At 47.1% G+C, this 72,089-nt stretch overlaps 1 protein-coding gene across 1 annotated transcript; it reads left to right on the forward strand.

The window, feature by feature from the left end:
- The first annotated feature begins 16,920 nt into the window (after positions 1 to 16,920).
- LOC122903611 (transmembrane protein 132B-like) lies at positions 16,921 to 34,816 on the forward strand. The gene is given in 7 exon segments (XM_044244404.1): positions 16,921 to 17,089; positions 29,143 to 29,233; positions 30,264 to 30,472; positions 30,475 to 30,506; positions 32,590 to 32,777; positions 33,690 to 34,184; positions 34,186 to 34,816. Coding segments are annotated over 7 exon segments (1,815 nt in total).
- Positions 34,817 to 72,089: the final 37,273 nt, after the last annotated feature.

Below are 72,089 nucleotides of genomic sequence, written 5' to 3' on the forward strand. Positions count from 1 at the left end.
GGCAGAGGGAGCAAGAGAAAGAGAATCTCAAGCAGGCTCCCTGCTCAGCGGGGAGCCCGATGCAGGGTTCGATCCCAGGACCCTGAAATCAGAGAGTCAGACCCTTAACCGACTGAGCCATCCAGGCGCCCCTGAACTAAGTGATTTTAAATAAAAACCAGGGTCAGTTTAAAAAGTCCAAAGCCCACTGGCTGTGTGTGAACATGAAAAGCCGAGGGGTCATGAGCAAGCATGTGTGAGCCAGGACGTCCCTCTGGACGCTCACTCCCCGCCCCCCGGCCAGCGGGTTGGTGTGCGTCCAGCCTGCGCACACGTGGCCTCGTGCCTGGGCCGTCTAGGCTTGATGCATGGTGTGGGGAGTCTGTGTGTATCTCAGGGGGGCAAAATATCCCTTTCTGAGTGTTTCCTGCATTCTTGAAGAACAAATAACCTTGCTTCTCTCCTGGTTTCCCTCAGTCATGGTCCTTGTGACATTTCGTCACACGCCAACCCCCAAACCCCTTCAAAATACCATCAGATAGAATGACCTTGGCGATTTTCAACTCAGATAGAGATGGAGAATGAATGACACCCAGGACGGGGAGAACTGTGGGCCTGTGGCAGGGTGAGCCCGGCAGGGAGCAGGACCCGGGGCTTCCCGGCATCAGAGAGAAGCGGGGGAGGCATGGCCGGACCTCCACTTTGGCTCCTGGAAGGGGGACGCAGCCTCTTCCTCTGCTGATTCAGAGTTTCAGCCTTGACCTCAGAACTTCTGGCCTCCGCAGGGCTGGCATTCCGTGCTGCATAATTCCCAGCTGCGAGAAACTGGTCTGTGCATTGTGGGACATTTAGCAGAATCCCTGGATTCCACCTGCCAAACGCCCCACTACCAGGTCGTGACCAGCCAGGGGTCTGCAGACCCTGCCAACATGCCCTGGATCACACAATCACAGCCCTCGTTGAGAACTCCGATCTGGAATAAATGGTGTCCCTGGGTCCCACAGAATTCTGATCTGTGGCAGCCCAGTTGGGGAGGAAGCAAAGTAAAACTCCTGAGAGCAGTAACCAACCATCATCTTCTCTCCCCCCCCCAACCCCGCCTCCCCGCTGGGCCCCATACCCCATGGAGAGGGCTTGTCCTGCTTCCTGCTCCCTCCCCACAGTCACCGTCCTTCCTTCGCAAGGTCTGCCTTGTGCCTACAGTTGGACAAGAACATATTCTCAGGCTGGGAGTTAACTTGGTAGCTTTGCTTTTGTTTTTCTCTGGTCCTTTTTAAAAAGTCCTAGGATCAGACATTGATCTGGGTAGTGCCAAGGTCATGGGGGATGGTCTCCACTGCAGAAAGTGTCGGGGAACTGAGGTCAGGCTGGTTGAAGCAACAGCTCTTAGGTCGGCAGTGCCTACGTAGGAGGGAAACTTAGGGCCGTGGGTTTCAAGCCGTCTGCTACAAGTGCAGCAGGTCCCCTCCCCCTAGATGGCCGCTGGGCCAGGGCATCTGTGGACCTACACCCAGGTGTGCCCGTCTGGGACTTTCCGACGTGCTCTGCACAATGCCACACCCACGGGGGTCCCACTCACCTTAGATGGTGCGGCTCTGGGGATCAAGCCAGGCAATTCTGATCTGACAAGAGGTCCTGGGTTCTAGTTCTGACTCTTAATGTTTCAGCTAAATGACACTGGGGCACCCAGGTGGCTCTGTAGGGTAAGCCTCTGACTCCTGAATTGGGCTCAGACTGTGATCTCAAGGTCGTGAGATCAACCCCAGTGTCAGGCTCAGTGCTCAGTGCGGAGTCTGCTTCAGATTCTCTCTCCGTTTCTCTCTCTCCTTCTGCTCCTCCCCTGGCTCACGCTCTCATTCTTAAACAAACAAACAAATAAATAAGTAAATAAAGAGTCTTCAGCTAAAGGATGCTGGATAAGCCCTTTCTCTTCCCTGGGCTGCTTCTCCTGCCTAGAATACATCCTTTCAGTAGGATTCATGTTTATTAGACGCAACGGCATTATGACTGATGATTTTCAGTGATGTGGGTGGTGCCCGGGGCACGGTGTGCACACACACACATGTGAGTGTGTGTGTGTGTGTGTGCGTGAGCACACCACGTATATGTGTTTTTCTGTAATGAGAATCCATCGAAGGAAGCCGCAGGAAGCTGGCCCATCGGACGTACAGCGACACTCATGAGCTTGGGTCTGGGCTGGGTTTTAGAACCAGCAGAGACAGGGATGGAGTACAATGTGGGTGGGTGGGTGACGGCCCCTGGGACGTGCCTCCTTCCGGTCCGAGGCCGAGCTCACCCATTCCCACTGTTCCCCTGCACGGTGAGCATGAGCAGGTGGGCAGAGCCTTCCTCGGGGTCTCAGGGCGAACCCCAAATCCCAGGGGTGGGGCCCCTCCAAGGGCAGCATCTCCGGCTGTGGAAGACCTCTCCTGTCACCGCTCCAAACGTGCATCTTTTCTTTGTCCGCAAAGGCATTCAACGTAATCCACCACACACATCGGACTTTGTGACTTAACAAAAGCAAACTCAGCCGCGTTCGGGGCCGAGGGCGACAAAAGCCGTTGGAAGTATCGCCCAGGTCTGTCACACCTGCAGGTTCTTCAGCCCCTCGCTGTGACAGAGGTGGACGGAGGAAGTGCGCCCTTCTGGTGGAAACTGTTTCTTTGGGCTTTGACAGAGAAGGAGGGGAGAGAAGCAATGAGCACCGTCCTTTGGAGAATTAAGCCGCACAAACGTTAGGGGCTAAGAGAGCGAGCAAGGGATGGGTTTGTGAATGACCGTTCAAGCCCAGAAACCCATCCAGGCTGTGTCAGGAGATCACGGGTAGGAGAGAAGGGCCATTGTCTTCCCACGCCTGCTCTGTAAAGAGGGGAAGCCATGGGAAGCTGGGTGGGGGAGGCGTGAGTGATGAGGTAGGAGGTCGTGCAGTTCCGAAGAGGAGGAGGATTCAGAGCAATCCCTAAAACACACGCAACCTGCTCTGAGGCTTTCTGCTCTCCAACGTGTGTTTAGATCTGGGGGAGGAAGAGAGAGAAGCTTATGGAAATACAGGAAGGTGCCCCATAACTCCCTCCCCGATTCCCTATCTTTTCCCCCTGCCTCCCCCTCCCCCACACCCAGAGGGAGAGCTAATGTCCCCCAGTCTTTTTTATTTTTCCTTTGTTTGTTTTTCCTGCCCTGGGATTAGAAATGTTTTTGTCTGTGAGCCACAGGACAGCTGAGTCCTGCTAACTAAAAATAAAACCCAGGGGTTTGCCTGTCTCGAGGGCAGAAAGTTCTGGAAGCTTCTGTTTCGGCTCTGCGGTTCTGTGGTACAAGGATCAAAGTCTTTGAGATTCTTCGTGATGCGGAAATGTCGGGGCCCAGAGCCAATGAGCAAGAAACAATTCCTGAGACGTCTTCGGTGCAAAAAGGTGTTTTTATGAAAGCCCAGGGATAGACCCGTGGGCAGAAGGAGCTGCCCTGGGCTTGTGAGGAGTGACTCATTATATACTCTGGAGCTGGGGAAGGTAACGACCAAGAGAAGTTTCCAGAGGACTGTCATATGTTAGAGAAGACTCACGGGATCCCGGAGGCCCAGCTATTGTCAAGCTAAGGTTGTTTTTCCCTCCAGCAAGGCACTGATATTGAGATGGCTGTGGACTCCTGGAGAGTGTCCTACTCTGCCCACCTCAAGCATTCGTCAGTGGGCTGCGGGTTGTAAGGACATTTAATTTTATCTACTTCCTCTTCTGCTTTGTTCTCCTTATCCTTTGCAGCTTTTCCTCACACCTGTTGCCTCATGGTGCTAAGGTGGCTGCAGTACCTCTCCTACGGATGGAGCGCCACCCCCCTCCCACAGAGGGAGCAGGTTTCAGGCTGTGCCCTTGAGGACCATGTGGCGCTGAGACTGTGTGGACGGTGCAGGGACCCCGCTGAGGGCTCCCTGGGAGCCCCAAGGTGCTGGTGGGCGGGCCTAAAGCCTGTCGTCTGTCACCCCAGACAAGCCCCGACGGGAGCTCCCCTGTGGCCCCACCTGCCGCCCTCCCCATCTGGGGCCTTCTGCCTGTTTCTCAGCCTCTCCCTGCCCTGGGGGGAGGGGGGTGGTCCTCAGACATCACCCCGGGAGCTCACGAGGGCTCAGACCCACGGATGACGACAGGTGTCTTCCCGATACGGGACACCACACCTCACATTAGTCTCTTCAGTGGAGGCGTGGGTTTTTTTTTTTTCCTTTTCATTCAAACCAAATATGCAAAACCACGAACGACCCCAGGGTCCAAATGGAAGTTAGAGGGGTTAAGGTCTGGGAGCAGCAAAGGGAAGGTCTCAGCAAGGCTGGTTTGGGCTTCCGGCTCCTACCCAGACACAGATATTCCCGTTTCCGTGTCTGTGGGAGGCGAGTGACCCCGTGCACCGATCCTCGTCACTGCTCAGTCATCTTGTACGAGGCCCGGCAGGGCAACCCAGAGCCCCGTGCCAGGCCCCGAATCCCAGCCGGTGATTGGTTTTGGAGAACAGTGTGCTGTTGGCCACATTGGAGAAGAAAAGGTCAGTTTACAGGCTCTGAGACGTGGGCAAAGACCGGATGGGGTTGCCTTGGCTACAAGACTGGGAATCAAACCCGCCTTGCGGCCGTGGGCCGATGAATGGAGGCACGTGTGATCAGAAGCCCCCGGGGGAGCGGCCGTCAGAATTGCTCCGGGTCATCAAAATTTAGCAAAGCATCTAATGGAGATATTAGACAGGCTCGGAAGTATACCTCCTTGTTATTTCATCTGAAGAAAAAAATAGCAGCGAATAATTACCACAAAGGGAAAAAGTGGCCCAGGCCCCTGTTTCCGTGGCACACAGGGAGGATGTCTCCAGCAGACCCTTTCTGAAGGCGCCTGCTTCCCACAGAGCTGTTCAGCGTGGAGGCAATTGATGGAACAGGAAATAAGGTTTTCAGAGAATTTGGCCTTTTTGCTACCTTCTTGTAACCTTTTCTGAAAGACAGCAAGTTCAAAGGCTTTACGGAAAAAGACACAGTTTTCTATCAGATTGTCCGGTGATGACACACAGACTTGTTTTTCTTTATACCTGGGTATTGACCCCAAAAATGTCTTAGCCAAACGCTCCTGAGATCTGAGAGGAGTTTTTTTTTTTTTTAAAGATTTTATTTATTTGACACAGAGAGAGAAATCATAAGTAGGCAGAGAGGCAGGCAGAGAGAGAGAGAGAGGGAAGCAGGCTCCCCGCAAAGCAGAGAGCCCAACGTGGGGCTCGATCCCAGGACCCTGGGATCATGACCTGAGCAGAAAGCAGAGGCTTTAACCCACTGAGCCACCCAGGCACCCCTGAGAGGAGTTTTGCTGGTTGGTGGGATGTGCCTTGGGGAAGGGGAGGGGACTAGGGCAGGATTGGGGGATGGGCATTCAGGACTTCCCCGCCCCATAGCTCCAATTCCCCAGCTCCGCTGCATTCTGCCAACCCCTCGCACACCTTGCCCTCCCATAGTTCTCTGCTACTGTTGGATCTACCAGTTTTCTCAAGGGCTCTCTCTTGGTTCTAGACTGGTATAATCGAATTATACCCATCCCTTCCCTTCAGGCTTTGTACAGTAAAGCTGAGGGACAGCTAGAGAAGAGGTGTTCCTGTATGCTAAGAGCTGGTATGGTTTTCTATTTAAAGACATAGCTCATTCTTCCAAAAGGGAAATTGCTCATCTGGGAAGGCTTGAAAATAAAGACAGTATTGGAATGGGGTTTTGAAGGATGGGTAGAAGTTTGCCAGGAAGAATGAAGAGCTCTGAGTAATAAAATGAATAGTGGCTCTTAACTGAGCACTTACTGTGCTTTTCAGCTCTTTTTTTTTTTTTTTTTCTTTTCATCTGTTTTCAATGCCTTATCCTTCTTAGCCATTCCACAGTAAGAGTTAGGGGAAACTCTCATTATGCCCATTTTACAGCTGAGACAACTAAGGACATCAACTCTCCCAAGTACAAGGTAGCTCTCAGGGCAGGCAGTCTGTCCCGAGAACCTGGGTTCTCGGCCATCACACCACACCGCAGGGTGTTCAGGAAGAAAGAGAGTCGGGAAAGAAAGAGAAGCTTGCCGAAGCACGGATGGCTAAAGGAGCCTGTGTCTCATCAGCTCAAGGACTGGAAGGTGTCTGCTGGCAGCTGCCTCTGAGACCAGCTGTGACTTGGGGACAGATCATCGGGCCCTCTGGACCTTCAGGATACAGGGTGGGCAAGTGGCCTCACAAGGGTTTGTGAAAATCCCCCTTTTGGGGAGGTCCCCTCTCTTATGCCTTTGTCTCCTGTGGCTTTCCCAGCATGGGTATGCTGAGCTGTGCTGTAGGTCTGCTACCTGCAGAAGCCTTGGGAAGGTAGCTGAAATGGGACCCGGGGGCACCTTATTTCCAGGTGTGGAAGGACACACAGAATGCCTTAGTTCCAGGTGAGGGATGGGACACAGGGAGCCGAGCCGGAGGTAACCAGCCTCTCCTTACGATCTCTCTCGGACCTTCTCTCTGTGTCTCTCTGCTTTACCATCTATCGGCACTGCTGTTTTTTTCTCTTTGGGTCCTTGGCTCTCTGCCTCTGTTTTGGACTTGACAGCCTTTTTAAGCAACCCGGCTTTCTCATTTCTTCTCTCTCTCTCTCTCTCTCTCTCTCTCCTCAGTCTGCATAAATGCTCCTATACTCTGCCTTTTTCCTCCACACCAAGCACCTGCCTCTCCTCCTGCTTTTCTGTCTTTGACTATACGGAGATGTGGACGGTCCTGTCTTTCTCCACCTTCCCCTGACGTCTGTTGGCCTCCCTCTCCTTTTCCAGCTCCTGTTGGAGGGACTGAGAGTCTGAGAGTCAGCCAGACTCCAGCCACGTCCCCCACCCTGCTGGCTGGACCCACCGGGGTCGGGTTGGCAGGAGCCATGCAGCTGGGTCCCTGGTTCTTCGGGAAGCCCCCCGCTGTGGGCTGGGCTTCTCGGCCTCCTCCTGGAACGTTCCTCCACACACTGCTGCCTTGTTAGGCTCGGCTGTTAATTCAGTGCCCGATATTTGCATGCTAGTTCTGAGGCAACGTGGTGTCCTATTAAATTTTCACGGGTCCTGAGGTGGGTAAGAGATCCCGTCAGCCCACAGAGATGGCTGTATTAGCAGGTTGAGCGTGTAATCAGGCAGAGCTTGACGGAGCAGCTGATAGACTCAGGCACCAGGAAGGAACCTCAGACAAACCTGGGTTTTTCAGGGCTGGCCCGGGGTGTGCAAACAAGCAGGACCCACCTGCCCTGCAGAGTCCCGGGCACGAAAGTCCCTGTGTGTCACAGGCCTTCTAGCCCCCGAGGCTCTGCCGTGTCCCCCACCTGCCCCTCCTTCCCTGTCCTGTTCCGTCTCTCTGCCTCATGACGAGGTAATGTCCTGTGGCCGCTGTTAACAGGTCCACAGGAGGGATGACTTAGCAGAAATGTGACCTCCCATAGTGCTGGAGGTTGGAAGTCCCAGATCAGTCAGAACACACCAAAACCAGAGGGTCTGCCGGCAGCTGCCCTCTGAAGGCCCTGGGGCCAACCCTTCTTCCCACCTGGTCTGGTGCCCCGCAGGTGGCCTCTGGCTTGCAGCTGACATGTCGCTGCCGCCCCTGTCCCCATGTGCATGCCTGCCTTTTCCTCTCCTACCAGCACCCAGCCTTCCTCTCCCCCCTCTTCAGGGACACAGGGAAGGACATTCAGGAGTCACCCGGATACTTGAGGACAATCATCTCCTCTCAAAACCCTGACTTTCATCTCCTCTGTAAATCCCTTTTCTGCCATTAGGAAGATGCTGGCTCATTCTTGGGACTAGAGTGTGATGCCAGTCCCAAAGCAGAAATGAACTTCTTTTTCTAACCCATGAGATGGACAGGACCCTACACCCCGAGCTGCGTCTCCTCCTGGTGACCCTGAAGACAGAGACCAGAGCTTCCGGCTGCCCTGCCCTTCCTCCTCCTCCAGCAGCCCCGAGGGAGCCCCGGTGACCCTCACTTCTTCCCAGCACCAGCAAAGCGATCCAGCCCCACCTGCGCCCTCTGGGACCATAGCAAGCCCTTCTAGCCACAAAGAGCAGCTCCGGGCATCCGTCCAGACCTTGCCCTTGAAGCTCCCGGTCCTGCTGTCGGTAGATGTTCCACCTGCATGCACCTGTCCCAGCTTGGGGGGCGGCTGCTAGTCATCATTCATCATCGGTGTGTGTGGGGGCAGACAGGTGCATGGGCAGAAGCTCCATGCCCAGGAAGACAGAGAGTGCACCAAGCCTTGAGCCTGCATCTGTTCCATTTTTCTCTTTTTCTTCTTGGCCTCGTTTCTGTGACTCGGTGTGTCTAAAGCCCCTGTGGCCTCCATAATCCTCTGTCCATGTAGCTGACTCACGCCGTCTTCGTGGCTCTGTTTGCCCCTGTGTGTGCTCTCCGGCCTCTCTCCATGTTCTCCGAGTGCAGGAATTCCCTGTTGTTTTGTCTCCCTCCTCAGTCTCCTATCTGACCGTCTGCTGTTCCCATTCCTATCCCTCCTGCTCACGTGGATGATGGCTCTGTTCCCAGGGGCCTCAGCTTTTTCTCTGCGGCCCAGAATGGGGAGAAGATGCATCTCCTCCCCGCCCAAGGACGCCTGCGGAATACCTATCTCTCACCCGATACCCTGCAGACGGAGACGGGCTCCAAGTCATAATAGAGCATCAAAGCTTTGCTTTGCCTGTTCCTCACTATCTGTCCGATGCGGAGAGAGCCTCAGCCATGGACTGAATCCATGCGGTTTCTCGGAGGCTCGATTCTACTCAGCGACCAACTCGGTGCAAACAACATGCTTCACCTCCCACCTCGGTCCCAGGACAAAGACAGCCTTTCCCCACGCGATGTCCACAGAGCTCTGAGGCAGGGCTGTGGCACACAGGCTGCGGGTCTGGCCCTTTCCGCCCCGCTCCCGGGCAGCTGCGTGACCTCAGGTAAGTGACTTCTCTCTGAGCCTCCTCTTCTGTAACATGCGTGTTCTAACAGCTCCCCAGCGGAGAGGTGCTCCGTGTCCACCTGGGCCAACCTGTCCTCTCCATCGCCGTGCAGGACTTCGGAGGCGTTTGTCTGGGAGCCTCCCCCTTTCCTTTCAGGGCCCCAGCCAACTCTTCCTCCACTTGTCAATATAACAACTCTCTCTCCTGCCCTCCCTCCTTTACTGGTCATTGTCCAATCGCCGTCCAGCCTGGGGGACTCCGATTGCATGGACGGTGACTCCCAGTTTGATAGACGAGGAAGTGGGCCGAGGCTCTTGCTGGCTGGGATCACCTGGGAAGCCGGCCGCACAGCAGAGCTGAACCCACACCTGTGACTCCGAGTTTAGAGCCTCTCGTACTGACTCACCTCACCGCCCTTGCAGCGAGGCCAGGGTGTTCCGCTGGGAGCGTAGGAGCTGGCATTTATCTCTGAACAGTAAATGAAAATTGTGTACAAGTGGGAAGGCCTGACATGCTTTAGTGTTAAGTGGAAAATGGAAAGACTTTAGGCCAGCGACTACCACCCACCCCAGGGGACTCAAGGTGAAAAGGGTGTTTGCTATCGTGACAGCGGACTGCTTCATGGACACCAAGCCCCTCGAGGGAGGGGCACCCACCATCCCTTGCTTAAGGCTGACCTGGAACCGGCCCCGATCTCGGCTTCTCTCTACAAAGCTGCAGTCCGTGTGGCACGAAATGGCCACCACCTGCTCCTGAGTTTAGGTCCCTCCATTTAGAGGAAAGAGCCAAGACAATCCCATATCTGTTGCCTCGAGGCCCAGTCCGGGTCAGGTTCCCCGATGGACCCACCAATGGTGGCCAGGGTGCATGGGTCACGCTTCCCAGAATGGCTTCTTGGGTCCCCACCCAGCCGCATGGATATGAGGAAGAGAGAAATTCCTAATGAGTGTTTAGAATAGCTCTGCTTTGTAGGTATTTAACAAACAGGGGCTGACCCCTCACTCTTCAGATGTCAGGCATGAAAGGTGGTCCTGACCCTTATTGCCTTTCCGGAAGCTTCCATTTTTCCTGCTCCCGATGACCCCACTCTCCAAGGAAGAACATTGATCTTTATTGTTGATTTCGCAGCTTCAAAGTTACCTGTTTTATTATGTTCTGTTGTGCAAGGTGCATGGATGGACTTCAGCAAGAGAAGTTGGTAGATGATACGAAAAGCCCACTGGCCGGCCAGACCCTCGCCATGACCCCTGGGGGGCAGGTGGGTGGTTGGTATTATCTAGTTAGTCTTGATGACTGATGGACAGTCTCCACCCACAGGAACAGTGATAATGGGACTTTACTCCACGTCTCTCATCTCCCCATATTAGCTATTGTGCCCTGGACACCGTAAGCATGCTTCAAGCCGCACTGAATTTTTATTGAATTTTTCTCTAAGTGCTATCTTATTTGCGATGTCTTTCCTCATTTTCTTCAGGGACCAACAGGTAGCTGGATTTTGAAAGAGTATACCGCCAGGATAGCGTGTTATCAGAGGCCACAAAAATAGTTTAAATGGTGAGCCCAGGCAGACTTCTGAGTTATCTTATGTGGGCTTGGGAATTGAAAATCACGGTTTAAGGTGTTGCAAAAAAAAAAAACCAACAACAACAACAAAAAACCACCCTATTTTTTCTCTGCCTGAAGTTTACAGCTGCCTTGAAGTTTTATAAATCATAACTCAAGGCATCTGAAAACAAAAAGCAGCGGGCTGTGTGTGTGTGTAATGCAGTGACCGTGGGAGTCGGCTTCCGAGGCCAGCGCTGGACCTCGGGGTTGGTTGTGACTCCCGAGGCTTCGTGGACGGGGGGCCCTTGGAGGGTAAAATAAACCACAAGCTCAGCATTCATGAGCTCTGGGGTTCCTTGCATATTTCTCTGCTGATAGAACTTCACAAAATGTAAAACACATTTGGTCAGCTTTCGTGATTTTTTGCTGCTTTGTTTTAAGCAAGATTTTAGGAATCCCATGTTTATGCTCAAAGGTCCCTTTTTCGGGGCGCCTGGATGGCTCAGTGGGTTGAGCCGCTGCCTTCGGCTCAGGTCATGATCTCAGGATCCTGGGATCGAGTCCCGCATCGGGCTCTCTGCTCAGCAGGGAGCCTGCTTCCTCCTCTCTCTCTCTCTGCCTACTTGTGATCTCTCTCTGTCAAATAAATAAATAAAATCTTTAAAAAAAAAAAAGGTCCCTTTTTCAGTTAGATACGGTGACACTGTACCTGCATTTATCAGAGATGGTGACTAGCAGAAGACACACCATGGTGGCTACGACTGTGTGTGTTGGCCTTCAGGAGTCTGTGTTCCCGTCCTGGCTGAGTGCTCTGTTCGCCCAACAAGCCGAGGGGTGGTGGGAAACAGAGCAAGGGCCTCGACATCTGCTCTGGGAAGCACTAAGACAGAACTGGCCTGCATCACGGTGGGGGCTGGCGGGCATGAGGGGAACGCCCAGGGCAGGAATCAGGACTCGAAGCTGGAAACTTGGACAGCAGCTGAGGCTGTTGACACAGGTGGGATGGGGCTTTCCCCGGGAAAACCTCAGCTGTGCTTCTGAGAACGTCTCTCCACATCTGTACTTTTGCCCCAAAGAGAATGACATCTTTTATCCCCAGTTCCTCAGAGTTTTCCTAGTGGGCGTCGTAAATACTTCTTTATGTTTGAGCTTCCTGGCAAGGGTGGATTCTTCCAAGTGGGGAGTCTGTACCATGTGATTGTTGGTTTACTTATCATCTTACTGCACAGAATAGAAATATGACAGTATATGTTCAGGTATCACTTGGTGCACGGATGGATGGATAGATGGATGGATGGATGGATGGATGGATGGATGGTTGGATGGAAGAATGGATGGATGATTGGATGGATGGTTGGATGGATAATTGGGTGGATGGATGGATGGATGATTGGATGATTGGATGATTGGATGGATGGATGGATGGATGATGGATGGATGGACAGACGGATGGATGGATGGACGGATGGACGGATGGACAGATGGATGGATGGATGGATGGATAGTTGGATGGATGAATACAATTCTCTCTAGAGGGAAAAAGATCTACACATGTATAACATAAAGATGCTCCACCTTCTTTAGCTCAATTACCCTGTTTTCAAATTATCGCTCCAAATGATCTGTTTGTTGACCAGTAGCCACTCATTCCAAGTTTAATAGCAATGAAAGACAAATCATCTGTGTGTAAGAGAAGGAAAATAGGCCTTACCGCATTGGTTGTTGAGAAGGACAAGTTAGAAGTATGAGTTCATATGCCACATCCTTTCACGCCTGTTCCTTCTAAACCCTGTATCCTGGTATCTGTCAGGAGTGGACCAGGAAAAGATGGGGTGAGCAGGACCAGAATTTCAAGAAAGCTTGAAGATTGCTGCGTCATCCTTGCTGTGTCTTCACATGGGATTTTCTCTGTGCACACACACAGGAGAGATTCCTCTTCTTAGAAGGATCTTATAATGATCTGGTTCTCTCAGATTGAGGTCCTTCTAAATTCAATGGATCTTAATCACCTCCCTAAAGGCCCCTTTCTCCAAACATAGTCACAGTGGGGGTTCCGGATCTCCACATATGAATTTGGGGAAACACAATTCAGTCCATAGCTCCATCCAAATCCGCAGCGAGCTCCTCTACCCACGGTCACACAGTCTTCCTTAGAACATCCCCAGAGACAGCCCTGCTATGGGAAAACTTAAAAGAGGAGTGGACTGGTATTAGGAACATCTCTGTTGGAGAGCTCTAACATGGGCTTCAGATGTGGCTAGGATCCAGTGTGCTTTAGCTTCATGGAAAGATTCTGTTCCGGGCACAGCGATGTGCACAGGAACTTATGAGTTACTACATGGGTTATGTGTGTGTCCTGCCCATGGAGGCTTATAGCCAGCCTAATGGTGAGAGCAGCTGATACTTTTTGGAGCCTTCAGTATGTGCCAGGCACTACTATATGCATGTTGGACCTGTTGACTCATTGAACCCTGACATGGTTTTGACGTAGGTAATACCAGTCATCACGTGATGCTACAGGTACGGAGTCAGAGGTCCAGGGACAGGAAATCACTTACTCCAGGTCGCCCGGCTGGCAGATGCCCACAGGTGCTTGAAGATTCTGGAGCTGCCCCTTACCACACTGTGCATTCCTGAATTTTCACTCTGTAAGCAGAGGTTATTCTCAGAACCTAGTAGCAGAATACTGTTCTTGTTGCTTCTCCATCAGCAGGATCTGTTAGTTGGAATGGGCTATTTTGGGTTTTCAAACCACGTCTGTGTTTAATTGCATCTACTCTAAGCCTTGTTTCGTGTTCTGTTTTTCTTTTCCCTCAGTTTCTTTGACGGTCTTTCCAGGAAGGAAGAAAAATGTGATCTCCAGGGAATGATTCTGTTGTAACCTTTGAAAATATATCTTTCCGACAGAAGGCTGGGCTCCTGTTTTTATGTTATTGGTAACTGTATTGTTTGCCAATGATCCTTGGCTTCAAGAATACCAGAAGCTGGTCACCTATCATCAGCTGGGTTGTGGATTGTTTTCCTCATTCTTGGAGAGAGAGCTAAGACCCTCTTGCTGCACCACAAGGCAGTGCCTGCAAACTTGCTTCACAATTATAAAGTGTCCAGGTTCCCAAAATCCGCTGGACAGAACACTAATGAGGTGCTGAAAGACTCCCCAAAAGTTGCATTAACATTTTAAAGCCTTTCCCACTGCAGGGAAGCATCAGTGTTCTAACTACACTTACCACCGGGCAAGGTAAGGCTAATGTTTCCTGATGGATGCCCTGTCTGTGGAAATCTGCAGTTAGCTGTTGTGTGCACAGAACTGTACAGGAAATTGGTCACTAAGTAGAATCTGATACCACCCCTCTGGAAAACATCAGCAGCCCCATTACAACAGCTGCCTTTCCTGGGTTAATGTGAACTAAATCCAAATCCAGATGAGCTCTCCTACCGAGAGCTCCTGAAATGGGTGCCTTTATAGGACAGATGACCTTGAATGTAGACCTACCTATGGGCATGCTGGAGCCTTAGGAACTGAGGTGAGGACCTTAGGGAAGACTCTGCCTGCCGGTGCCTATAACCAGGTGGGAGGCAGTGGGCACTGGTAGGTCTATCTTAAGGTCTTAGATTAATTACAGTATTTGGGTTGCCTACTGTGGAAACACAGCCCAGCAGACTCAGGCGTACTCACAACGGAAGTGTCCTGGCTTAGGAAACTGAAAACATCATGATTCCTTCATGCAGAGTTGGGCCAAGGGTCTCTCTGGTTTAACCAGACTTCGTCTAGAATTTTTCATTCCTGAGACAAGACCTCTGTCCATGGAAACACCGGACCATGCTTCAGTCTCACGCCAGACCCTTGCTCTGCGAGGGAGCTTTTTCATCCTGACCTCTCCCACTCCATGGCTGCCCTGCCCCGGGCTGGGATCAGCCTGTGCGGATCCTTCTCTGGGCTTCCTGGGCCTGTTTTACGAGGATGGGCCTGGGAGAAGCTAGCCCTTCCCTGAGATCCCGCCATCCCAAAGGCAGGGATCATGTCTTACTCAACTCTGCATTGTCTGGCTCTGTGTGACTACCACTATTACCATTATGGCTATTTTATTACAACTAGGAGCTCCCACATGGTCATGCTAACACTCGACGGTGCAATTTCAATATGCACGCTGGCAAACTCACCCATGCACTGGAGTACACACGTGCCTGGAAATCCCTTTCATATTAGCAAGCACGGGGCATCAGCACCGGTTTTAACCTTAGCTGTGACTCTCAGCGCATGAGCCCTTCTTGGCCATACTTGCCTGCACCTCCTGCGAATTTCCTTCCCACAGCCCATCCCCAGGAGCCGAGCATCTAAATATAAAATGTCAGGCAGTTGGGAGGTTGCTGCCGAGGTTTGTTTTTCTTTAAATCTGTAATTTACCACTCGTCGCTCCTTCCGGGCTGGAATTAACGGCATCTATTTTCTGTTGTCTGGACGGGAGAGGACGCTTCCTTCTTAACCTTCTGCTCCTGCTGTGTAGATGGTGATTTTAGTATTAATTAGACAGATTTGTGGGGTTTTTTTTTATTAGTGTTTTGACGACTCCTGATAAGAACTGACATTCCTAATTGAAATCCTTTCATGTGGCTGTAAACTCCCCAGCTTCTTTCTGGGCACAGAGCTTCTCCCTCTTCCTGGGAGGCAGGCACTGGGGCTCTCTGGGTTGCCTCCAGCCCCTGCACCTGTCTCCTTGGGAGAGCCGTGCTCTCCGACACCGCCCACCCCTGGCCCTTACTGCCTTGTTCTGTTTATAGATGCATTCACTTTGTGCTCCGTCAGAGCAAAGAAGACATTCCTTTCTCTTTTGGTGCTTTTCTCTGAGTTTAAATGCCTGCCCAGTGCGGTCAATCAGCTCTCCATCCCTTCCTCCTGGTTCCTGCAGAAGATACTGTATTAACTCGGATGCCTTCAGTTCTCAAGGGACAGAACTGTGTGCTGGCATCGGACAGTTCCCCACCTGAAAATCGCCACCTCCCTGCCCAGTTGGCCCTTTGCTCAGTGTGGCTGAGGGACGTACAGACTCGTAAGCTGTCTGAGCTCCTTGGCAGGTGGCCTGAGAGCCAGGGGGCCCATTTCCACTCTTGGCGAGTTCCAGGAGCAAATCCATCCCTCCTCTGCTCTCCTTGCCTGCCTGGAGCCCAGGGGACTGTATATTTACTCTCCTGCCTTTGAACCCATCTTTTCCCTCTGAAATCAGATTGTGTAGACATCCCAAGCCTGCCCTCCCACTATCTAGCTACTGCCACGCCCCCTGGCATCTCCATTTCTTCCCTAGTTCTATGCCCATATTTTAACCTCAACATAGAAATAAAATGCTCTATGCCTTTTCTATTCCATCTTGCTGCTGATGCATTTCAAACAGTCTTTAGAATCGTGATTATATGTGGGTTAGATACCCTGTGTAGACGTCTATACTGCACAGCTCCGAGCCTGGTCCATAGGCCATGGGTTCGAGTCCTAGTGCTGCTGATGGAGTTTTTGAATGTTGGTGAGTGAGGCCCAGAGCCAAGAGCCAAGAAAGAATTCCTGAGACATCTTTGGTGCCAAAAAGGTGATTTTATTAAAGCACGGGGACAGGACCCGTGGGCAGAAAGAGCTGACCTGGGTTGTGAGGAGTGGCTGATTCTATGCCTGGGAGATGGGGGAGGTAGGAGCAAAGGGAGGTGTCCAAAGGCACTTTCATAAGCTCAGAAAGACTGTCGGATGCCGGGAGCCTGGCTGTTGCCAAGCGAAGGTCGTCTCTCTTCTAGTATAAGGCACTCACCTGAGGACAGCTGGGAGCTTTCTGGAGGAACCTCGTACTCTTCCTATTACAAGTCCTTGTCAACAGGCTGCAGGTTACAACGAAACCTAACTTGCTTACACGCCTTTCTGCTTCTGTTTCCCACATCACTCACGGAGGGGAGGGTCATGTGAGGGCTCCAGGAGATCAAGTCTGTGGGCCTCCGGAAGTCAGGTTATTGGGAAGAATGGTTTTTCCTGCAGGACAGTGAACTCTGTTAGCCCACCATTTATCTTTCCTTCCCTTAGCATTAGGGCAGCCTGCAGTGCCTGAGGAATGTCACACGTGTCCCACCTGGGAGCGGGGGGTGTGGCGGTCGTGGGCTGTTAACCTGTGCTTTGCCCTCAGCTTTGCCTTCTGTGCCCTTGTCCCAACTACACGTGATGTGACCTCGGGCAAGTTGTCCCGTCTGTCCAAGCCTCTGCTTCTTCATCTTCCCGAAGTCCTCTTTCTGTTCAATTGACACGTCTTATTTGCTTTTGAGTTTTTATTTACCAATTAGTTTGAGGAATGACTCTCCGGTGCCTGGTTTTCCCTGAGTCCTTTCATCGGTTACGTAAAGGGAGGGCTGCCACAGTACTTCGGGATACAAGGGATAGTATCCTCCTTTCACAGTGACGAAGGCTCCGGGGGTAGACCTGCCCATGTCATCCGGGTACCAGACACCTAAACGGAGGTTGGCCTCCCGATTCGCCCTGCCCCAGAGTCTGAGTTTGGTCAACTGTAAGCCACCACCCAAGCTGACGGGAATCAAGAAACCCTTGGTGAACCTCAAGGACTGTTACGTTGGGGCATGTATCTGTGGAGGGCCCTGTGAGTCGGGATGGTACCCCAGCATCACAGGAGGTGCCAAAGGACCCCAGGGAGCATGCCGAGACCCATCAGGGTCTTTGAGCCTCTGGGGAAGTGTTTGGAAACCCAGCGGATGCATCCAGAGTGGGGGCATTCACACGGGGCAGGTTTCTCTCTTCAGTGCGTTGCTGAAGAGGTAATGCAGAATGAGACAGAAATGAAACCAAACCAAACCAAAATCAAATGGGAAGCAGTTAGTGGGACTTTCTCTGGAAAGACAATATCCCATGAGACTGAATCAATACAAAGCTATCATATTGTGCATTATACACAGTTTCATTAAAAATTCAGTGGCCACACCGATCAATGAAGCTTCAGGGACCCAGGCCTGTCAACACAGAGGTCGCGGATTATGGAGAAGGAGACACCTACTCTCTGGGAAGAAGGAGATCTTTCAAGCCCAATCAATAGTCCCACACTCGCAGCATGCTAACCCCTAGAATGTTGATAGGGCTGTTTGCAAAAGCCAGGGCTAATAAGCTTTGCTGTTCCTTGGTTTAACTTTAAGATCCATCTGTAACATGGACCAAAAGGGAGCAAAACCAGGAAGGAGAGGAAAATGGTTTTCATATGCATTCCAGGGAAGACAGCGTATGGATGAAAATGGACTATTTGAACAAGGAAACTCTCCCTTTGTAGGGCAGGTGTTTTGAGGGCTGACTTGCAGAGATAAGCGGGTAGGTCTGCCTCACTGGGTGGAGTGTGGGTGTCAGCCTCAGGGCACGGCCTTCGCAAGGACTATTGGGAACCTTATTGTAAGTGATGAGTTTGAGCGAATTCAAGGTTTCTCCATCCTGACAGGTGAGGTCTGAGAACTGTTGTGAGGGTCTGTCCTGTGCATGGTAGGGTGCAGATCAGCTTCCCCAGCGTCCACTCACTTGATCACAGTGCCAACCCCTTGCCTGAATTGTGACAACCCAAAACATCTCCAGACCTTGCCCAACATTCCTCTTTACACTAGAGGTAAAATTATCCCTGGGCAAGAACCACTGAAATCTACTTCCAAGGTGGAGAAGAGGGGACTAGATCAGACCTCGTAAGCCCATATTTAGAAGTTTGGGGCATTAGGGATGATAGGAACTAGAGATAAAACTGTGGCCAGACACTTTCTGTGGGTTTTCTTGTTTCTATGCATTAACTTTACCTCTCCCAACAAGATGCTGAATAAAATAAAGACCGTGACCACAGTAGCTTCAGGCTCTTACCAGTGCAACTCTATGATAAGGAAAGAAAAGAATCTTTTCCAACCAAGTTCAGTCCAAAACTCCCATGGAAGGCTCTGGTCTAGCTTGGCTAACACATCTTACAGCAAGTGACTTCTGAACTGTCTGTGTTGGAGGGAGCTGAGGCACTCTGTTGGCTCACATGATCTCCTGTTGGGCAGGGCTTGCCTGCCAAGGAGAAAGGAGGAAACTTTCCTCATCCATCCATCCACCCATCCACCCATCCAACCACCCATCCATCCGTCCACCCACCCACCCATCCACCCACCCATCCACCCATCCATCCATCCAACCATCCATCCATCCATCCATCCTTCCACCCATCCACCCATCCATCCATCCAACCATCCATCCATCCATCCATCCATCCATCCAACCACCCATCCATCCGTCCATCCATCCATCCACCCATCCTTCCAACCATCCATCCATCTATCCATCCATCCATCCGTCCATCCATCCATCCATCCAACCACCTATCCATCCATCCATCCATCCATCCATCCATCTATCTATCTATCCATCCATCCATCCATCCATCCATCCATCCATCCTTCTATCCTTCCATCCTTCCAGCCAGCCAGTCAGCCAGCCAGCTGTCCATCCAGCCTTCCATCCGTCTATCCCTCCATCCATTCCTTATATACTTTGTGCCATTCCTTGTCCTTGGTGTGGAGGATGTAAAAATGAACAGCTCATTTGGGTCCTGCCTCCAATAGGTTTTCGGTGTGTTTTATTAGATGTTCAGCTAAAACTGGGACAGAGAGCTACATCATCTCGGCAGGTTTGGGAAATGGCTGAGAAGAGTCTGGAAGTAGATATAGGAGTTAGGAAGGAACAGAGGAAATTTGATGAGGAAGGCATTGAGAAATAAGGCATTCTCAGCATTGAAAAAGCATCAGCTAGTTGTCATTTTTGTTGTTGTTTTAATGTCTGATCTGCTTAGGGAAATTGGGAGAAGACAGTTTTCTTGAAGCACAGTTAGCAGGAGAGGTGCTGGGACGTAATGCAGAAAGACAAATGTGAAGCTGAGCACAGGACTTTGGAGTTTACCACCTGGTCAGAGAGGAGTTACTGAGCATTGGTCATTGGGAGAGAGTTTTTGAAATTAACTGGAAATAATGAAATTCAGGCAGTAATGTAGATATAGATAAGAGAGAGGAAAGGTATTTCTGAGTTTCTCTTGCAAGGATCAAAATAATCCACTGGAATCCTTAAAAGGAGACCAGTGAGAAACACTGGTGACAATTTTGTTGAAGAGTTAAGGACTCAGACTAGAAAGAGCCTTAATATCCTCAAAACCTCTCTTCCCTGTGTCCCGTGACCATGACTGCAAGGGCCATGAGATCTGGATCCTGTCCGCATTTCCGACCTCCCTGCCCAGCCACTACACTCCTTTACCTCCCGTAGCTTCCTTTGTAGCATTTGCCACCAACGGACATTCCCCTTCAACTAGTGTATCTGCTTGGCTCTGACCATCTCCCACAACAGAACGTGATCCCTATGAGCTCGCATGTGTCTCTTGTTTGCTCTGTCTCCACGTCTAGCACAGCATCTGGTTCCTACAGAGTGTTCAATAAATATTCACTGAGCTTGTTCATTCACCCATCCATCATGCATTTATTCAATCATGAGTCAGTCATGCATATTCCCAGTCATATGTTCAGTGCACCATTTAATGACTGCCTTCTCCAGTTGGCTCATTAAAAAGAGCATTCTTTGTTGATATGTGGGTATTGGAAAGAAATAGTGTCTAAATTGATGAACAGAACCTGATAGCTATTTCAGTCGATGGTTCTGTGCCACAGTTTAGATTCTGCAAGAGGTCCCTTATGGGTAGTGAATTCCTCCCCGGTGGAGAATTCCTCCCTTTGACAGACAACCCAGAGAAAGAAGATACTGAAATGTTTTCTTCTGGGTGGGTAGAGACATCTGGATTGGAACCGCTCGTAATTGTGTGGAAGGTTTCTTCTCAGAATCATGGCTGTTGAAGATGTAGGAATTGGGATACCCAGACATTGCTGGTGGGAATGTTAATTGGTGCTGCTCCTTTGGAAAATGTTTTAAAAGATCCTCAAACTACTAAAGGTAGAGTTCTCAAATGACCCAGAAATTCCACTCCTAGGTATATATCCAAGAGAAATGAAAATAGAAGTCTGCACAGAAACCTGTGCATGAATGTTCATGGCAACATTACAGTATCAAAAAAAGTAGAAAGAACCCAAAAGCCCATTTTCTGATAGTTGGATAGGCCCATTTGGTCTATCCACATAAGAGACCACTCAGCTGTAGAAAGGAATGAAGCCCTGATCTATGTTACAACATGAATGAGCCTTGAAAACATTATGCCACATGAAAGAAGCCAGGCATATATTGTATAATTCTGTTTATGTGAAATGTCCGGTATAGAAAAATCTGTCAAAGCAGAGAGTCAATGAGTGGTCTCCAGGGGTTGATGGGAGAGAGGAGTGAGGATGGAGTCCAGTGAGTACATGGTTTCTTCTGAGGGTGGTGAAGATGTCCTGAAAGTGAATAGTGATTCCTGTACAACTGTGGATCTGCTAAAAACCCACTGACTTGTATACTTTACAAGGTGAGTTTTAGGATATGTGAATATATCTTAATTTTAAAATGTTTTAAAAATTTAATTTTTTTTAAATTTAAATTTTAAATCCTAATTTTAAAAAAATCACAGCTGAGGGGCATCTGGGTGGCTCAATGGGTTAAAGCCTCTGCCTTTGGCTCAGGTCAAGATCCCAAGGTCCTAGAATCGAGTCCCACATCAGGCTCTCTGCTCAGCAGGGAGCCTGCTTCCCTCTCTCTCACTGCCTGCCTCTCTGCCTACTTGTGATCTGTCTCTTTGTCAAATAAATAAATAAAAATCTTTTAAAAAAAATCACAGCTGACTTCTCATGCACATTAAGTAGTTTCCATGAGAGGACTATGGAGGATCTTAGGACATGGTCCCCTTTTGTCCATAAGGGGAGACAGTGTACACAGATAACTATGTGGGGCAGGAGTACTAAGGATCATTACCACAAAATAAAGAGAGTTTGATTATAGGGAGAAGTATGGATACTGAATTTTTTTTTTAAGATTGTATTTATTTATTTGACAGAGAGAGATCACAAGTAGACAGAGAGGCAGGCAGAGAGAGAGGAAGGGAAGCAGGCCCCCCGCTGAGCAGAGAGCCCGATGTGGGACTCGATCCCAGGACCCTGAGATCATGACCCGAGCCGAAGGCAGCGGCTTAACCCACTGAGCCACTCAGGCGCCCTGGATACTGAATTTTTTGTTTGAAATGCTGATTATGTGATTTTTGGCTCTCATGCAGAAGACATGGAATCATCAATTGTTGCTGCCAAGAAGCATCTTTGTTTTATGAGAATTTAAGAAACTTAAGAGCTTTCTAAAGAATTGGGACTTGAATTTGTAGCAAAAGTGAGAGAGGTAAGACACACATGCTATAGCTCCCTAGCTCCCGTCCAAGGAAGACATCACTAACTGATCCTTGCACACCTCTCCCCCAGAATCCAGATCCCTTCTCAGGACAAGTCCCCTTCCCTTCCCTCGCAGGGCCAGTGAGGATCCATCAACACTCACCAATGTGATGAAAACTTTCCCATTTCTGTTATAGTCTGTGGGAGTCAGGAAAAGTGTCTAATAGAGACTGGAGCATCATATTGGTGAGGGGCACATTTGTTCTAGATGGTTTCATACCTATCTTCATTTTCTTCTCTGGGTATTGTAGTCACACTGTCAAAGAGAGCATATGCTCACGTCTGTAGAACAGCCATTCTTAAGGCAAATACAGTCCCAAGACTTGCTTTGTTCGGCCAGTGTCATGTCTTACTGTTTTCCTATTAGAGACCAGTATTGAAATCTGATAGATTTCACTCTCAACCTGGATGTCCTGCCTCTTTTGGAAAAAAAAAAAAAAAAGAGTATGCCTAAAAAGGCAGAGCCAACATTCCTCCATGGACACAATTCATTCTAGGTGCACTGGTCACGTCCCTTGGGTGAAACATGCTCATTCTGGTTTGGCTGGTCTCAATACATACATTGCAGCCAACCTGGCGCTATGCTGTTGCTCTGAGCCATGCAGGGCTCTGTTGTGTTGTGTTGTGTTGGGCTGGGTTGGGTTGTGTTGTGTTGGGATAAGTTGTGTTGTGTTGTGTTGTGTTGGGTTGGGTTGCGTTGGCTTGTTCTTACTTCACTAGTCAAAACAGTACTTCATGCCACTCTATTATTCATGAGAATTTATGGGTAAATTATCTTCTTGTAAATTAAATTATACTATGGTTGTACAGATAATATGATGGTGAGTTGGTTTTTTATCACTAGTGTCAATCTAGGTGTTCCATAAAGGAAGAAACCACAATAATTTCACCCTGGCCATATGGGGAGGTGGCAGGGCTCTGGGAACAGTGGCTATGCCACACCACCTAATCAAGGGTCATGGCAACTGAGGAGCTCAGTGCTTTAGATAGAATTTTCTCAGGCAGCTCAAAAAATGTCTCTTGTAGGCAAGGATGTCATTAGCCTCTATTCATGGTGAAGAGAACACAAGCTCCATCAGTGGTACAGCATTTTGTAATGCTGAGCTCATTGCTTCTACATCAAGAATTTCCTCAACCCACGGAATGGGAGAAGATATTTGCAAATGACAGTACAAACAAAAGGTTGATATCCAGGATCTATAAAGAGCTCCTGAAACTCAACACACACAAAACAGACAATCATATCAAAAAATGGGCAGAAGATATGAACAGACACTTCTCCAATGAAGACATGAAAGCTAACAACACATGAAAAAATGTTCATCATCACTAGCCATCAGGGACATTCAAATTAAAACCACATTGAGATACCACCTTACACCAGTTAGAATGGCCAAAATTAGCAAGACAGGAAACAACATGTGTTGGAGAGGATGTGGAGAAAGGGGAACCCTCTTACACTGTTGGTGGGAATGCAAGTTGGTGCAGCCTCTTTGGAGAACAGTGTGGAGATTCCTCAAGAAATTAAAAATAGAGCTTCCCTATGACCCTGCCATTACACTACTGGGTATTTACCCCAAAGATACAGATGTAGTGAAAAGAAGGGCCATCTGTACCCCAATGTTTATAGCAGCAATGGCCATGGTCGCCAAACTGTGGAAAGAGCCAAGATGCCCTTCAAAGGACGAATGGATAAGAAAGATGTGGTCCATATACACTATGGAGTATTATGTCTCCACCAGAAAGGACGAATACCCAACTTTTGTAGCGACATGGACGGGACTGGAAGAGATTATGCTGAGTGGAATAAGTCAAGCAGAGAGAGTCAATTATCATATGGTTTCACTTATTTGTGGAGCATAACAAATGGCATGGAGGACAAGGGGAGATGGAGAGGAGAGGGAGTTGAGGGAAATTGGAAGGGGAGGTGAACCATGAGAGACTATGGACTCTGAAAAACAATCTGAGGGTTTTGAAGGGGTGGGGGGGTGGGAGGTTGGGGGATCGTGGTGGTGGGTATTGGAGAGAGCACGGATTGCATGGAGCACTGGGTGTGGTGCAAAAATAATGAATACTGTTACTCTGAAAAATTTTTTAAAAATTTAAAAAAAGTGGTGAAAATGAAAAATTTAAAAAAAAAATTAAAGAAAGTCTAAAAAAAAAAAAAGAATTTCCCCCTGAAACATAAGGATTTGGCTAGATCCTGAATTCCTGGTCCTCTTGAGGAAATAGTCAGTGAGAGTTAAGAGTTTGGAGGCCCAGCCTTCTGCAGTGAGGGGCATGTCTTGTGTCTGTTGGGTCCTGTCCGCAGGGGTCTTTCAAAGTTCCTCTCCCAGTCTCTTTGTGGACTAGGTGGTCATGAGACCACTGTTTGCACTGACTTCGGTCCTGGGACTCACAGGAATAAACTGTTTTTATGAGACCACCGATGCCTTATGCTGTTCTTAAATACTGTGTGACTCTCCGATTTCCCAAGTGCTTTTTTTGTTCTAAAAGAAATTTCGTAAGTAGCTTTAATAGAAATTCCAAAAATCCTGCAAAACTTTCTCTGATTTTCCCCCTTGAAAACCTGTTTATCCTGCCAAAATACCTTATGTGCTTTTGTGTGCATATGTGCCACTAATTTATAAGCAAACATCGAACATCTAAGCTTTGGCTTCAACATCTGTGCCAGTGGTGGCTAATTACTGGTGTCTCTCTCCAGCAGGCTCCGGGAGTGCGGTCGGCGCGGGCACAGGAGGCTGGGCAGGGACATATGCTGGGCTTTCACCAGATCAACAGCTCCTAATCCCTTCTGGGGCACCGTTTGATGAAAACAAAGGGCTTGGATCTTTTCCTAAGCTAACAAGCGTCGGTGGTGCTTTTAAAATCCCCTAAGTCAAGAGATGAGATGCAAACATGAAAACATTCTGCAGATAAGCGTATGCTAAGGCTTTGTACTGAGCTGTAGTCTTGGCCCGGAATGCTCTGAAGTTTCTATAAGGAGTAAGTTTTGGAAGATACTTATCTAGAAATAGCAAAGCATTATCGGAAGTATTCGGGGGCAGAGATTTTTCCCCTAGAGGAAAAAGACTAACGTGTTGGGTTTCTCATGGTGAGAGCCCATTAAATAGAATGCAGAGATGTTCTATGCCATCTAATGGAGGCAGACTGAGAGGTCTCAGGAGTCTTTCATGAAGATGTGTGTGTCCAAAATTAAGGTGAACAGTAGGCGCTTCTTGCCAGTCTGAGGTGAAAACAGCCAGTCAATATGTTCATCTTCCAAGCCCCTATGGGAGCTTTAGGGAAATATAATTAAAAACAGTCTCTTGACAAACCATAAGTGACTCTTAATCTCACGAAACAAACTGTGGGTTGCAGGGGGGAGGGGGGTTGGAAGAAGGGTGGTAGGGTTATGGACATTGGGGAGGGTATGTGCTTTTGGGTAAATTGGAAGGGGAGGTGAACCATGAGAGACTATGGACTCTGAAAAACAATCTGAGGGGTTTGAAGTGGCGGGGTGGTGGGAGGTTGGGGTACCAGGTGGTGGGTATTATAGAGGGCACGGCTTGCATGGAGCACTGGGTGTGGTGAAAAAATAATGAATACTGTTTTTCTGAAAATAAATAAATTGGAAAAAAAAAGTAAAAAAAAAAAAAAAAACAGTCTCTTCACACCCACTCAGAAAACCTCATCAAAAAGAGTAGGGGAGAAAGAAAATAATTGTATGATGGAATCAGTATTAAACCAGAATGTGATGTACATCAGAGCAATTTGCTAAGAAATTGCATAGACAGAACGAAATTCTGCCATTTTCTAGAGCCAAGCAGATCTAATCCATTTCATAGTTGTTCTTCCAATAAATCAATTTCTTCTTATTTTGAAATTTTATTTGCCCATACAGAACCCTGATTAGTTCACTAATTATAGCAGACTCTGTACATTAAGTGCTTAAGAGAGAGACTGTCCGACCTCGTGACCTGGGGACACATGCAGGCAAGGGAGAGCCTAGTAGGGGCAGGTTCCCTTGATTCAAGTCACTGCACTGAGCTGGCGATCCCCGGGCCGTCCCCTGGGGAGTTTAGCTGCAAGACCACGGAGATGGGTCATGAATTTCTCCCTGGTTCTTCATTCTTCCAGGTCCCAGCTACACAGGCTGCCTGAGAGACAAGGGTGTGTCTTCTGTCCTGTGTATTTGTGCTGAGAAAGTCACCCAAACTCCTTAAGAACCAGGTTTTGCCTCCAGGCGGCATGAGTTCACATCCTGACTCTGTGTCTTGGTAGCTCTGTACCCCTGATGAAATGGCCTCTCGGAGCTTCTCTTGGCGCATTACAAAAAAAGAATAATACCAACTTACCTTATACAAGCGCCATGAGGATTAAACGGATACAGTAAGTACGTGTTAAGTTCTGAGAACCTTACCCTGTTCCCCGTAGAGTGACGATTCTTAGCCCTGCTGCGATTTCAGCGGTCATTTGAATACAAGGCAAAACCAAAAATCGATCTAAGGGCGCCTTAAGCGGCAGAGACTAAACAGCATTTTTGCAAACAATGTAAAGAATATTAAATATCCTTTAGGTTTGCATGGAAAAGGACCGTTATCTTTTTTTATAGCACTTGCCTATCTTCATATAGGTGTGTGCATTTTTCGTGCACGTGTGAGAAACAGACTATCTGATTTTGTCGCTTTTCTTCCTCGATACGGAGCTTCACATCTGTCAGGTTGAAAGCAGTGCGTGGCCGGGTCCCTGCGATTGAAACAGATGGATACAGTGGCAAACTCGAGGCGGGGTGGGAGGGATGCATTCAGATGAAACTCCTGCTTTTCTTCGAAGTAACCTTGCGATGTTGCAAGGTGCAGATGCCAGAGGGGGCGTGCAGGGGTGAGTCCCCGCTCTGCCGCTTATAGCTCTGTGACCCTGGGCTCATAAATCATGCTGCCCGGTCCTGGCTTCTTCTTAGGCACTTGGGAATGATGATAGCCCTTCATATTCCTGTTCTATAACCCAAGGACTCTCTGTAACATAAATATGGATAATGCATGTGCAGTAAAACATTTATGTTCTATAAAATAAAATATACATGAAATAACAATAACCCATAAAGCATGCCTAGGATTATACCTATGCTATAGAACATAAATATACATAATGAATATAACATGCATGTAATGCATATGAATATAACACATGTTATATAAATGTAAAACATGCATGAAGTCCACAATAATTCAATAAAACCGACAAAGTATATGTCATACTATACATACATACTGTATATAGTACATTACTATATATCATTATAGGTTACATTTTATATTTATGAATATAATTACTATACATATATGCTACACGGACACAGAGTGCATACCCAGTACAAACCCTCTTCATGTGACAATGTGCGGTGGTAGATATTCACGTGAGACGATGAAGGGCACAGACCTAGCAGTTAGGCTACTACTGACCTTACGAGGACAAGTCAGAAGAAGGATCCCTGCTGAAACTGAGGGTAAGGAGGCCAGATGAACCGCCTGCCGCAGTCCTAGAAACATCCTTGCCTCCAAGAAGCCAGCTCCTTGTAACGAAGAATGATACTGGAAACCCAAAGAGCCTGGAGACGTCAAAGGAAAGCAGTGAATGGGATTAGAAAGATGTGCAGGGAAGGGCAGGGAACCTCAGGGGGGGATCACACACTACATGTATGAACACACATGGAAACATCTGTCGCTGCAGGGGGCCAGGGAGGGGCAGGTGGAGAAACACGGCTGGGAAGCCATGGAGAGCAGCCCAGGATCCTGGCCCGTGGGCAATGCATCTGCCCTCGCACCTACAGGGTGCCTGGGATTCCGCAGGCCCCTGCATCTGAGGCTTTTGGGGACGGGTGTCTCATGCTGGTGCAGGAGACTCAGGCTGGGAAGTGGGGGGTGCCCTTGACCATGGGAAGAAAATCCGCTTCCTGGAGGCTGAGCATCTTCTGAGATACCAGCTTCCTGAAGACAAACTTGTCACTCCTACTGAAACTGGGAGGGGCAGGGCTTCAGAGAAACGATGACCCACTACTTGCTATTTTTCAGAATAAGGAAGTTTTTTGTTGTTTGTTTTCTGTTTGGTTTGCTTCTGCTTTTCAGACTATCACCAGTGGAATACTTGGAAATCAACTTGGAATCCTTTCTCGGACCCTGGACTGAACCCCGGTGGCCCCATTCTCTCTCCCTACCCATCCTGCGCCTGCCCTGGGGCTGGGGAGGAGATTGGGACCTGCAGTGAGCCCTCCCTGTCCGCTGCACTGATCTTAGCAGGTGGTCTGAGGGTCTGCCTGGGGAAACCAGAGGCAGATGGGGGGGGGGGTGTTGGTTACAGTCACGTCACATCCTGGAGACAGTCAGGACCTGCCTAGTCTGCCAGAACATCCGGTGGGGGTGACCTTGAAGCCAAAATTCCCCCATACCTTGCTCCTACAACCGAAACTTTTCCTTAAATATGATTCATCTGGTCTGGAAAATATATATATTATATATTACACTGAAAAATTTAGAGCGGTAGATCTCGTGCTGTGTTCTTGCCACCAAAGTTATTATTATTATTATTACTATTTTTTTTTTTTTTTTAAAGCCAGGTTTCTGAAGTGTGCTGACAGATTGGGAGCTCTGGTTTCTCTGGGGCTGAAGGGCCAGGGGACTCAGGTTGGGAGTCAGTGAGCCAGATTCCCAGCTCCCTATCCCCACTGCTCCCTTTGCCAGCTGTTGGCCTGTGTTCCCTTTATCCAAACATTTGATCGGGAAACGCGGTGACCCACGTTCAAGCAGCATGCTTGCCGCTCCTTGGTTGCTAACATTGTCACAAAGCACAAAAACAGCAACATCAATTTGCTTTTATAATAGCTCTTCCGTAACAGGTGTGGTGAAGTCTATAAAGAGACACCCGGTATAAACACCCTGGAGGGAGAAAGAAGAAGAGGAAACGTCCCCAAATATCATCATCAATAAGAGATTTTTGTGGTTGTTTTTGCCTTGACTTTAGAAACAGCTATCAGCTCAAGGAACCAAGCGTTTCGGAGGCAATGAATTCCCCAGCATGGGGGCTTAATGAGAGAGCCCATAAGTGCCTGGGGCTACAGATCTGATTTTTTTTTGAGGCAGAAGCAAAGCTAAAATGAGGGGATGAAGTGCCTACCCTGTGTGTAAACAGAAAGTGGATTAGAGAGGAAGGCGTTTATGTCCTATGAAGTCTAACGGCCACTTAAGCGGCTGCGATTATTTGACAAGACAGTGTGGGCTGCTAACGGCTGCTCTGTTCTTGTCCCTCACCGCAGCTGGGCGGATTTCAATAGTAGAACAGAAGGGCATCCTGCTCCGGGACGGAAGGTTGCTGGGCGCTCTGGGGGACCCGTGGCTGGAAACCAGGTAAATGTGCAAAGTGACAGGAGCGATGGTGGCCGCTGATGTTCCCCCAAGAGCCAATGCCACTCTGGACACTGCCTGTGACACAGTGCACTGTTAAGAAATATGCATGTGGGTCTTTGTCTGTGGTTCCTGGCTCACGGGCTCCCCAAACCCTCGCGGTTTTCTAAGTGGGAGCAATTTTGAGCGTCTTTTGTTGTAATAGTTGTCCTCAGTGGGGAGTCATAGAGGTGGGATGGGTGTCGTGTTATTCCTAACGAGCCCCTTTCAACCACACAGGTGCAGGAACCATCCTCCCTCCCTGCCTCCCGGAGCTGAACTCCGCCGGGATCTCCCCTAGCACCTGTCCTCGCCATGTTGATAACACAGTCACTCTCAAATTTTACCCCTCCTGAGCGTCAGGCGCCAACTTCAAGTCAACGGGGGCCGTGCCCTTCCCCATCATGCGACAACCTCAGCAGAGGTGGGCAGCCCCGATTTCCCAGGGGAGGAGAATAAGGATCAGAGCACTCATGTCTCTTGTCTGAGTGAGGATGCAGGGGGGCCGTGAGGCTAGTTTGCATGTATTCTTGAGCTCAAACTACTGGTTCCCAAACTGCTGCCCCTTGGAATCACTGGGTTCTTTGAAATATGTGGATTCCTGGCTCCAACCCTTAGACACTCTGACTACATTGCTATGAAGCAAAAGGGGACCACGGGATCACCCCAGGGCGATTCTACCATGCAGCAAACCTCCCTCCTCGTCCTCCGGCTGCCTACATCTGCCACTTGAGGGAAAATACGTTGAAGGCAAGAGACAACGTCTGATTCCTGAATTCTGGGCGGGAAGCCACAGATCTGGCACCGGGGAAACACCCCACATGCCCGATGGCTGAAGGAGTCGTTAGTGCACCTGCGGGCGCACACGTTTGACCAGGCGAGGAGCCGGGTCCTGTCATTTCATGACCATAGCCCCACAGTTGCTGGAAAATTGAGGATAAAACACCCTGATGAAAAGTAGGCTCATTCTGGTTTGTGGTCACGGCCCACCAAGGGGTGGACAAGGAGAAGAAGGCAAGGGGTGCTCCCTCCAGCACCAGCATGCCACGGTGTGCGTCCTCACCGAGGTTGTAGCCGAGGCACCCGAGGTGAGTCAGCTGAGCTCCATGCTGGGCCCCGACTGGCAGCTGGACATCACCGACCTCATGGCCGAGTTCATGAAGGTGGAGGAGCCCAGATTCATGCAGCTCCAGGGAGGCAGGATCCTGGATAGGAGCCGGGGATGACCACCAATGGTGCCGCCGATTTCATGCACTGCTTGATGCTTTCCCCAAATTCTCAGCCCACTCTTTGCTTGTGTCCAGATACGTTAGTGTGAGTCGGTTCTGTGCAAGTGGGTTGTCTGTACGTGGGAGGGAGTCATGAATGCAATACACAGAATTTATCAGCCTGTAGATCGCACATTCAGAAATTCATGTCTAACCACAGAGAAGTTTCTGCAAATTAGAGATGATCTTGAGACCGGATTCGCATCCTTTCCCCAGAGGATGCTACATCAAGACACACAACAAAAGCAATCTTACATCCTTGGTATTAGTAGCTCTCAACCCCAGGGCACTCGGCGACGTCTAGCCACGTTTTGTTTCTCGTAGCTATTTACATGCACAGAGTTCCCCAATGTCGTGCTTTCTCGTTTCTTAGAGGATGATTGAAAATATTTCTTAGTTAATTTTAACAGGAGGGCTGTGAAGAGATTATAGAACAGATTATCTTTACAAAGTGTTTAAATATTCCTTGTCACGTCCCAATTTAGGGCTCACCCAAATGTGATTTTTGCACAAGCTCCTCTATTTGTACGACATTAGTCCAGGTCTGAATCCCTCTGGTTGCAAATTGATGTTTTATGAGCCGAAATGACTTTTAAAAGCCATTAAGATTCCTTTTTGTGCTGGAATTTCCCCAGCAAACTCAATGATGCTACAAGGATCTACAATTATTACGTTATAAACATCTACTCAAAGAGCAAAAATTAAGCAGGGGAAGAAGGCAAGACACCATTTCTCTAAATATTTTTAGTAAAAAAAGGTTGTCAAAATATAACTACTAGTTTTGAGGAAACTGTTACATTTTCTATGCTGTAATGGGCCAGCACCAACAGGGAGATAATATTCTTTAATTTGGGGGGAATTACCACTAAATTAAATCAAGCTCTTTGAAGAAAACAAATGACTAATATTGTATAAATCAAAGGAAGCAAAATATATTAGGTGGGTCTATTTATAGTTCCTTTTTTAAAAGATTTTATTTATTTGACAGAGAGAGAGCGATCATAAGTAGGCAGAGGGGGGCGGGGAGCAGGCTCCCTGCTGAGCAGAGAGCCCGATGCGGGGCTCGATTCCAGGACCCAGAGATCATGACCTGAGCCAAAGGCAGATGCTTTAACCCACTGAGGCACCCAGCTGCCCCTGTAGTTCCTTGTTTTTTAATGGAGGGTGTGTGATTAAACATTAAAAAATGCTCTTCTAAACCATCTGTATTTCAGCCAGTTGTCCTAGTCCTAGATCATCTGTCCTAAGATCATCGGGTGCAAATCTATTGTCTGACTAAAGTCAGGTTTGTCGACTTATTGCTCCTAGAGAGACCCCATACGGAGGAAATGTGGGAAATTGTATTGCACAAAAGAGATAGGGTCTAATGGGAAGCCAGCAAAGGCTGAGGACAGGTAAGACTAGTGTGAAGCACACTGTGGGCAGCTGAGCTGCCGGCATCAGTCTGGACCGTGCTGTGGACCCAAGGTCCTGCTTGCTCGTGAGACACATAACTCACGCACATGGGGGATGTTGCGTTATCTGAAATCCAGCATCCGAGTTAGAAATCAGATCTGCTTCTCTTTATCAAAGTAACTTAGGTCCTCAAGGTAAGAGAGGGAAGTTCATTCTGCCTGACAGCAGGATTTCAAAGAGCAAGGTTTCTGATAATCTTGGATTTAAGACAACAGTGTTTCTCAGGGGGTAAAAAGGTAGCAGTCCCCCAAATAAAAGGGTTATTCTGACACTTCCAGCAATAGCTTGTCCCTGGGAGGAATGTTTCCTGCTAATGTGGCAGCTGACTTCCCCTGTATCTGTCACTGCAGCTGGATAAAGGGAAAGGTAGGTTCCTGCTTTTTTTTTTTTTTTTTTTTTTTAATCTGAGCTATTTCCTACTTTCTGAAGCTTTCATTTAGCACTGAGAGCATACTTTGGGGTTTCAAGGAGGGTGGCAAACAAGTGACCTGCTTACAGAGCCCCACTCCTTTTAGTAGGCATTTAACCTTTTTCTTTCCTTTTTTCTTATTACTGATGTGTGCGACTGACCCTGGAGCTTTCTCGCTTCCTTCAAAGGTGCTCTCGCCGCTGTCCGACTCCATCCTGGCCGAGAAGACGGTGATCGTGCTGGATGATGGCGTCACCATCACAGACCTGGGCATGCAGCTGGTGGCCGGCTTGTCCCTTGCCCTGCAGCCTCACAGAGCAGACAAGAGAGCCATTGTCTCGGTGGTATTGGCCCAGGACGTTCTCCAGACCCCGCAGCAGGTGGGATTCCAGAATCCTTGAGTCCCTGGTCATTCGAGATCACCTCCCTCCCTCTCACATCTGCAGAGAAGCTCAATAGAGCACTCGTAGCTAGGACAGGAGACCCTTGAAAATCTGTTTTCTCTCCAGTCTGTCTGTGTCTGAGAAAAGTGCTCAGTACTTTGCGGAGATTGTCCTCTTAGATATTTCACACACTAACCATGTGTTCCAATACCACCCTGCAGTGGGTTACCATGATGGGGGGCTCTTGGTAGACCATGACCGAAGGTTCATGTCTTCTCTTTTCCAAAACAGGTAATAATCGGTACTTGCAAATTCTAGTTCTATTACTGAAAGAAGTATGGATAATAGGCACCAGACATCTGTTGTTTTGTATTAATTATGGACAACTTTAAACCTCTGCTCCATCTCTAAACTTGTAGCAAATCCATTGAATTATACCAAGGTCATTGTGTCCTTCAAGCATGCCAGTCCCCATAATACATCTTTCCTCAGATACTTCAAATGAGCATGTCTTTCTAATAAAGGATGCCTGGAGTGATATTTATCTTGAATAGTAGCATGATTAGCTGCACCTGAAATCTATTCAGAAGCATCCTGTGATCTTTCAAACTCTTCGGAAAATTCAAAGTTGAATTCCGTTATATGACATTCACTAAGTTAATATACACAGGACTACGGTAAACAAATTTGCTCCTCACACTAGTGCAGTTACAACCCATTATTTATGCCAGTTAAATGTATGATAGCAACCAATCCCGATTCTAAAACACATTTATTGTTCTCCGCCTGGGTATTGGAGACATATCTCGTAATAAACCACATGTGCGGTTTATAAATTTGCGTATGTGCTTATAAATTTGAAGGAAATAAATTGTCACATAAAGTTTTAATTTCATTTTTCTTAGTTGTTGGATTTTGGTCAGTGATGGTTTGGTGATACCCTTAGACATTTATGACCCCAAGGATTTTTCAGTTACTGTGTCATCATTGGGTGAAATGGTGGTGTCTGTCCAGGCAAATCTTCAGTCTAGAGGGCTGGTGGTGGTTGCACAGGGTGAAGGGCAAGAGCCCTTGATTAAACTAGAAATGATGATTAGTGAGCGCTGTCAGAAGACCAAGAGGAAGAGCATTCTTGCCATGGGTAAAGGAAATGTCAAGGTCAGATTTGAACCAAATATTGATGAGCACCAAGGAGGCACCAACAACATTGAGGGCATCAGTTGGGAATACAAAGACCACCTCAGTAATTCCATAGAGCATGAAGGGAACCAGGAGGGAACAGATAAGGAGTGGTTCCAACATGGCGCCTGTGTTAGCCACGAAGAACATAGCGACAAAAGCACAAAACCATGGTCTTCCCAGGAAGGAAAGGAAAAGAAGTCACTCAAGACTGGTGGCTCACGCCTTCACAAGCTTCCCCACTCAAGGGAAATTACCAGAACCCAATAATCCCAGTGACCTGACAGTGACCTCAGGGGGGTTGACTGACTTGGAGATCGGCATGTACGCTCTGCTCTGTGTCTTCTGCCTGGCCATTTTGGTCTTCTTGATCAACTGTGTGACATTTGCTTGGAAATACAGACACAAAAGATTCGCCATGAGCAAGCAAGGCAACATCCCCTATTCCCATGACTGGGTCTGGCTTGGGAACGAGGTGGAACTTCTGGAGAACCCTGTGGACATCACCCTCCCATCAGAGGAGTGCACGACCATGATAGACAGGGGACTACAGTTTGAGGAGAGGAGTTTCCTTCTCAACAGAAGTTCCCAGAAGACCTTCCACAGCCAACTGCTCATAGACTATGTCTATGAGAAGGACTTGAAAAGTGAGCCTCTGAATCCATCGGGCCCAAAGCAGAAGTGAGTCAAGTTTACGTCCTATACCACCATCCTCCTGGAGGACAGCGGCCCGTGCACCAACTCCATCCTGTTTGACAGTGAGGACAACATCAAGTGGGTGTGCCAGGACATGGGGCTGGGGGGCCCCCGGGACCTCAGAAACTACATGGGAAGGCTGCAGGACCCCATGTGAGCTCCTTTCTTACTTTCGTATTCACCTCTATGCCTTCTGTTTTTGGAACGGTGGAGCAGCGAGTTTGTTCAGCAATAGGGGGTGATTTAACAAAGCTTTGTTTCTGAGCAGGTGTCAGAGTCCCGGAGAACAATAGCAGCTGGGTTGTAAGCCAGGATGTGATTTGCCTCTAGGTCAATTACAAGGAGATTTTGGGAACCTTCTGGGACAACATTTTTACCTGATTTCTGGGACCAGCTCAGTGTAAGGAGCCTAGAACTCATGGATGTTACCCGTTGTCTCAGGGCAAATGGCCACTGGGAGTTGGAAAGAATTTGGGAGTTGATATTTCTATTCCTGGGTCTTCCTAAAGCACAGTGGACATCATTTGTGCACAGCCTGAGAGTAGACATATGCAAAAGATAACTGAATGTAACCCTTATTTGCAGTGAGTACTGCTCTTGATGTATGTATGCAAAGGTGCAGCTGGGTGCCAGGGGCGTGCACTGCACAACAGTAACAGGGAATGTCTCATTAAATTCTGTGCCCTCAGCTCCTCATTCTCCTCACCCTACTCCCTGCCCTGTGTGTGTATGGAAACTAATTTCTCTGGCTTCTGGAGTTCTTTTGCAAACATTATCAAGGAAAAAAAAAAAAAAAAAAAAAAAAAAAACAACTAGTTCTGTCTTCAAGATCTGTTGATTGTTGTACAAGTTTTATAGCCCAGGCTCTGTCATGTCTTGCCATTTACTGAGTGTCCATGCTGGATGTCAGTTTTCTCCACCTGTCGTCACATCACTGTTCAGGGCAGTATGTAAATTCATACTCGTACTTTATCTGTCCTGGTTTTCCTTGTTGAAATGTCTTGTATCTGAATTGGACAAGAGGTTTTACTGAATAGAAGAGTGTCAATAAAGGAGTGCTGTTTAACAAAGAAGTTGTACATGAAGTTTTCTTTTTCACATGAATTCTGGGGAAATGTTGACATCACCAACACATTTATTTTGTTTCCTCTGACCGTGGTAACTTCATGGGGGACTGATGGGGCTCATTTCTTGGGGGTTCCAATCTCTCAAACTTCTTTGGGCTGTATTTATGAAAGCGCTGTATGAGCAACAATTTTTTGCACCCAATCTGAACTCTAAAAATAGTATTTATGTGCACAGAAAAGGAGTTGCCAAGGAAACAGTTGCAGATGAAGCTTGCCATTTGTTTGAGTAAGGGTAAAAAGAGATAAACAGAATGATAGTCCAATCTAACAGTCTGTAGACGTCCATCCACCCGATGACCAGGAAGATATTCAAAATTGCTTTTGTGGTAGAGACAAAACACTCACAGGATGTCCAGAGAAGGGATGTGAATAAGTGTGTGAGGGGGCACACATGCACGTGCGTGCACACACACACACACCACGGGCACACACACACACACACACACATCACAAAAGCAAACAGCTATTCCAAGATCAAACTATTGTTAGGAAAAACATGGCGGCTCTGGATCAGGAACGAGGAAAGAAACCTCATGTTGCACTCATATTGCAACGAGGAAAGAAATCTCATATTGCTCGATTCTTGTATAACTTATAAAATGGTATTGGAGGAAACAGAGGAAATGGTCTGAAGTAAAAGAACTTAAAGGTAGGAAGATTAAGTACAATTTTTATTTATTAAGATGAAATAGCTTCTTATTTGGATTTGGGGCTAGAGTAGCCCTTCTTAGTCTTGGCTAAGCCATTTATCTCCAAGAAACAAACTCTTTGGAAGGTATATTAAAAATTCTAATTTTTCTTATTCTTTATTGATGTAACAGATAACAATCTGTTCAAAATAATAGCAACAACAACGTTGTTGCTTCCATACAAGAGAAGTGAATGGTAGCAGTGGTCCAAGGGTGGAAGACAGGAATTCAGATTTTTAATTTTTTTTTTTACTTTTCAGCTGAATCTGTAGTGTTTTATTTCTTTAAAAGAGGCAGATCGTAAGCGAAAATGACAAAGCTAGCATCTTAAATTCCTGTGGCCCTTACAGTTTGGCACCTCATTATTATTCTATGGTTTCAAATTATTTTGTCATACAAATTTCAATATGAAAGAAGGAGTTTAGGCCAGCACCCAGTAGAGAATGACTGCTTCAGAAATGCTGCTATTATTCTGACACTGCCTTTCAGATGCAACCCTCTTATCTTAACCAGTTCTCCCTCCCGCCTTTGCTCTCTTATCCATGGGGAGGACAGTGTCTTGTCCCCTTTGCTTCCCTCGGTAGAGTCTTGCATCCTGGCTGTGCTCATAGCGAGCTCACAGGCCAGCAAGGGTAGACTTGCATATCTAAAGACCAGTTCTAAGAAACGGGGTCCACAGGAGCAGGAGTGGAAAGTTGCTGCAGAGTGATCTCAGGTGGCTCTGTGACCCCAAACGGCAATGACTCAGGTATTCCCAGTAGAGCACAACATCCTGTCTGTACCGTCCTCCCTCAGGGGGGCCGTCTACACCAGCTCCCACTGTGATCTTCCTGTATGCCTTGTCTGTAGCTTGCCTGAGTGTTTATAAACAGGGACACATCACTGAGCCTGTCCCCAGGAGCTGGAGTTCTGAGTCTTCTACATGTTATTACTGGGGTTGAGAACTGAGGCTGGCAAAGCTTGGAGAATGAAGCCAGGAGCCAGCCCAGAGTCATTTGATGTAAAATTAAAAGACGCTGCACTGTGGGCATTGTGCCTCTAAGGCATTGTCTCCAGGATTGTCAAGGACATAGGTGTCTGTTGTAAACTATGTAGAAAACATATGTATATGTAAAGAAAAAAAATAAAATGGTCAGAAGTAACCAGTCACAAAAATGACAAAGATTATTTTAAAAGACTTACACTTGTTAGAAGAGCTTCTTTGTTAGCCTTGGTGTAATTGTGTGTCTTTTGCTGGGTTTTCTGCAAAGGAGGTGGCCCCATGGTGCGTGTGGAGAGAAGTATATGCTAATCCTAACATCATTATTCTAATAAAGTCTGCGCCTTCTCCAAGTTCTCTTATCTCCATTTGGATCCTTGACATTTGGCTCCCGCGTAACAGGGAATTCACTTCTGAAACAGGAACGTCTACACTCAAGTTACTGGATGAGTCATGCACAGTCGGCCAGGCATGTCCCCTGGAAAGGGGACTTCGTTGGGTTGGGGAGCAGGGGTTTGCATGGTGGGTGGAGAGCCAGCGGATGTCAGCTCACAGGGGAGGATCCTGCTGCAAGCAGCCTGAACAGCGGGTTTGGCTTGGTGCAGGGCAGACACATGACAGCGCTGGCCATCGGAACTGGGAACAGAGCCACCCCTGAAAAGGACTTTGTGGAGACAGATGATGTGCGGACGCTCAGTGAGACACAGTCGCTCCCGGGCAGTCACATCTGCTGCTTCTGCTAAAACCCAGTCACCATAAAGCCAAAAATTGGACTGGGGCTGGGATCCCCCTTTCCGGACTGCCGCTCTCTCTCCTATGTCTGTGGGGGGGTGTCATATTTGCTAAGAAGCAAAAGCATAAACATTTTGGTTTGAAACCACAGGGACTCTAAATGTCCCTGAACTTTGGCATCGACGCTCATCAAGTTAATACAATTTCCCTGGCATTGTATCATCGGCTCCAAAAGTTTCTTGCTAATTAGAAGCCATGGGCTATCTTCACTCTTGTTTCCCATCCACATAACAGACATTGCATAACCCAGCGTGGAAAATGGACATGAATGATGACTTCTGGAATGCACCTCTCTGGGGTCCCATGTTGTTTGCCTAAATTGAGCAGGATTTTAGTGTTTGAGATACTCGAATTGTGGGTCTGAAGAAACAATTCCATCCAAAGCGTGGTATAGATTATATGCCTTCTGGTACTCCAGGATGGTGTGGTTTGGGTTAATTCTGGTTAATTCATCTTGAGAACAGCCCAGTGTTGGGCATTCTTGAAGGTGTAGAAGGTGCAGAGAGAGAACCACCTAGAACACTGTGCATGCAAGAGGTCTGTCCCCTTGGTCTAGAGAGGGACGCTGTTTTGGAGACCAGACTATGGGGAGGGGACTATGGGGAAGAGACAGTGGAGTTGCAATCCACAGACTAAGTTCGGGAGAGATTAAGAACAGAACACACTTGACGTTTTCCCTAGGGGTAAACGGCACCCAGCAGCCCCCAGAAACACCATGTGTACGGAGAGAAATTGGCTGCCTCACTTTCATTTTGCAAACGGACCAGGTCAATCCAGACTGAAACCATCCTTCAGTCTCTCCAGAACACCTGGGAACCAGCATCGAGGCGAGCGGAATGATGCGGTATTGGCTTCAATGCCACTTCTGTGGCTGAGTTTTCCTGTGACGTTAGGTAACGGAGAAGTCTGCTCTCTGTGTGTTTTGGGCAGAATGCTGGTTTCACCCCCTTTTACCAGCAGGTTGTGGGTGTGGGAGCGCAGGTGGGGCCATCAGGGGCCGACCCCATCCAACAACAGGGACAGAGGGACACTGCACTGCATCTCAAGACGGTAGTGAAACTGGTTTTTTTCTCCACTCAAAAGCCTCAGCCCACTTCTCTGTCCCTGTAAAGGTGGCACGAGTGTGTTCTGAGCTCAACGGCCATCCCAATCCAAGCACGACTACCTGACGAATAGCAGGCATCTGTCCATCGTCTACAAAGAATGCCAGTTGAAAAGGATGGGGAAGGGGAATGACTCTCCCCGATTGACTTTGGAGTCGTGCTCTGGGATGAAGTCAGGGCTCAGTAGAAAACGTTGCTGGGGCACCTGGGTGGCTCAGTGGGTTAAGCTGCTGCCTTCAGCTCAGGTCATGATCTCAGGGTCCTGGGATCAAGTCCCGCATCAGGCTCTCTGCTCAGCAGGGAGCCTGCTTCCTCCTCTCTCTCTCTCTCTCTGCCTGCCTCTCTGCCTACTTGTGATCTCTCTCTGTCAAATAAAAAAATAAAATCTTTAAAAAAAAAAAAAAAGAAAAAGAAAAAAAGAAAATGTTGCTGGTCAGGACCTGCATGGAGGGAAGTAGCTGGGTTTGCTGCCTCTGCTGATGTCCAGACCAGGTTCCTGGGAGTCCTCACGTTCCCCACAGGGCTGTCCGCCCACCCAGGTACCCCCTTCAGGGCTTCGGCAAACAGGACTTACTCCATCGGATGGAGGCAGGTTGTCTGAGGTCAGTAAACTGGTCCTACACGTCTGGTCATCCAGTAGTTGGCATCGAGGCAAAAATAAACATCCCTGGGATGTGACAGTGCTCCCATCGAAACAATTAGTGATTTTCTTGGCAAATCAGAAATAGCAAGCATGAACTAAAAGTCTTAAAAACACTAGGAAATTTCAACTTTAAGAAATATTTTATTTGGGGCTCCTGAGTGGCTCAGTCCATGAAATGTCTGCCTTTGGCTCGGGTCATGATTCTGGGGTCCTGGGATCGAGCCCCACGTCAGGCTTCCTGCTCCGTGGGGAGTCTGCTTCTCCCTCCCTCTCCGCTGCTCCCCTGCTTGTGCTCTCGCTCTCTTCACTCTCAAATAAATAAAATCTTAAAAAAAAAAAAAAAGCGCATTTATTCATTCCTGCAGCCACCCAGAGAGGTTTTCGGTAGCTGGATGACCCATTGTGCTAAGGACAGGAAGAGGGGCAGCTGCTTTCCACATCTGTCTTGGACCAAACTAAGTTAAACCCCAGATGCAGGGGCCGTTTGGGGTCAGTGAGATGGTTCTCTCTGTTCCCCTTTTGAACTGTATTTGTGATCGGCTCGGACACGTGTGTGTACGTGTGTGTTCATGTATGTGTATGTGCACACACGTGTGCACAGTTTGTGTACTGTGTGGTCTGCATGTGTTTGTGTACATGTTTGCATGTGTGCTTGTAGTTGCTCACGCGTGTGACTAGGTGCATGTGGTTGCTTGTGTGTGCTGTGTGTGTGCCTGTGTCTGTTTGCATATCTGCGTCGGTGTGCACATGCCTCAGCATGTGTCTGTGTTTGTGACGGGGCAGGGCATGGGTCCAAGATCCCAGGAAGCCGATGCTGCCAGGCAGACAGAGCACTTAGAGGCATAAGAAGAACGTGAGAGAGCCGGGGATTCTGGTCAGATCTTTGAAGACGGGTCCAGCCACCCCAGCTGAAAAGACGGTGGGTGCCCTTGCCAAGGTCTCTCCGCCATATGTGCCCTTTTTGAAACTGACCATGTCACCCTGGCCATTTTGGCAAATGCCGCACTTTGCTTTCAGGATGAAAAGAGAGATCTCCCTGGGAACCCAGGGCTTGTGTCGCTGGATAGGTCTTAATAAGTCCCCTCAGCCAAGCCTGCTCTTCCTCCGCGCCCCACAGGATACCCACGGGTAATGGGCACGGGCAGGGGAGGGTCTTTGAGGAAGAGTCTGTGAAGCCACCTGCCTGCCCCCCTCAACAGACCTGGCAGAATATGAATCAGAACACTCCCAAATTCCCGACTCCATTCTTCCCCCAGCATTATTTCAGAACCATCAAAAATTATCTTTCACTAATAGCTTCATCCGCTTTCCATTTTTCTAATGGAAAGCAGGAGAGCCGAGCCACCGGCCGTGGAGAGTTTCTCCCAGACCTCGGTGTGCAAGGAGGAGGGTAGCATAATTGCGATCCAGAACGGAAGAACATTGGCAATGAGACTCAAAAAGGAACAAGCACTTTGTTTAGAAGTGTCTGTGCAAACTCCAAATACTGCATTTGAGATTTATTTTTTTCTGGTATTGATGTTCTTAGTACCTACTGAAGATTTCTTGCTGAACCTGTATAATTAACGTGCACTATGGTGGTAGAAGTGTTGTTTGTTTTTAGAAATCTTAAAATACAGAGGAAAGCACAGGGAAGAGTTTAATATAAACCCTTCCTTCGCTGGAGACCAGGAGGTAGGAAACAATCATCCATGGGCTTTAAACTCCACTGGGAAAATAAACGTTCTCAATTTAGGGAGGCTGGAATGTTATCAGTGGATAAAGCCAGTCAATGTCTGTGTTTTAGGAGAAGCACAGAAATGACTCTGGTTTTAATGGTCAGTCTGGGCCATTTGTTTAGATGAAATCTGTGTATTTTATTTTAGCTGCAGATGTCTCTGTAGAGACAGCAGAGGCTAAGAGTGGAAACCGCCTTTTTGTTCCTTGGGATAAGCTGCGTCTTATAATGAAGTGGGTGTGACTTTGAAATCCAGGCTCTGTGGGAGGCTCTCACTGTTCTACCCATTTAAACGTGTTTTATTTGTTCAGGATGGCTTAGGTCACTTCTGACTTGCCACTGCTCCCATTATTTCTTTGGCCCAAAGTCACATAAAAATGGGGGTCTCTCGCAATCCTGGTATTGTGTGGCAAGACTGGAATGGGACAACCCATTCCTTGTATTTGGAAGTCTGACCAATGAGTGAATGTACCAAAAGGGCAGGTGTGGGAGCTGCTTATAAAATGACATTACCCATGCCTCTCCTGCCTCCTGACAGGGGGCTTTTCTTTCCCGTTTCAGTCCTGTTTTAGAATGTCTTGTGACTCTGGGTTCCAGGGCTTCTTGACACTGGGGTGGGCGTGTCCCATCTGAGAACAGTGTGGGTGGGTCCAGGTGGACCAGAGCTGGTGGCTATGTCCACACCGCCCCCCCCACAACTACCTGGCCTTTTAGTTCTTTCTTCTGTTTTGAAGATCTTTACCTGTACATCTGTGCAATGGAGCTGGTCCTGCCCCCCACAGCAGCCCCCCAGACGCTGGGCTGGGCAAAACCGCAGTAGCCAAACATGTGCTGAGAAAAGCCAGGGTTTGCTTTTGGAAGGACTCAGGTGCTCCTTCGTGACACAGGACATGGGATCACCACTGTATGGCCTGTGCTGGTTTCTCTCTGGTTCTCCACGCCCTTTAAAAGACTCATCCTCCACGGAGAGCCTTGTCCAGGACTCCTAGAGGTATACTGCAGACCACTTCTGGAATTCCAAAAGCAAATTAAAGGTCTGCCACTCCCAGTGGGTAATGTGGCAATTGGGGGGGGGGCGGCTGGAGCGGGGAGCCTTGCTACCGCAAGACGCATCAGGGACCGCGAAGGGAGTGGAGGACCAATTAATGCAGAAACGATCAAACCCAGGGAAAGACACTTAATATTTCGTAGATGATCCATGCTGTTGGCAGAAAAGGGACAAGTGGCACGTTCATGGAGACAGCATTGCTTCTGTCTGTGATCGCTGTTTAAACCCCACACACTGAGGCACACGCCAGCTCCGTGCTCAGCCACAGTCTCAGCGCAGTGGATTGGTTCTGGACGCCTAGGACGCGTGGGGAGGGGTCCTGACGTGGAGCTCCTGCCGACCTCTCGCTTCGGAGTCCAGGACAGCGCACACCTCCCAGCTGCAACGTGGGACGACACACACGGAGCATCGCCAACAAGGAGGTTCATTTGCGCTTTGCATTATAGCCTGTGTGGGGGCGTCAATGCACAGGTAGGAACCACCGAACCAGGACTGTGTGCTTGAACTTCAGCCTGGCCCTCGCTGGAGGCGGGGCTGACGTCACTGGGCTCACATCCCCCAACCTCTCAGCAGCTGGTTGGTCCTTCTGGCCTGGCCCCGCCCTGCCTCTTCATCTGATTTGCATAAACTAGCAGGTGTGATCTAAGGGGCCCAGATGCACTACAAAGACAGGATCATCCCAGAGGAAATGGGAAGGATTTAGGGGGTCCCCCGCCCCCCCGCGCCAGGAGCTGAGGTAAAGGACAGACCTCACTGTGGACAAAGTTAATTCTTCAGTACACAGTGGTTTATTATGTCAACCTGAACGGAAGAGCGAATTCACGGAGGGTCAGGGGGATGTTGTCTTCTCTCCAGAAATTTGAACGAGCCTGTGGAGATACATACTTGGGTGGCGGTCCCCTGTCACAAGCAGTGTGCATGCTTGGCATCAGGGGATGGCTGGGCTCAGAATAGATACCATGCTGTGGAAAATGTCCCAGTTAGGACATCATTATGGTGTTCTCTTCTTTCATCCATTGTGACCCCAGGGTGTCCGAGTGCCGTGCAAGGTTTGGCCTCTGTCTCCCCGGTCCCGAGGCCACCGAAGCCACAAGGAAGAGGACCTGGTCACAGGCAGACGTTGACTTCAACCTGCAGGTTATCTTGTGCAACACTTTCCCACGGTCCCTTTGATTCTTCAAAAGCTGTGGAAACAGGTCAGTGTATCAGTATTTTGTTCTCCAGATGGGAACCTGGGCATTTAGAAATGGCCCACCAGCCAAGGGCTCTGGCAGAAGAACCAGAACAGAACTAAGATTCCACACTCCCTCGCTTCCCATGGCTCATTCCCCAAGCCCCAAGTCATGAACTCATCCCTGCCCCTGGGACTGTGACACAGTCCGTGGGACATGCTCCCCTCTGACACAGAGTGCATGGGACCACTCACTGGCCATCTTTCCCTGCATCCTTCCAGAGCTCTGGCCGGAGTAAGGCTGTGATCATCATCACACGTGGAAAGCAAACTGTAAGTTAGTCCCTTGGGCACTAGAAGTGTTAACCTTCATCATGCTTCTCACCCCACAGAGATGAAGGGTCCAGGAGAGGCGCTGGGTTTTCTGGTGAGTTGGGAGCTGGGCTGGGCTCGCAGAGGAATACAGCAAAGACCCAGCTCTAGTAAATATTCAACCAGCAGCACTTGCAGTGGCTGTCCATTTAGCATGATGTCGTGAGCTGGAAGACTGAACACCCAGGAGCCCGCTTGGAAAAGTTCGGAGCAAGTAATTAAGACTGCATTTGAATAATGTGATGAACATGCTTATTTATTTATTGTCGAGCTGCTTCAAGACACCCGACAATGTTCCCCCTTGCGGAGTGCTTGGCAGCCTGGGACAGCTGATCATCATTTGGGGGAGGAATTAGAAATGTTATTTTTAACTCCCCATTATTAGAGGAAACACGCACATCTGGAGCCTTGTGAGGAGTGATTATTAGCCGTTCAGCTGAGAAATAGCCTGGTGTCCACAATGCATCGTTTTCTAATTATTTTGTTATTTTTCAATGCCTTAAATGCTACAGGCATATAAAATTCAGCTCATTTAATCTCTCTAAATTATAGTTTCTCCATCTGCCATGGTCTTACAGTTTAATAAAATCATTACTTTTTATAGACCCAGTAAAATCATAGAAACTATTTAGGGGAGATAGGATTTTTTTTTAAAGGAAGAATAAACATATCTGAACTGGAAAATAATTTTCATATTTGTCTGTGAAGGGAGTTAGGGGATTTTTACAGGGTCACTTATCAAGCTGACAAAAAGAAAAGTACTTTTTATATTTTTCTTACAAGAAGTTTGGGAAGTGCTATTGGGTAGTGTTTTCCACTGGAAATAGAAAATAAGGCAGATTCTTTGACCCCATAATTCAGTTCTACATCCCTATGGCTTTGACTGCACTTAGCGATCTCTCTTTATTAAAACTGTCTGCCTCACACAGTCACCTCAGGACTCTGAAATGCTGAATAGAGGCATGGAAGGGGTCTGTATACTTTGCTGAGTTTACATCATGAAGTAAGTCAAATCTTAACATGTACATGGACAAAGGGTTTGACATTGGACAGGGCAGTGGTGCTAAGGTCAATTTCATGATAAAGCAATAAGAAATGCACTGTACTGTTCATGTCATTGTCTTCTTCTTCTTCTTCTTCTTAATGACTTCTGGAAAAGCTACATGGGAGCTCAGAATATGCTCTTTATCTATGTAAAATAGATTCACCTACATATTTCTAGAATTCCGCCATCAGAATCTCAGGTTCATTGGGAATCACCCAATGCAACTTTGATTCTTTGCCCAACAACTAACACTCAAGTAGAAGGATTTACAAAACAGGGTTTTATTATTTCACAGAACAGGAGGTCTAAAGCTGGTTGGTTCAGAAGCTCTCAGATGTCTTCAGATGCCCAGGACTTCTCCATCCTTCCACTCCAGTTTCTTTAGTCTATTGGCTCCTTTGTCACCTCATGCCCCAAAATGGCTGCCAGAGTTCCTAACATCACATCCTATTATGACCATGTTTAAAAGCAGGACAAACTCAGGTGTCTCTGTAATTAATGAAAAATATCAGTATAGAAGTTATTTCAGGCTCCCCCCACCAGACTCCCTCTCTGGTAATTTTGGCAAGGATTCAGTCACATGCCATTGACAAAGGAGGTCAGAAAGACTCTGCAGATATGAAATTCTGTCACCAAAATTGGGAAGTAGAGTAGTTGGGGACAGGCAGTTGAGAGAGACCTCTATATGTTTTTAGATTTGATGAAAGCATCCTCTGCTCTAAATCCTTTGACCCACAGACCTCACTAATTCAAATACCCTTAATTTGAAATTCTTAGTAATTTAGACAAGTAAGAGTTATAAATTAAGAAAATATCTGGTAACCAATGAAAAGGTGCCTAAAATAGTATAAAATGACAAAAATACAGAAATATCACAACTTCTTCCAAGGGGTGAATAAACAGGCCCACATTTATTTTCTGATAAGATTGTGTCACCGTGGTCTTTTCTAGTCATTAAAAAGGTCTGAGAAAAAATAAAATTTGAGTTTAATGCTTTTCAACCTTCTTTGAAATACCGTGGGTACCCTATCGACAATAATTACATTTCATCTCAAATCTAATAATTCAAATTGAAACTAATGGGAATTTGTGTTTCTTCAGTTAGAGTGGTGTGAAATTGCACTGTACTTGTGATTTGAATTATTTTTGTATTATTTTTTTAAAGCTTTATTTATTTATTTGACAGAGAGAGACACAGTGAAAGAGGGAACACAAGCAGGGGGAGTGGGAGAGGGAGAAGCAGGCTTCCTGCCGAGCAGGGAGCCTGATGTGGGACTTGATCCCAGGACCCTGGGATCATGACCTGAGCCAAAGGCAGAGGCTTAACAGCTGAGCTACCCAGGCACCCCACGATTTAAATCCTTAACAGAGTTTTCCTCAAAAAGGAGGGACATAAAAATCCATAAAAGGGGAAATTTGACTTTGTTTTCACTAATTGGCACTTGGTCCCAGTGTGCCTGACCCAAGACTTGTCCGCTCTTCTAGAACGACAGGTTTACAGTTTTTGGCATACAACCTGAAATCCAGGAAGAGGAAAATAAATGGGAAGGTGGAGAGGGAAAGTGCGGGCCAGCCCCTCCCACCTGGAAGGATGCGCACCTGTGGGCTGTTCTTCCCCAGGGGACAGCCTCACCTGGGCTCTCCGCATCCTGATTACCACTTCAGATACAACAAGTGATGCCGAGGATGAAGACGTTCTTCTCCACATGGGATGGATGGAGCATCTTTCTGGCAAAAACAGGATATAAACTAAGAAAAGTACTAAGTCTTATTTTACCGACCCTCTTAGGTCTTGGGATCACTCTAATTCTCTAACCTTGCATTAATTACCTGTAAAATATAATTAAATAGACGCACACATCTCCCAAGCATCAGTCATTCAAGAGTCACATGGAGACCTTTGCCATACCCCTCCTTCCCACACCCTCTTATACCCCCTTTCCTTTCTACACTGTAGGGCTTCAGCTCACCCCCAGGGTTTCTGTTTTTTTTTTGTGGCTGTTGTAAGTGGGAGTTAAACAGAAAAAGGTAGGACAGATAATCAATGCGGCCCATTCTATTCATTGCCAACCAAAAGTGTTTTTTTCCTCTTTCTCTGCCAACCAATCCCAGTTTGGAACCGAGGGCCGGAAGTCCGAACCCCAGTCCTGAGGAAGGAGGCCATGCACCTGGGCCAGACAGGTACCATCTCCTGCCTTGCCTGTGATTGGTCTGCGCATGTGGGACCCTCCAGAGGCCAGAGAGATACAAAGGGAAGTCAGGGGTGCAACTTCTTGGGAAGCAAATAAACGAAAGTGAAACAAAATAGATAAAACGAAAAAGGGAAGGGAAAAAAAAAAAAACTTTCCGGAAAGAAAACCAGAGCTTTTCAAAAAGAAAAGAATCTTCTTTTTTTCTTTTCTTTTTTTCCTGACAGGTAAGCATTTCATGTGTGAAGCCCAGAAAGAAAATCAGAGCTTTTCAAAAAGAAAAGTCTCTTTTTTTTTCTTTTTTTCTTTTCTTTTTTTCTTGACACGTAAGCATTTCATGTGTGAAGCCCAGAAAGAAAACCAGAGCTTTTCAAAAAGAAAAGAATCTTTCCTTTCTTTTTTCTTTTTTTCTTTTCTTTTTTTCTTGACATGTAAGCATTTCATGTGTGAAGCCCAGACACCAGGTGTCCAAGGAAGGAAAACCAGAAGGTGGGCGCAGGCTCAGACTTAGGACCCCGGAACCCGTGCTCCCCCAGACCACCTGCCGTGTGAGCTAATTGTCATCTGTTCATTCAGCTGCTCCTTGTGGCTACCCATTCCAATCGGTACAAAGGAGTGTCCATTTCTACTTAGATTCTGAGGCTCCCCCGGGGTGCTGGGTGTGATACTCAGTCTGCCTGAGCATTGCTAATAGGAAAACCAGAGGTGCCGGAGACAGCAAGGACATTCCATCCTCGCGATGAGACGTTCTCAATGTAATGACAAAGACTGTTGGAAGAGAACTGAAATAAAAACCCGATAGGAAAGAGACTTACTGCTTTCGGGCATCACCTAAATTTGCATCACCCATTCCTTGTGGGGGCAATCCACACTTTGGAAAACACGGATCAAATGGGTATTTACCAGAATCAATACTTTTGCACGTCTAAGCCTAGTTTAAAAATAGAGTATGAAGCAGATTTTTGTGGGTGGGAAATATTGAGGTTACTCACCCTGATTTTTTTTTAATATTTTTTGTTTGTATGCACCCGAGATGAAGAAACACTATTAAAACACTGTGCGTAGGTAAGCATGGGTGTGTTATGAACACATAGGCACTCGCTCATGAATTCTGCCATTTCAGTTACAAATTTAATAAGAAATCAATAGAGTTAATGATGGCTTGGACTACTTCAGGCGGTCTTCAGAAAGAACGGTAATTATGGCAGCAGTTAACAAATGAATTTTGAAACAAAACATTGTTTTGATGTTTAAATCTGCAACAATGTGTGTACTTGGAGATTTATTGTGGAGTGGTGAGGTGTTGTCGGAAGGACAAAAGAGCTGGCACCGAGCTTATATTTTTTGCATATTTTGCTTGTTTTAGAACTTAGTCTAGAGGCAGACTTCAGGTTTTCCTGATGGGTCTAATTGCACTGTAGACCTACTTCTCTCTCGAACCTACATTTTTTTTTGCTGATCTTTAAACAATACCTTCCTCTTTTTAATCTGTTAGCATTCCTACAATTTCCCCCATAATTGCAATCATATTTGTACCATTACCTATGTAATATTTACCTTAAAAGTCTTATTTTACTTAAATAAATGTATTTGAAAAGGAATTTTCTTTATGAATGGAAAACCGACCCCCTTGTCAAAAATAGCAGGTAACTATGGAAATAAATAAAATAAATATAAAACACGATGACCTAGATGCTGCTACCCGTACAAGGCTTTGAGCCTGAATTCTGCTTCCTTGATGTCTAAAAAGGAGATTCTGGAGAATGAGGAAGGATTTTAGATATACACACACCAAACAGATACCTTTTCCTTGATGTGACTAGAAAGACACAGAACCATGGAAAGTGAGTCTGTGAGTCACCGTGACACCTACTGTCTCATCCAGAATGATGCCTGAGCATCTGGAGTAGAGAAAGTTCTCCCCCTTTGGGGTGGGCCACAGCTTCATCCCCTTGCCCACCCCAGGGGATGGATGGGTGACCAGCCTCATCCCGGGGAGGTACAGGACGTGTGATCCAATTTGGGCCAACCAGACATTAGGAGCTTAGTCTTCCGACATTATGTCTTCAAGACATTAGTCTTCCGAGGACTTCTGGGACTACTTTTGATAGTGATTGATATTATTGGTTATTGATAATCATTGTCCTGCAAGAAAGCTCTACTGACCTCTGCCTTCCCATCCTGTGGTAGAGTTCTGGGACAAGGATGGGAAAGATGGCCATGGTCCAGGACCTTGATGAAAAAAACAATTCTGAACTCAGCTTCAGTCTTCTAAAGTAAGAAAATACATATGCTTCTGGTTTAGGGAGCTGGGGGCTAAGATTTTTGTGCCTTGCGCCTGGACACATTTACAGTCAATATGCTTGTCTCTTGCTTATTCCCTGTGTCTGACTTCCTTCATCCTGTGATCCCATACTCTCCACTAGCACAGTCTTCCTTTCGCTGTCCTATACAAATCTCGGCCTTTTAGCTTCAAAAAAAAAAAGGGTGTAAGGAAAACTGACACCAGTCTAAAATCTCTTGGGATGAAACTGATAAAACACAAACATTACAGAAAGAAGGGGAAAGGCCTCCTTTAGGATGTTGTCTCAGTGTGGGTCTTGTAGCTGCATCAGGAAAGCAGCTCCTGCAATTGTTACAAAGTAACAGGGTTTAATACTGGAAATGGACTGTGGGCGGAGCAGGAGGAGGGAAGGTCCGGAAGCTGCTTCGGGAGGACGGGGGAGGCGACGTCACCCATGACGTCATCCCAAGGCAATAGAAAAAGACCCAGCTGGAGAAGTCTGACCAGATGTTTGTGCTTGTCCGGAGTTCTGGGAGGCCCCACACTTATCTGCTTCCTAGTCATAATGGTTTTGTCTCATTTTTTGTCTTGGTTGATGTGTTGTCATTGGAAGAGATCCCGAAAAGTCGTCCTTAGGATTAGAAGGGGATGGAGGTGGGGTTAAGTTGGCAAAAAATCATGTAGCAGAGATTTGTAGGTACTGAGGGAGGGGGGAAAAAAACAAGTCTGGAGCCTTCTTCCTTCCTTCCTTTATTTTACTTTTTTTTCCATAACATATTGGGTCATGTCTTATACTTGGGATGGTAGTTGCTATGGGCTGAGTCGTCTTCTGCCCACATTCATGCTGAAGCCCTAACCCCCAGTGCGATGGTATTTGGGAGGTCATTAGTTAGATGAGGTCATGGGCTTAGTGCCTTTAGATGAAAGGAGCCCAGAGAGTTTGCTCCTGCTCTTTCTCCTGCCATGTAAAGACCCAGCAAGAAGTCAGCTGTCTGCAAGTCAGGAAGAGAGCCTCACCGGAAACTGAATGAACTATAACCTCCCATTACACTTGGTAAAGACTTGCAGGGATCTTAGGATTTCCTGGGGCACCAATTACCTAACCATTTTAGAGGTCCACTGTTCAAAAGCCCATTTGGGACCATTCACATGCAAAATGCTATGTGATCCCAGACCAGAGGGGGGCTTGAAAGGGGTGAGTTGTTTTTTGTTTTTTGTTTTTGTTTTTGTTTTAAAGAAAAAAATAAAAGAAAGAAACAAAACATTGTACATCCTTGTTTTTTTTTTTTCCACTTCCTTGCTTTTTTCCCCGTGAAGTTAGATTTTTGTGGCATCGATTTCTTTCTAGATTCTGCAAAACCCCACCAAGACATGACAGGTCTGTGGTGATCAGCAGCAACTTTGATGTCTATGTGTGAGGGAATGTTAAGTGTGAGGGAATTTGGAGCTGTCACCTAATTCTGGATTTTTCTCTATTTTTACAGTGTCTGTTTCCCCTCGCAGTGAGCTAGCTGAACTGAGATAGCCCAGGATAGGCTTAACTGTGCATTAGCCAAGGGAAAATGCACACTCCTTTCAAGTAGGAGGATGGTAATCAGACTTAGCCGCTCCTCCCGGTGCTCAGGAGAAGGAAATTGAACAAGATTCTCAAGCAGGTTTTCTGAGTTTGCTTCAACAATTTTACATTTTCACATGAGAGTCTCTTGCAGCAAATACCTGGCTTTAGGTTCAGAGGAAACAGAGCAGAGACACCATCAGTCCACAAATCCTGTTCTGCTGTGGAGGACACAGCCTGCTGAATCCTGGGTGCTTTGAGGTTTCTGTCTTAGCAGGTTCCTGATACCAAAGAGCTGGAGGATTGCGCATATTAGAGGAGAAACACCTCCAGAATGGGATAGCTGAGAGTAGGAGGCTCCTGTCACTTCCTGGATTCTTTCTGGAACGTTCACAGGAGCCTGTGATATTTGTCTTGCTGTTGCATTGCGTCTGATGCGAGGAATAGGTATGTCTCAGGAGTGCTCAGCAGACATTTTTCTGATTTCTTCCATCTTTTGATACTGCTGGTGCAGGGTGGGGTGGGAGGGGTGCGGATTCTGCCAGTCAGAGCTGGGAATGAATGCCACACTCCTTTGAGAAACAAAGCGAAGGACAGGAAACGGAGATCTTTGGGCCTCAGAACAGTAACTCTGTTGTTGGAGTTAAATGTGTCTGACTTGGGCAGAGACATCCACCTGACATCGTCATGGCTCCTAGCAGCAAAGGGAAGCATGTTTAGCAGCTAGGCTAGTGGAAGAGAGAGAGAGAGAGAGAGAGAGAGAGAGAGAGAGAGACTGGCAAACCAGATGTCCCAAGCTCCAGGGTCTGTGTATTTTTAGTGCCCTGGAACTATTTGTGGGTATTGACAGATTGAAATTCATAGATCTCTCCAGCTCACAGATATTGTGAAATATTTCCAAAGTCCCCAAGTTAATTTATAACCAAAGACAGAATTTCAGTCACTTATTCTATACAGTTGGAAAGGCAGCTAGTGAATCCATCTGGGCTCCTGAGGGGCATTTTGAGGACATTTGGGGAGAATTACAAATACCTCTGATACTGTTTCTCTCCACATCTATAACCACGTTAAGAGGAGACATCTGGGATTCGGGCATCTCACATCTGTCTAACAACATTCCCTCAATGTCATGGGCCCATGGCCTTCAGACATGATCGTGTGACTCTGAGTGGAATTTAAGGCAGTATTACACCTAAGAGAGAGATGAAGGAGAAAATGCATACAGGTCATTGACCCAATGACTTAGTCTGCATCACCAAGAGTAGAAATTGGAGCTGTACTTTGCAGAAAAACAGAAAACAGTCCCTAGGAACTGCATTCCTGCTGGAGAGAGCCATGTCTTCCTCTTCTTCCCCCTCCCCAGGGCAGCCCACGCAACCTCCCACCCCCGCCGTTCCCTCCACTGTGCTCACAGGGGCTTGTCATTCGCTGATGTGTCCAGTAGTTGCCACTAAGAGAAGAACATCGTCACCATCCATGGAAAAGTGAAATAAGAGTATTTCCCCGGGGACCATAGTAAATGTCGCCGCGGTCTTTCAGTGATAAATAGAAAGCTGATGTGTTCCACACATTCTCTCCCATTTTAGGCTGACAGCTTCTTTCTCATGTGTCAACCCATTCCATGTGGGAGCTGAAGAGAGTGAAGGTTCTGGTAAACTTAAGAAGCAGGCAACGTATGGACGTTCGTGGAAGATAAATGACTTGGAGGAGCTTGTCTTTCCTACTAAGGATACGGTTTTCGTTTGATTTTTCCATTATGAAGACTCATACTCCAAATGGGAGAAAGCAGTTACCACGTGTAAGCCGACAGGGTTACGGTCGTGAGGAATGAGGTCAATACTTGTGTTGTCCCAGGGCCTTGGGGGTGACGGTGATGGGTTCGGTTCTGTTCTGTCCCGTGAGGTCTTCATCTGTGCCCTGGATCCCAGCCCTGCTTCTCCACCAGAAGGCAGGGGAGGGGTGGGGGGTACTAGGACCACCAGAATTAACAGTCTCCTCTCTGCCCTAACCCGTTCTGTACTGGACCCGACTGCTTCTGACGGACCCCGCAGCTTAGGAAAGAAGGGATGGACGGATGGGGCAGGGATCTCAGATCTCAGGATTCATTAAAATTGATCAGCTGCGAGCGAAATAAGTCCATCAGAGAAAGACAATTAGCATATGATCTCACTCCTGTGTGGAATTTAAGACACAAAACAGAGGATCATAGGGCAAGAGAAGGAAAAATAAAATAAGATGAAATCAGAGAGAAAAACAAATCCTAAGAGACTCTTAATCATAGGAAACAAGTGGAGGGTTGCTGGAGGGCAGGAGGATGGGGGCGGGGGTAACTGGGTGATGGGCATTAAGCTCTTCTGTTCTGGTCTGCGTGGCAGGGGCTGATCCTGGCAGACACTGGATTCCAGGCTTCTGTGGGTTTAACTCACAGTCTGCGTGGGTTTAACCCGCAGAGTCAATGATGAAGGCGAGAAGCTTAGGGCAGGGAAGCAGCCAAGGCATTTTTCTTGGCACCCACTCTCCAATTTGGGGTCTTGGCAGTGTTGGATCTGCTCTCTCATGTTCATTTCCCCCCACCTCTCCGAAGTCCCGACACCAGCTGGGAGATTTCCCACACTGGCTCTGGCTCTGGGTGTGGCCTGTCTTTCAGGGTTTGGACCTCTCCTCAGGGTCCCAGACCCTCAGCTTGGTCCCACCAGCCCTGATGGTTTTCTGACACTGTTGATCTCCAGTTTGCCTCACTTTCCTGTGAACTGAGCTCTTAGGGCACCTTTGTGATTAGCCCTCATATAAAATGATCTCTGTTGAACAATGTGGACAGGTTCCCTTCTCCTGATGGAACCCCACGAACACATCCCTGGCTGGAACGAGATGTTCTTTGTGAACAGTGGCAGCAATTATTTAAAAAAAAAATACATATATATATATATATATATATATATATATATATATGGAATGGCTCATTTGATTTTTCATCCAATGTTCATGCCTTGGTCATGCACTTGGGGTCAGCCATGGGAGACAGAGGTGAGTGAGACTCTGGTCCAGGCTGGAGACACTCTTAGTCACATGAGAAATGCAGTCGGGAACCTAAGCAAGTCATAAAACATGTCAATGGCCAGTGACCAGTGCTAGAAACCAAACCCAGCCTGTCCTCACTGGCCCAGGGTCTGAAGGTGTTTATGAACAAAAGAGAAGTCACGTTAGATACCCGCCTCACTTATTAGTGACCCCCACGACATCCATTCATGACCATTCATTCCAGAGCCAGGAAGGAGGAGGCCTGGACACATGGGATTGTGCCCCATCTCTCCTGCCCACCCTGGGTGACAAGGACACGTGGACACAACTCTTCTGACAGTGAACCCTTGAGGTCAGGATCTCATCTAGGCTCTGATGCCTGCCAACCGCCCCAGCCAGCCCTCCCACCTTCATCCCTCGTGGGCAATCTACTAGGGTTTGGACACCTCTGCAAACATCTTCTTGCACTATTGTCTTAAAATTGTGCAATTATATTTTTTTCTCTGAAACTTTTTGTAAGAGTATACAGAAAATCCGTACCCCTTGACTTTTATAAGTCTGCACACCCTGAAAAAATGCAGAATGTTGCCAGGGCTCCAGAAGACCCCTCAGATCCCCTTCCTGTCACTAATTTCCTCGAAAGTCACCCAACTACCCTCCCTTCTAACACTCTTTGACCTGATGGAAGAGGGCCTATGGCTTGAACAGGCACCTCATCAAGGAAGCTAAGTGGTCAGGAGACCACAAAAGGCCTTCACTTTCCCCAGGGAACTCTGTGCAATGTCACCACAACTGCCAAGATCACTAAAGTCCATGGGAGGAAGATACAAAGTATTGGCAAGGGTGTGTAGTAAGGATACTCCCTCCTCTGCTGATGGGATTCAGCTTGTAAGGCCCCTTGACAAATTCTTTGGAAACATCTGTCAAAGCTGCATATGGGCATACCCATGACTCCAGGGTATATATACACCCTCAAATACATACACAACCCCTCAAGACTCATACCCTAGGCCCAAATAGGAAAGCATCCAAATGTGCCCAGACTGCAGAACAGGTGGATACATTGTGGTCTATTCCCTAAGTGCAAAACCGTGCAACACTTACAAGGACCCAAACTGTTGTGTGCAGTCAAGGAGGGGTGTGAGGGCCTCTGAACCAAGGAAGCGGGGCCAAAGAAATCATGATGTGAATTGTATTTAAATGAATACGTGCTTAAAGGAAATTTTATACCTCTATCAGAAACGGAAATAGGTATCACTAATCATATACACACACATACACACATCTTCTCCAAATAGGTAATAAATGCAAAACAATGTCACTAGATTCCAGTTTGGTTTCCTGACAAAGTCTCTGGCCTGAGACCCCTTTTTCCTCAGTGAAAAAGTTTGTTGGTATTAGAGAGGTGTTCAGAATGTATTAGCATCACACTGAGAATTTATTTGAATGTAATGAAAGGGATGGTTCTTTTTTAAGCCTTGGGTGGTGATGGCAGCTGCATGTAAGCCCCACTGCTGTGACATGCAGCCCTCTGGGAATGCAGCTGGTCACCCCAACTTCCTGGGGACAGTGAGGGTCCCCGGGTCCAAGGTCCTCTGTCTCAGATAAGAATGCATGTTCCTGACAAAAGACAAATGAGGCCATTGAAATGAGCACAAATGATTTCTCACCATCACGTAACCCTACTATAAACCAGCATTTCTGGAAACACAAAGTAACAAGGTCTTTTCAAAGCAGTTTTAACAAAGTCCAACTTTACCTTGGGTAAAGGAAATGGATGAGTTCACATTCGGTGCTGTGTGAGGCTTCTTCTTGACATTTCATTTCCCCATAAGCTTTGTCCTAAAATGAGAAGAAGTCTCTACTTGCCGGAAGCCCATGTCAAGAGCCACCGAGGAGCGGGCTCCAGGCAGGGGCATGGTCAGGATGATACCTGTCACCCTAACTTTTGGCTACTCTGCCTGTTGGATTCCTGCTCAGGTCTCTGCTCCTCCCATAAAATGGAAAGTCAGTAACATCCATCAGACTGTCATGTCTCTCTTCCAGTCTTCAATTTATCTTTTTCTTTTTTGTGCGTTGCTTTCCCCATGTTTGGACCCCCAGAATAAGCTTAGGGAAATCCTAAAAATTCAGTTTGAAAGCATTTCTAAAAACGAGGCATTTTAAAGTTTCCTCGGATAAAATAGCAGCGATTTCCATAACTGCTCCTTACTATTTATATACCAGTCTGGGGTGGGGTTGGGCCGGGGGAAATCTGCTCTTGGGAATGCCCTTTTCTATCTTATATGGAGATGTGATAACGGGGTGAGGAATTTAAAGGTGTAATTTGCAGCTTCAGGAGCAGAGCAAAGAGAAGAGCAACCTTCATCTGAATAAAACATGCTATGAATATATGATTTCATAAAGGAAACTATAACCTGCTCAAATATCACACATCAACCCATAGGCAAGCAGACTTGGGTCCACTCCTTAAAAAATAGAAATAATTCTTACATAAAGGAAAGAACAGTGAGGATAGAAAGAATGAAGGTAGGGCACCTGGGTGGCTCAGTCGGTTCAGTGACCAACCCTTGGTTTCGGCTCAGGTCCTGGTGTCAGGGTCGCGGGATCCAGCCCCACACTGAGCTCCGAGCTTAGCTCAGAGTCTGCTGGAGAGATCTCTCTCTTTCCTTCTCCCTCTGCTCCTCTTCCTGCTCTCACTCTCTCTCAAATAATCAAATAAATCTTCAAAGAAAAAAAAAAGAAAGAAAGAATGAAGGTGGTCATAGCAAGCCCCCCCACCAACAGGTGTGTCATTAACTAAGAATCAAAGAAGTAAACTGTGGGGTACAGTCAGTCCCCGGCGCACAGCCAGGGCTCTGGGAGTATGGTTCATTATGGTTACCATCCCGATTTTGCCCTCTGGTTGCTACACTGAGTTACTCCAAAGGGGTCACCTTCTCGCGGAGGAATTCCTAACTGTGTCCTAAAATTGTGTGCCCACCCTCCAACCACACTCCCTCCCCCTGCTCCTCACTTTGCTCTTACCCATGACCCTTCTGTTCCTGAGATGTCATTACTAATACACCTGTTCGTTGTCTGGAGGCCTCACCCCAGAATATATAAGTCCCCTGGCCGAGGGCGGGGGGCATTTTCCTCTGCCCTTTTTCATGTTTTATTCCCAAGCCCGAGGCGGTGCTTGACACACAGCAGAGGCTCTGGGAAGAGTGATTGTCTTCTTAATTAATATAGCTAACTGTCAGCTCCAGGCCGAACCATCCACAGCTCTTGAGACAGGAGGACAGTTATGATGGGACCTTGTTCCTCCTATGCAATCCATCCTCCCTCCTGGGAAAAGTTCTCCAGTCAACAACTGTACCTCCCTTTATTGCATCCAGCAAAATGACCTCTTCACCACCCCCATCAATCACCTTGTCTGCATTTGGGGGCTGCTGGTCTAAACTTTCACCCGCCTTCCCATCCCCAGCTGGATGTCCCTGTGGGAGGTTCTCCAAGATCACCATCCGTGCATCCACGTCTGCCTGGGATGATGCATCGTTAATTTCTGGGCAGCCAATTGGTGAAACAAGTGTCCTAGAGAAGTACAGTATGGCCATTAAAGATTCAGGTAGGGAGGCTTCCCAAACAGGATGAGAAGGAGATCCAAACTGTGCCTGGTGCCCAGCTGGGAAGTGGGTGGTCCATCCGCCAGCCAGCTGATGCGGTCACAAGACGGGGTGGCAGGGGGAGGGGGAAAGGGGTGAGCTTCTTCTTTGTAACAGGCAGTTTCCGTGGGGTCCCCATATGGGAACCCACATGTACCTTACACTACACAAGCCTTTCTCTTGCTGGGCTTGGACCCCCTTGGATCCTGTCCCTGTTGCTGAATGCAATCTCGTCCAGCCCCTCCCTCTGCTTCTGCTTCATCCCTCCAGCTCAGTTTCCTCATTTATAAAATAGACACAATAATAGCATCTGTTATTATTAGCACCCGCTATTAAACGTCTTAGTGCCTCGTGCTTGGATCTGGCTTTGATTTGTAACTAACTATCTAAGTGTAGGCTTTTTTTCTTTACGATTTATTTCCAGCTTTCCTCTCTCTGGGTCCCTTCCCCCATCTGCCCCGGTTTCTCTCCTTGCCGTGGCATTGGGTCTCACATATCATCTCTGACCCCAAGTCCCCTGGATTTTGGACTTCTGCTCCCTACAGCTTGCAGCTGTGGGGGTTCCAAAGGAGGAACAATCTTCTTTTCCAATCCTGGCTCCCACCTGAACACAAAGTGAGAATCATCTTTGTGTTCAGTCGTGGGTTTGGGGTAAATGTATACATGTGAGTTGTAACTATTCCAGAAATCCAGAATTTTAGCCACCTGGGAGATGAGATGGACGGATTGGCTCTGCATGTCCCTGGAAGGGTAGCAGGCCCCTAGAGGCTGGGTGCAGACCCCTCCATTGCACATGGCCGTTGCACACCCCAGCGCCTGTGACTCCTGCACTAGAAGTCCCATCCCCAGGGCGAAGGCCTCATCAGTGACCCGACTGCTACCTGTCTTGGAAGGGGTGATGCTCTTCCAGGCACAGGGCTGGATGAAAGGTATTGGTTACCCCGCAAATATCTGTTAAGTGAAGGAAGGAGTCAATGAGCGGATAGATGTGTGCACGACACCCACTCCAATGAAACAAGACTTGCTCAGGAATGAAAGTGGGTCAATTACAGGTGCCTCCTTTTGGCTGCCGTGGTGCTGGGCCACCTGGATCTCCATAGGTTGCCACTTAGCTGCAAGGGGTCTGGTGAGCTGACAGTCTCCGCCTGTCACCCTCTGGATCTGCTGTGGTTTTCCCTCTTCCCAGACAATGAGCCAACGGCTCAGCAAATCACAGCAGGGGCACAGAACTGGCCAGCTCTGCCCTGTGCCCAGGACTCTGCCAACAGGCAGACTCTGCTCCCGGCCGTCCCGCTGTGTGGGCTGAAACTCTCCCAGATCCGTTTCCGGAATCCTCTCTGCCCAAATCTGCTTCCTCCCACTGAGATCTTTTGAGGGCTTTGCCCTCCGTGAACTGTTCATACTCCTAACTGCCTCTCAACATCCACTTCCCAGAGAACCAAACGGACAAAACGTCCTTTCCCTTTGGTACCTCTGAGATTCTAAACCAGCAAGGATGTTTTGAAAAACAGAAATATTGGATAACATGTCAAGTCTGGAAGCCCAGCAGCTACGGCTTCCTGGGAGCCACATGCCCACGTCCTGTGGACTCTGGTCATCGTGGGAAAAGCTGACCAGAGGCCTGCCAGGATTTTGTTTAGTTTCTGCTCTGGAGATCGGGAAAGTTCCCACACCCTGGGCACGATGAATGCTGTAGCCATCAAGTCCCACCCGCGTGATGAATCCAAGCTCCCTGGTCTTGACCTTTGTGCATCAGCTTCTCCGAGGAGCTGGGAAACTGGATACATTAGCCCAAAGACTCTTATGTATGATTAAAAAAAAATGCTCTCAGTCCTTTGGGGAAAAAAATGGAAGACCACATGTTCAAGTAGACGTGTTCCATCTTCTCTTACAAACAAGGAGGATCCGGCAACGCTGACTCACATTCCCGTCTGGCAGGAAGTGCTGGGGGTGGAGAGGCGAGGTTGTCTTCTCAAAGGGCACCTTCGGGGTGCCCACGCCCCCACTCCTCACTGTTTACCCTGACATCCAGGGCGAATGGGAATTATGTTCAACACAACGTTCATACTGTGTTATTTCTAGTGGAAGCATTAAGAGGAAAGCCAGACTTATTTTGGGAGCTAGGTCTTTACCCAAAGTGGGAAAATGAAAGGTAGATGAAGAGGACCAGTTATTTCTAGAGAAGTGAGAAAGCCCTTTAATGGTTTGGGGAAGAATTATATGCAGATCAGAAGTGCTCCCAGCATGCTTCACTCCTCACCATCCACCTGTATGTCATGACTTCTGGTCATCCAAGTTCTCTCCATGAGGTGGACACCGACACTGTCTTCAGGCCAGTGATGAAATAGGGTCATTCTAAATTCCCTGAGCACGGTGGCCAGGCAGAGACATGGTTGGGGACACAGGTCAGGTCAAGGTTAATGCTTCCCCATGCTTGATCTGGTCACTTTTCCAACCCTGAATGGGTCAAATCAAGTCTCATTTAGGGAACTTATTTTATTTGAATGCAGTGTTAGAATATGATCCCAAGATGAGCTTAGGATGGCAGCCATCTCTTTGTCTAGAGTCTAGCCAAGATGGCGTGTCCTCTGTCTCAACTTTACAGAGTTCCTCGTGTCTCAAAACTTCCAAAATTGAGTATTTGGCTGAAGGCTTTATTTCATCACATCTATTGATGAGCATTAAGGAAGAAAATTAAAGTTGAGTAAAACTGAAAACCCTTCTTTTGCTAATGAGAGACATCTGTTTATTGCTTTTTTGGGTAAATGTACATTTGTTTAATAGGTACTTTTAAAAAAAAAAAAAAGAAAAAGAAACACCAAGCAAAGGGGTGCCATGACTTTGAAAAATTTATCAGAGTCACAGCTATTTGTTGTCATTAAACATACATTTAGTGAAGCGGCTGCTATTTACTGGGAGGAGGAAGACAGAGGGAGGCAGAAGCAGGTTTGGGAGAGATTCAGGGCTTAGTAAGGTGCATCTCTGTGCGAGGCAGAACAGCACCCTTGACAGATGACCATGTCCCCGGGACCTTCGGTGCCAAGTGGGACTTCGCAGAGGCGATTAAAGTTGTGGAGATGGGAAAACTATCCTGGTTTGTCCACATGGGGCCAAACAGAATCACAGAGCTCCTCATAAGGGGGAGGTGGAGAAGAGGGGATGTTCACAACAAAGGTCACAAAGAAGACAGAACAGGAGCCCAGGAATGCAGACAGTCTCTACAACCTGCAAAAGACCCCAAGACCAATTGTTCCCCAATGTAGCCCTACCAGCACCCGCATTTTAGAGCTCGGGATCTCCAAAACTATCAGATAATACATTGGTTTCCTAAAACTGCTGAGTCTATGGGGGTTTGTGTTAGCAGCGGTCAGAAGGGAATCCTATGCCTAAACACACGGCCTCCTGGATACAAGGAGAGCCCAGATTAACACGGGGCACTGGAAGAAGGACTGGGGTGCAGCCATTCCCAGCAGGCTTGAGGAACGGGATAATAGCAAGAAAGCTTGCCAATGTGTCATGTCCACCTTTGTCTTCAGTAAAAGCTTGCTCGGGTTTAAGGAACAGAGGGTATCTCCTAGGCTCTGGGGTAGCCTGAGGACACGGGCAAACATGCTACCTTCACTCTTCATCTCTTACAAGTAACTGTGGATTTGCTGGACAACATCCTTTGAGCTTTAAAAGGAAAGTAACATCCTATTGAAACAGATCTTTGTTCTTGCATCAAAAGCTGATGAAGAGCCCTTTCCCTCTCTTGCTCCCCTAATTCTGGAGCAAGCATGAGCTCTTTGGGAAATTTAAGTTTTTCTCACCATGTGTGCTATGGACACCCTATACCAGCCCAGTTCCTCACCATCACTGACGCATCTGGGCACTGGTCAGCTGGGAATTGGGGACAGTTTCTGTCTACCGCAGGATTTAGGGACACTGGCCGGTCACCTGCTGTTTTTCCCAGAATTTTATGATATTCTATTTTACTCAGTTCAATGCAAACAATTTCTTAAAAACAATGAAATGGCACCAGGCCTGTGCCTGGCTTTGTGTTCGGTGCTCAGGACCCAGCGATTCTCGTGGTTTAAGGGAAGAGAGAGCCATGGAGGGAGGGAAGGCCCTCAGACTTTCAAAACCCATTCTGTTCGGTGGGGTCACTGGCTCTTCGCTGGGGGTGAACTTTTTGGAAGTTGTTCTATATTTCTAGCAATTTATCTTTGGAGTCTCCATTGAGTAAGACTGAACATCTAGTACGTTAGCCAGCCTCAATGTGACAAGACATCCTCAAATTTACAGAAGGCTGTCCACCACCAGATTGCCATCAGCTCTCCCTGGCCATCATCCAATGCTTATAATTAATTACAGATCTTAAAACCAAGGCACCCACTAGAGAGATAATAACTAACAGGAGGCTTTCTGTTGGAGTCTCTGTTTATGTGTGTGAATTCCCTTCCTGTCCACCAGAGAGCTCCTAGACCGGGTCTTGGTATGCAAATTCTAATTGTCATTCTTAGATCTCCTGGGCCTCTTTTCTTCCTGCACCAGGCAAAATTTTTTATTTCTTGATTACTGTGTATTATTCAGACACAAAGAGAGACAATTAGATGATCAATGGCCTTGGCCTGGATAGAACATTAATTATCATTGGGGTAAATGCCAGAATGCCTTCAGACAGCATCAAAGACACAGTTGTTTTACTGTCAAGTTTAAAGTTTTGCATAAGTGGAAGAAGAAGAAGAAGAGGAAGGAGGAGGAGGAGAAAGAGGAAGGGGAGGGGGAGGAGGAGGTTGGGAAGAGGAGGGGGAAGGGGAGGAGGAGGTCCCAACTGTTCAGCCACTGAGCTGGAACAGGGCCAGCTCTAGCAAGTGGCTTTCTGAGACAGGGTGTTCTGCTAACGACTGAGCAAAGATGCTGGTGCGAACGTTCTTGCGATTTGTGCTTTTGATCTAAGGGCAGAGCTATGTGAAGGTGGTTGACCTTGAAAAGTCAGTTCTTGATGCACGAAGAAACTCACTAAGACAACTAAATAAGACACACTTGATTTATGTGAACACGGTAAAATTTCTAGCACTTCCTTCCTTTAGGGTGAAGTCCGAGCATGTTCCCCTCCTTCTCTGAACCTCACCAGCCCTCATCAGTAAGCTGAGGGCTGGAGAAGACCCAGGTCCCCCAAGGAATGGGTGTCCTGGCCAAACCAAAGCTCTTGCACAATTATGGTGGAGAGATTTTTGCACCTGTACCCCCTCTTGGGGTTTCATGAGGTGTAATAAAATAGCAACGATTCTGAAAAGCTTTGCCAAATCTTCACTGCTGTGTCCACTTCTTTCTCAAATATCTGCTAGTCGTGTAAAAAAGTACATGTGAATACATGCCCACAACATGGTTATTTGTCTCAGTTAAACACCTGACTTCTCATACTGATCTGAATACAATTGTCTTAGCTTTATAATGGCCTCAGTCACCAAGGCTAAGTCTCAAAGGGCAGTCTGGCCAGCAAACGGTGGTCACAAATGGAGTTGGATGGTGGGGATAGAGCCCCTAGTGACATTCTCTCAGCAGGAATTATTAAAAGGCTTTGAATTTACCAGAAGCTTACCCACCTGAAATGAGATAGAATGCCACTCTTATTAGCAGGAGAGTACATGAGACATTTTTTTTCCCTCATCACTCTCATTCATTTAAGAGAATGAAAATTTTGAAAAAAAAAGTTTATGTCCATAAAAAATTGTGGCCAAACCCGATACATCAGAATTCTTTTAAAAATTGTTTTTCAGGCCATAGCTTTGGGCAAGGCTTTCAGTAGCTTTTTCCATAGTTAGGATCTGGGGGAAAAAAAAAAAGTGTCTTCATCCCACTCTGGATTTTTAGTGACCACATCCTTTTAAGGTGAAATCCTAATTTCAGGTAACTCCTGAATAATGGAGCATTCCGTTTTTGTTTTTTCTTTTTCCTTTTCTTTTTTCTTTAAAGGGGCATTCGGTTGATGTCAACATGGCATTCATTTGAATTGAATTCTCTTTTCCATTTCCTTGTGTCTTCTCTGTCACTTAGGCCTTGAGGACATACTTGTATAATACTTGTATGTACTTGTACTCCTAAATAACTTGTACTCCTAAAGGTACAAGTATGTACTAAATACATAGTACATACTATTTACAATGTACTCCTGATTTAGGAGTACTAAGTATATACTAAATCATTCCCTGATTTAGGAGTTTGGGGGATACAAACTATTTGGACCCTGGGTTCTGTAATATTCCTTTTCTCTGTGTTATAATACCTAGAAAAATAATATGAAAACCATCCTTAGAACCCCAGGTTCTATGGGATTCTGATTGAGTGAGCAATGACCCAACACAGCTATCATCTGCTAGGAGAAGCTTCATACCCGGCTATTGATGCTGAATTTATGTTGCTGAACATAAAGTCATAAAAAGTCCCAGTTGCACTGTTTTATCAAAGAGGTATTTCTTTATTGGTCTCTCATGAGTGATTAAACTTCAAATTGGCATCAATTCATGGGGTAAGTGGGAAGGGCCGCTCGGTAACTGGGACTTAATTATATCATCTGGTCCATTAAATGGCATTATCCGAAGTGATTTCCCGGATACATCTAAGGCATGTACCAAGTGGGAACTCTACTGTCAAGCATTTGGGAAACTACTCAAACTATTCAAAATGTCTCTAGATTTTGGCAATTGGGAAGTCAGTAAAGTGTGTTTAGCAGTGAAACAGCTGTTCTTCCTGTTCCAGCATTAAGAAATCGCTTGCAGAGGATGAATGTTCAATTAGAACCAGAGAGTTCCTTTTGTGGATCTCTCCTGGCAGGGCTGCCATGGACAGCAGCTCAGGTTGTTCACTGAGCAAGAATATCCAGGTGAAGGGGCAAGGAAGCACTGAGAGTTAGTCTTCATTATATACGATTGAATAAAAGTTGGTTTCAAATTCCTTCCCACTCCTATTGACAGGTGGGGTCTATGTCCCTGAATTTTAAATCTTGGCTGACTCTAGACCTTTGATCATTGGTTACAGGGGAAGTGACTCTGTTTCAGATTTTTCAGCTTCAGCATGAAGGGGAACTTTAACTGTGCCTTGCTTGAAACATCTGCCCTTGCTGCTGAAGGCTGCTCCCAAGGATGTTAATGCCCCAGCACAACCTGCGTGATCTAGAGTCAGCATATATTTCCTCTAAAGGGTCACAAAGTACATGTTTTAGGCTTTAGTAGCCACTTATACTTTTTGTTGTTGTTGCTTCTTGTCCTCCCAGCCCTCTTTTCCCTTTTCCGCTGTCATCATAGCTGTTCCCTGCTCCTCTCCCCTCGCTTCCTCCCACTTTCATTCTTCCCCTTTAAGCATTTAACAATGTAAAAAAAAAAAATAGGTAGACGCACGAGCAAATAAATCTGTGTGCGCATCTTCACATACATGGAGCTGCTCAAAGGCATAGAGATAGCTGATAGCCATTTATTGCCAGAACAATGACAAAAACAACCATTTTTAACCACTGGACCCATTACAATATGATTACTTCTGGGCCCCATACTTTGTGTTTCTGATTGCTGAGACCATCCACCGGTCCCGTGAAGTACTGTGACCATTACCATTTTGCAGGTGGGAAAACTCAGGCTGAGAGAGAGGAGGTGAGTTCTCCAAGGTCTTGGAGCATACAAGTGATGGAGCCAGGACGGCTACCCATCTCCTTCAGATCCAGAGCTGGTTAAACCCAGACATCAACTGACATAAGTCCAGAATGACCCTGGTCTGCCTCCCACCATCAGACACACAGAACCAGGGTGTAGAAGCTTACGCCAGGGTGTAGAAGCTTAAGCCAGTCAGATCTAGTGGTTTCCTTGATTGTATTTGAGCCCATTTTGGAAAGCATTATTATCGACTGGATGGGCCAAGTTTTTGCAGCTTTTCGAACTCCTGTGACAATTTCTGCGTGAACGAGAGGTAGTAAGTGATTCGTATGTGGAGAACATTAACGAAAACAATTGAACTAATAGTTTCAACTGGGGAGAAGGGTCAATTATGGAGAGCCAGAGATTGTCGGAGAGAAACATTTTGGTGTTCACACATTCTGTGCTAATGCGACAGATGATTTGCTCTTTATAGCTTAACAGAGAGTAAAGTAAATTACCCATAAAAGCAAAGAAAAGATTTTCTCTAACAAGGAATGTATTAAATATGCAAATATTTGAATACATCATAGAGCAGACAATAAAATGGGTTTGGTGCATTTCCTTGATGGAGGGTTTATAACACTGTTACAGAAATTTTGGCTGGTCGTTTCGTTTTAAGGTTTTACTCCATCAAATTCTGCAGCCTCTGCTTTTACTGATTCATACCATAATGGATGTCATGATGGATACTTAAACTTTGATGGTCAGAATTTGGGGGTTGCTGGAATTGTCTTTTTAAATAAAATATATCTGGACCTTCCTTCCTTTCTTCCTTCCCTCCCTCCTCCTCCTGCCCATCCTTCCTTCCTCTCTTTCTTCCTTTCTCTCTCTCTCTCTCTCTTTCTTTCATTAGAAGCAAGTGCGTTAATTTGCACTTGAGACCGTCTTGCTCACATTGGTAACGACTCTCATTCACAGCTGCCTTCCATTAATGCTAGCTGCAATAAAGCTAAGTCTTACAACATTAGCTGTTGAAATGAAACAGGCCTATTTTTAGCCAAGGTACCGCCTGCTTGTCTGCACGGTGGCTTGACGCTCTGCTCCACATAGTCACTCGGGGCCCCAAACTCCTCCCACTTTCTGGCTCCTGCATCGTCTACGACGTTGGTCCCCTATGTTGGTCAGCAGGTGGGCAGACAAAGAGAGAGAGAGAGAGAGAGAGATTGTTTGGGCCAACCCAGGGAGCGGTATACCCAACTTCTTTCCGCAGTTCCCCTGGGTAGACCCCATGCCTGCGATCCTGCCCAGCAGCCATCAGGACTGGGGAGTAGAGTCCGTGCTTATATCCATGCAGAAAGGAGTTTTGTTTATTAAGATCCGTGTATGTTTTGTGAACGCCCTACACGGAGAATCCATCTTCTCCATCTAGAATGCAGCAGGAAGCATCACAACAAACCTCTGTACCAGAATCACTGCCATGAGGGGCCCTGGGGAGGTGCAAGGACTATTTTGCGTGTGTTCCCCATCAACCCCAGCATGAGATGCAGGCTGCTCCTTGATTTCCACAAAAGCCTCCTTCACGAGGGGAATTTTGTGAGGCCGGAGACTCTCCTGAAGCCAGGAGGCAGTTGGTGAGGACGAGAAGAAAGGAAGGGTCTCTCTGTGCAAGGCCAACAGCTTCCAACTGAACATGAGGCAAGCGTGTGTGTCCACCTGCCCTTAGCATGTTTTTGTGTCTCCTCAGTCACAGAGACACCGTCTGGCAGGGGAAAAGGAGAGGTACATTCCTGGCAGGATTTTTGCTGTCTGCTCTTGGGAGGATACACATTTCACGATCTTATTCATTCTTATTTTTTTCTCCTTTCATAACGTCTTCGCAGTTGCCTTTTTCTTTCCTTTTTAAGATTTTATTTTTAAGTCATCTCTACTATACACCCAACCTGGGGCTCGAACTCATGACCTTGAGCTCAACAGTCACACGCTGCACAGATGGAAACACTCAGGTGTCCCCAGAGTTGCCTTTTTTAACCCCCTCTTCCTTACTGGATTGGAAACTTTACCTGCCATTTCTGTTATTTTTGTTGTTGGAATCTCACCTTCCTAACCCTAAGCGTTCATCATTTTCCTAAATGTGGTTTGACTGATGATCCGTCCCAATGCCAAGGGCTTCCAAATTCCTGGGGGAGCAGGAGGGACATCCAGGGGTTCCCCCCTAGATGCCAACAGCCCTGGAGAACGAGCTCTCGGCGGAGGCTCCCCCGGGGCTGTCTTCCTCCCACATTTATTTTAGTTTGTTCTTGATAATAGGTCAAGGTCAGTAGGTTCCACCAGGTCACCCAGAGAGTGGGAGGCCCCTCACATTCATGCAGCCCAGCTCACCTGGACAGCTCGTTGGGATGGCGCTGGTGAGCCCCATGCCCCATGTTTCCCACCCAGGGGGCCTAGGGTAGGGCCTGACGATCGGTCTTTCTAATACATTCTCTGGACATCCCTGTGGCTCAGAGGACCACACTCCGAGAACCACTGCATCAAAGAAGGCCCTTCAACACTTCGGCTCGAGATCATAAACCTTAAAGATGCTTTTGCAAAAGCCTGCTTGGACACACTTCCTTTATATGAACACTGTTCTTTAGGCTTTGAAATAAACAGAGGCAAACAAAACAGACTGTGTGTCCAGGTGCCTCTTACCCAGGAAGCAGGCATCTTAAATCATCCTACCTGAATCCCCCACTTGCCGAGCCCCCTGGGACCACAGACGCAGGAGGGGGCACAAGGGCACCGGTCTGTGGAGAAAACGTGAGCGGGACTCCTGCACCTGTCAGCATCTGGCCAGCTGTCCCCACCCCCCGCTCCTGCTTCCCCCTCTATCCTTTATTTGGCCTGCCTGCTGATACCTTAAAAATAAAAATAGCTTACCACTTTTTTAGTGGCCCAGGCGAAAATCACTGTTTACGTTCAAATTGCCATCCTCACCAAACACGGGTCTCCTGATTTTTTTTTTTTTTTAAGCCTGAATTAATTTAACTTCCATAGGCATCAGGATAATTTAGTGCAAAATTCAACATGTTGCTATCACTCAGTTCACTTTAGAGTGATTTCCAGGCCCCCAGAATTTATCGTCAGCTTCTCGATCAGTCCCAAGTGATTTCCCACACTCTCTAGTACCTTTTACTCAAAGACACAGAGACATAAAAAGTCAGCACTGTGTACTCACAATGATGAAGTCACTTTCCCTCCCAGGTTGGGCGCCACTAGAAAGAAAGCCAACATTTATGTAAAACACAATGAAAACTTTTTTTTTTTTTTTTAAAGAACAAGCAAGAAAATGATGATCTGTTACTTTCTTGGCCCAGGCTTGCTGTGGGAATGTTTCTCCCTCACGTCAATAAACTTCTAAGGCCTGAGTCCCGTTTGTAATGCTGTCTCCTGTGGTCTAATAGGGCAGGACAAAGGCTGGAGGAGGCATAAATGTGTATGTCCCTTTTGAATTTACAGTATCGGATGGGCTTCTGGGCCACCCTAACAATGATTAATCCCTGGGTCTCAACATGCTACTTCTTAAAATGTTTGATGGTCCAGACCAGAAGATGGGTATAATTTACATTTTGTGTACAGAGCCATCTCAGCAGGGAAATAATATGGTTGTGAGGTTTGGCAAGCAAAAATCTCTTTTTACCTTGACATTTCAAATGATGACTGTATACTATAATTCCTTTTATCTTTTTTTCTCACTAGTTTTATTTCCATTTACTACTATATTCCTGTTAGCACTCCCTCAGTCTGTGTAAGATGATACTGTCCTTGTAACATGGTAGACTCCTGGCGTAATTTAAAGAGTTAATGCCAAATGAATCTCATGGAAGTCATAATGCTTTTTCACTCTCAAGAGATGAAGAACAGCATTTTAGGAAAAATTCCTCTATTGCATTTTTTAAATCTACTCTTTGCTTGTTGGCATGTTTTATAAAAAGAGTAAGAGGGAGAGATTTTTAAAATATACTCTTTGCTTGTTGGCATCTTTTATAAAAAGATTAAGAGGGAGAGACAAAGAAAATGAACCGAAGCGGGGAATAATTATTATCAGATTGAGATCATTCATCTCTGTGAATTACATGGTTAGGCATCTTTTTAATTTTATATTCAGTGTTTGATTTTCCCAAAGTCACACATTGTTTCATTCTGTCAACTTTACCCTTTCTCTAATGTTCCAACCTTAACTTATTTTTTTTTCTAAGAACTCCCTTTTGGGGGGTACCTGGATGGCTCAGTCAGTTGAACATCCAATTCCTGATCTCAGCAGCTCAGGTCTTGATCATAGGGTTATGGGTTCACACCCCATGTTGCACTCTATACTGTGCAGGCTACCTTAAAAAAAAAAAAAAAGTTACCTTTCTGTACTTGACTAGAAAGACAAAGCTTTATCTTAACTGTACTATGATCGCTCATTGGAAGTTAAATGAAATGCCGCTTGCTAAGAGGAGTTAATAAAATCACACGGAAAGAAGACCCACGGCCCCCAATCTGGATGACATGAGCCAAGTATGAGACAAGCCACTCTCCGCACCCAGGGGCCCGTGAAGCGATCGCATTTGTGATGTCAAACGTCCGGGTGTTTGCAAGCATCCTCATGCTGGGCTGGGTAAATTAGACCCACCATCTGGCTGTTTGGGTGAAATTTACAGTATTCATATGTACACATTTTAAGAGTGTCATAAAGACATCTCCAGCCCTGCTCACTTGTCTGGTTTTTCGAAGCAGCAAGAAATGATACAGGAAATGGGATGGTATTTTTAAAATGACCTCTCTCGACACCATAGCTGCCTGTGATTTACAACCCCAGAGCTTTTTTCTGGATCTAAGTTCTGGCATTTAACCCACCTGGGCTGCAGGGTTTCCCCGCCTAAATTTCTCATGTAGTAAATTAATAGCTTTGTTCTTGTATCTGTAGATAGTGCCTTGAAGTTCTGCATAAGGTTTCTCTGTCTTGGACTTTTAACTGAGCTCTAATTTTTCCCCCCCACTGGGAATCTGGTCCTGGAGACAATCCCTTCAGTTTCTGGACAAGGTCTTCCACTTGTAGGCATGCTCTGAAATGCCATCAGATACAGAATCCCATGTCTGTTAGGGAGAGGCCCCGGCCCCTTCTGAACTCGTCTTGCTCTGGTTTTCACTAAAGGACATAGGGGAGGCAGGAACACCAAACTATGGCTGATGGGCCTTGAGAGGAGATGGGGCTAATTGATTTCACAGCCAGAAAGGCTGGCCTTGGTTTTGCAGAATATTGTTTGTGTGTGGATCTGAGGTTGGAGCTTCAGGTCTTGAACCTGGCCCTTAGGACTGAAACATTGTATCCTTGTTAGCTATTCTGTTGGCTCCCAGGTTGCACCTGTTTCTATTTTTTTCAGTCAGGCTTTCTGATGCCATGGTGAGTGTATCTCAACGTCTTTGCACACCACGGCTGGGGGCCAAGCTGGATGGGGAAGAGCATCACTTCTGGGTTAAAAGCAAAGCAAAAAACAAAAACCAGCACCCCCCCCCCAAACCACACACAAAACAAAACAAAAAATGAACAACAACAACAACAAAACCCCCAAACAACAACAGGCGCCAAGCATTGCAGAGTACTGTGACAGCTAAGCAAAGTAAGCAAAGGGTTGCCAGATCCCATTAGAGAAGTATACAACTTCTTCACTGTGGGTCATGGGCGGTTTTAGGCTTCCAACATATCTAACATTGTATTAGGTTCTCTTGGAACATTGCAACTAATTTTAGCCCTCTGTATTCTACCCTCCCAAAATGAGTTCTGCATTTTTGGTATCTGAAACGGAGCTCAAGGGAGACATGCCCGTGTGTGTGTGTGTGTGTGTGTGTGTGTGTATGTGAGAAATGTCATGACACGGGGAACACTGGTTATTTTATCACTTTTATGTGTGCCCAGGGTTGGTCTATGGAACTACTTTCTACACCTACTCTTTCCCTTTTTACATGAATTCCTACTGACAAGCTTTAAAAACAGTTTTGTAGTTTTTTGGTTCTTTTTTTTTTTTTTTTTAAGTCTTTTTCCTGGTCATTCTTCCTGCTCTGTGCTGTCACTTTGTGCCCAGCACGCTCCCTTGGTAGATCCCAGCCTATGGCGCTGGCGTCTTGTATAGCTCTGGCCTAGAAAACAGCTACGGTCTTATTTCAGGATGGAATCAGACCCCCTCACTGCTATTATCCATGCCTAGCACACAGTTGTGCCATGGAAAATGCCCATTTGATATTCATTTTTTAAAAAATTTATTTATTTATTTATTTAAGAGAGAGAGAGAGAGAACCCGATGCAGGGCTCGATCCCAGGACCCTGAGATCATGACCTAAAGTGAAGGCAGACATTTCAGCAACTGAGCCACCCAGGAATCCCTTGATATTCATTTTATATATGAATAACTAAAGTTCCCGTGA

The sequence above is a fragment of the Neovison vison genome, chromosome 3 (assembly GCF_020171115.1).
Source record: "Neovison vison isolate M4711 chromosome 3, ASM_NN_V1, whole genome shotgun sequence".
NCBI lineage: Eukaryota > Metazoa > Chordata > Mammalia > Carnivora > Mustelidae > Neogale > Neogale vison.